We start from the raw sequence: 56,885 nt of genomic DNA, 5'->3' as shown, positions 1-56,885 counted from the left end.
AGAGAGTAGCATGAGGTGGCATGTGTGAGTGTCAGATTAATTACCAGGAGGCAGCTAGATTGGGCTGGAGTTGAGATGGATTGAGGAGAAAAAAGAAAAATAGAAAAATAAATCTTACAAACGTAATGGGGAGAGAATTAAGAGGAATGAATCAGAGGAAGGGAAGACACAAATTAAAGGGCAAAAAAAAAAAGGAATTTGAGTATTTTTTTTTTTAAGAGAGAAATATGCACATTCTCATTAATTAGCAATATTACAAATACTGTTCTTTCATCAAGAGATTAGAAATAGATGGAGGAACTTCTTCTATCCAACAATGAAAGTTTTGCTTTTGTTAAAAGCCATCCAAGTGGCCTGCTGCACATGCACCGAACGCATATGCATCGTTTGATATTTTGTTTTTATTAGGCACCCATCCCATATTTTCAGCAGTAAATTGCTACACCAAAATTAATTAGCAGCTTGTTGAAGAGAACTTCTTCTATAAATAGGAGAGTTCTGATCTGCAGAGAAGATATGGGTGAAGAGAGAAAGAGGGACGTGAGAGAGAAATAGAATTTTGTAGAGTGTTTTCTAAATCTCGTACAAATTCTATAAAAGAGGTTCCAGTGAACGTAAGCAATTTGTTGAACCACTTTAAAATTATTTTGTGTGATTTTTGGACAGGCCGAAGGCACAACAATTGGTATCAGAGCTCTGGTTCGAGCTGTCCGAAAATTCAAGTTGGTCAAAATCAAATTTTGACAACTCCAAGGTGTTCCTCGCGTTGAGACGAATCCGTTGCCACAAACGGAATCGAAAACAGAGGTCGAAGGAGCCCACACGCGCCCCTAGAAGATCAGTGCGTGCATCTGCTGTAACTCATGCGCCACCACGTGCATCGGAGGTTGAAGACAACTGATCCACATGCGCTCCAGAGGAGGAAGACGCGTGTCACACACGTGTCCCACGCGCCCTCAAGCACCCTACATAGGTTCAGCGCGTGTAATACACGTGCCTCACGCGCCCTCACGCGTAAACAGTGCTGAAGCACGTGTTCCCCAGACAGATCAGAACCGTCCATTTTTCAGATCCATTTTGGGCTTGATCTAAGCCATCTGGAGTCCGATTTCAAAAATTAAATAGTGCTTTCCAACTATTTGGATCGTTCTGGACTCATCCGTACGGTTGGAATTTTGAAATTTTGAGTCTAAATTTTCTAAATTCAAATGGAAAGATCTGGAAGAGACATTGAGTTCTGAAAATGCCAGTAGTTCCGGGCGTCGGTCCACTGTGTCAAATGCCAAGTTTGAAATTGAGAAATTTGATGGAAAAAGCAACTATCGAACTTCTCAACTTCAGCATGTGGCAGTGTGAAATCATGGACGTTTTGATCCAACAAGAGTTGGATATTGCGTTGGGAGGAAAGTCAGATGATATGACTGATCAGGATTGGAAGAAACTTAATACTCAAGTTTGTAGTACAATCCGATTATACCTTACCAAAGAACAAAAGTATTTTGTCATGAGAGAGACAAATGTTAGGGTACTTTGGCAGAAATTGGAGGATAAGTTCATGAAGAAGAGCATTGAGAGTCGTTTGCACTTGAAGAAGAAGCTCTTCAGATTCCAATTTCGTGAAGGTATTTCAATGTCTGAACATATGAATAGTTACAACCAAATTCTTGCTGATTTGTTAAACTTGGATGTTGAAATCCAAGATGAAGATAAAGCTTTACTTTTGTTAAATTCCTTGCCTGATACATATGATCATTTAATTACTACTCTATTGTATGGGAAGGAAAGATTAGTTTTGAAGATGTATCTAGTTCTCTAATTAGCAATGAGTACCGTAGAAAAGATAAACAGATACAACAAGATATATCAAGTGAAGCTCTAACAGCAAGAGGGAGACCACAGTCAAGGTATCCCAGAAAGAAGAACGGTTTTCAATCGAAAACCCGGGCCACATCACGTGGTTCATTAGTTGGCAGAAAACTCGCAAGAGACGAGTGTTCCTTTTGTCGCAACAAATGACATTGGAGGAAAGATTGTCCCAACCGGAAGGGACAACAGCAGAATCAACCCTCCACAGCCAATATCGTGGACAAAAATGATGATTCCGATTTTTCTTTGATAAGTGCATCATCCATTTGTCATTCCGATGAATGGATTATGGATTCCGGATGTACCTATCACATGTGTCCCAATCAGGACTGGTTTACTGACTTCACAAAGATCGAGGGTGGAGCAGTACTTATGGGCAATGACAGTGCCTGTAAGACTCAGGGAATAGGTAGCATTCAGTTAAAGCTGCACGATGGCAGCGTCAAGACTCTGACAGAAATTCGGTACGTTCTGGACTTGTGGAAGAATCTCATCTCACTGGGATCTCTGGATTCAAAGGGATTTAGAATCGCCATTGAAGACGAAACTCTCAAAGTACTAATGGGAGTTCAAGTGTCAATGAAGGGCTTGAGGCGAGGAAACTTGTACTTCTTGCAAGGAAGTACTGTTGATGGAAGAGCTTCCACAGGCTGTGAGAAGCTAGATGGGACTGATGATGATACCACTAATCTTTGGCATATGCGTATGGGACACGCAGGAGAAAAAGCTTTGCAAACACTGGTGAAGCAAGGCTTACTCAAAGGTGCCAAGATTGGTAAACTGTCTTTCTATGAGCACTGTGTATTGGGGAGCAGAGGCGGATCAAGTTTGGAACCGTAGTACACAATACACAGAGAATACTTGACTATGTGCACTCCGATGTTTGGGGGCCTACCCAAAATACATCTTTGGGAAGTAAACATTGGTTTGTAACTTTTGTTGATGATTATTCTCGTCGTGTGTGGGTGTATACGATGAAGAATAAAGATGAAGTGCTGAAAATCTTCCTTGATTGGAAGAAAATGGTTGAAACTCAGACTGGCAGGAAGATCAAGCGGCTCAGATCTGATAATGGAGGTGAGTACACTTCAGACCTCTTTATGGAAGTATGCCGGAGAGAGTGAATTGTCAGACATTTCACGATACGAGGTACACCGCAGCAGAACGGTGTGGCAGAACAAATGAATCGTACTTTATTAGAGAAAATGCGATGTATGTTGCTGAATGCTGGATTAAGTAATAAATTTTGGGCTGAAGCTATGACATATGTCTGCTACCTCATCAACCGACTACCCGCAGCTGCCAATGACGGGAAGACACCCACTGAAATGTGGAGAGGTACACATGCTAATGATTATGACTCTTTACACGTTTTCGGATATCCTGCTTACTATCATGCTAAAGAAAGTAAGCTTGATCCTAGAGCCAAGAAAGCAAAATTCTTGAGCTTTAGTACCGGTGTAAAAGGGTATAGACGCTGGTGCATACAGTCCAAAAAGGTGATCATCAGTAGAGATGTAACATTCAACGAATCTGAAATACTTAAGTCACATAATCATAAAGATTCCAGTGAAGGCAGCCATGATAACGAAACACCTGGTGATTCGCAAAAGGTGGAGTTTTCCACTCGAAAGGATTCAGGAGAAACAAATGGAGAGCACAGACAAGATGAGGTTGATAGTCCAGTCACTGTACCTCCAATACAACCTGAATCAATAGCAACCAACAAACCGAGACGAGAGAAACGTATACCGTTACGTTTTGCAGACTATGTGACTTATGCATTACCAGCTGAAGGGGGTGAGATCTCAATCACTTACAGAGAAGCCATACAGTCCAGTGAACAAGTTGAATGGACAAAGGCGATGAATGAAGAGATACAATCTCTTCACCAGAACCAGACTTGGGAGCTTGTGCCGTTTCCAAAAGGAAAGAAGACAATTGGCTGTAAGTGGATCTTCAATCAGAAAGATGATCAAGCTGCTAAAAATGGAGTGCGATACAAAGCTAGGTTCGTAGCCAAGGGCTACGCTCAAACAGAAGGAATTGACTACAGTGAAGTATTCTCTCATGTTGTGAAGCATTCATCCATTCGGATATTGCTAACTTTAGTTACACAATATGATCTTGAGTTAGCACAGCTTGATGTAAAGACAGCTTTCTTACATGGTGATCTGGAAGAAGAGATTTATCTGTCTCAACCAGAAGGATTCAAAGAAGCTGGCAAAGAAAATTGGGTATGCAGTCTGAAAAAGTCTGTCTATAGCTTGAAGCAGTCACCTCGGCAATGGTACAAGCGTTTCGACCGCTTTATGATGAATCTGAAATACACTCGTTGCCAATACGATCATTGTATATATTTCAGAAAACTTGCAGATGAATCTTTCATTTATTTGCTTTTATATGTAGATGATATGTTAATTGCATGTAAAAGCAAGGGGGAGATAGATCGCTTAAAAACTTAGTTAAGTAATGAGTTTGAAATGAAAGATCTGGGAGAAGCACGAACAATACTGGGGATGGAGATCAGCAGAAATAGGGTGAAAGGTACAATTCACCTTACTCAAAAGCAGTATCTGAAGAGAATACTGCAACGATTCAACATCGACTCGAAGACGAAGCCGATGAGTACTCCTATGGCCCCATATTTCAAGCTTAGTGCATTGCAGTCTCCTAAAACCGATGAAGAGCGGGACTACATGAGGAATGTCTCATATGCAAGTGTTGTTGGAAGCTTAATGTATGCCATGGTGTGTACACGACCTGATATCTCCCAGGCCGTTAGCTTAGTTAGTCGTTATATGCATAATCCTGGAAAGGTTCATTGGCATGCGGCTAAGTAGATTCTACGGTATATTTCAGGGACCGTAGATGTTGGTTTGAAGTTCGAAAAGAGTGAAGATAGTCTAGTAACTGAATATGTTAACTCAGACTATGCAGGTGATCTTGACAAACGCAGATCGACAACTGGATATGTGTTCACTATGGCTGGAGGACCAGTTAGTTGGCGATAAACTCTGCAGTCGACAATTGCACTATCATCAACTAAGGCTGAATACATGGCTGTAACAGAAGCCGTGAAAGAAGCTATTTGGTTACAGGGATTGGTAACAGATTTGGGCTTTAAGCAGCAAGAGGTTGCCGTTTACTATGACAGTCAGAGTGCAATTCATTTGGCCAAGAATCAAGTGTATCACTCTCGAACAAAACATATAGATGTCCGATTTCATTTTGTACGTGAAAATATTAGAAGAAGATGACATTAAACTTCAGAAGATTGCACTGAAGATAATCCAGCAGATATGTTGACGAAAGTCGTCACAGGGATCAAGTTCCAACACTGTTTAGACTTGATCAGTATTGTACACTGCTGAGCACCGTCGGGTGCATTAGAGCGTATTCAATAGCAGAAGTATCTCATGTCAAAGAAAGATGTGCATTCATTTGAAGAATAAATCAGTTTGCAAGCAGCATTGTATGGTACACTTGAGTGGAGGGGGTGATTGTTGAAAGCCACCCAAGTGGCCTGCTGCACATGCACCGAATGCACATGCACCGTTCGGTGCTTTGTTTTTATTAGGCACCCATCCCATGTTTTCAGCAGTAAATTGCTGCACTGAAATTAATTAGCAGCTTGTTGAGGAGAACTTCTCCTATAAATAGGAGAGTTCTGATATGCAGAGAAGGTAGTGGGTGAAGAGAGAAAGAGGGACGTGAGAGAGAAATAGAATTTTGTAGAGTGTTTTGTAAATCTCGTACAAATTCTATAAAAGAGGTTCCAGTGGACGTAACCAATTTGATGAACCACTTTAAAATTGTTTTGTGTGATTTTTGGACAGGCCGGAGGCACAACAGCTTTTCTACAGCCAACTGGGCAAGAAAGTGAGTCACTTCATTACATTCTCTATGAACAAATGTTGCATACCACTCCTTTTTGGCTCTAAAGACTAATTTGATATTTTCCACAATCTGTCCATAATGAGCCATATTAGTCCTCTTTTGTTGAAGTGTAGTTAGGACTGAAAGTGCATCCACTTCAAACAACACCTTTGAGAAACCCATCTCCAAAGACAATTCAACAGCCTTTCAAAAAGCCAAGCATTCAGCTACAACAGCTTGGTATACTCCAGTTTGTTGCTCACACGCAGATGCCATAACCTCTCCTTTACAATCTTGAAGGATAACCTCAATACCTATCTTGTGCTCCTTACTCTACACTGCAACATCAAAAATAGCTTTAAAGTGGGGTCCCTTGGTACAACCCACTACTGCCCCTCTCAGAATTTTGGACCGCCCTCTGTTTATTTTGAGTCTCTTTTGCTTCTTTATATTCCCCCAAAGCAATAGTGCATCTCCCATCACTCGATTAGGACTTAAGAAAGAGTCTTCAAACAAAAATCTGTTTCCTTCTATACCAGATACCTTTAATAATTGCAAATGTCTCCTCCAGTTGATCCATCTTCAACACACTAAACATATGTCTCTACAGTTCCAGGAAATCTTCTTCTTGACAGGCCATCTTGTGGACTGAACTCCCTCTCTCTGCCCATGCATCCAGTTCTTGGTTCCTAGATGTTTCATCTTTTCTTCTTGCATTGAGCCAAGTGATATGTACTTTTTACACTAAAAGCTACATCTTTAGTATAATTCCAGAACATTCTGTCCTCCCCACCCAGTTTACTCAATGGCAATGAACAATGAGTTGCGCTTCCTCAAAATTAAAAACTTCAGCAATTATATCCGGATTCCAACTCTTTGACTCATCTGTAATCTGCTTTTCCACATGTGCATCATAATTCAGAAGCTTTACAGGAGATTGGACAGTGAATGAAGTACTTGGTCTTGGTATCCATTTGTCGCCCAATATTTTTATCCTTTTTCCATTCCATGATACTCTCCATATCAAGCCATCTTTCAACAATCCAATTGAATTCTATATACTCCTCCAGATCATAGATGTAGTTGTACATCCTAGCCGTGATTCAAGTTATAGTTGCTTATTTTTGAAATATTTCACCTTATACACTCTAGCTACAATGTATTCCTCGTTTGGTTACATAGTTCAAATGTGATAAGATTGGATGTTTTGTTAAAATTTGAATAAAATCTTGTTATAATATAATTTTTTAATATTAGTTTTGTTTTGAGATTTGAAAAAATCGAATTATTTATTATATTTTATGTGAAAATTTAAAAAAATCATAATGATGAGATGAGATATGATAAAATAATTTAGATTTAGATAAACAAACGAGACCAAATTTACATAAGCTTTGTACTAGCTATTGAGGATTATAATGATCCTTATCTAGCTGGGGAATGTGTCTATTTTGGTTTTCGCAAACGTGGGGATAAAAGAAAAAAAAAAAAAAGGTAATATTGTTGTTTCTGTGAATATAGAATAATGGAAATTTACGTTTTGCACTTTCACGTTAAGTAAATTAATTATATATTAATTTAAACCGCGATAAAGCAATTGCCCTTGTGCGATGAAAACGAAATGCAAAACAAGCTACACTTGGATTACGTTATAAGATCAGATATGTTATGCATTTGATATAATAATCTATTTTTCATATAAAAATACTAATTACAAGTCACTGTTATTGCTATGAATAGACATAAATTTCTTAGATGGACAAAGCTGCCAAACTGGTTTGGGAGAAAGGGGTAAGCACCTACTAACGTGCATGTTAATAATTGGATGACTGCTATAGTTACAAAGAGATTATATAAAAATAATAATATAAACTGACGTGATTTTATGTAATTCGTTAGATCTATTTTATAATAAAAATAATTTTATAATTTAACGAATCACAAAAAGACACGTTAGTTTATAATATTACTTTTATATAATCTATTTGTAATTAAAATATTTGTCTAATAATTGATATTACATGCGTACTACCACTTTTCCCTCATGTTAGCTAGGAATCAAAAATAGATAAAATGGAAGTGGAACCATTAATGTCTTAAATTTTGATACTACATTTACGTGATTTGACAATATACCTATATTTACAAAATCACGTAATATTTTATTTTAGATAGTACGTCGATCCTAATCAACGGGTCAAGTAAAGTCCGATCAATAGTAAAACATTAATGGGTTAACAATTTTTCTCTGAGCTAGACATCGAGTATTGGTCCAAATCAGATCGATCATAGCTCAAGTTTCATTGAAAGTTCACAAAAAAAAATTATAATAAATTCCTATCAACTTAGGTTATTGAACCAGATAACCACAAAGGTGGTAATTACTCCACACCAAACAATAGACGTGGACTCCTCACCTACCTATTGAAATCCTGTATAAATTTGTAGTAAAATACTAAAATCTCAGGTTTGTGCAACCGGCTCCCCCACACGAAACAAAGACCCGAGCCAAACCCGATGGCGATGGCTGCTATATATGTTTCAGATCATGTATAACGTCAGAGCTTCCTGAATTATGCATGCAGCAGGTAACATTAGGAAGCAAAAGATCCAGTCCGTCCGTTTAAATTATATTTATATCATATATTAAACAAATTAAGCACCCGAAGCTATTTAACGCATGCACGTCATTGACGCCGAGTGTCTCTGCGTACGTGTGCGAGGACGTACGTACGTTGTTCTAAATCTCAATATTCTCTTAAATATTTAAGAGAAATAATTTGTATAAATTTTAAATATATAAGTTATATACAAATTTTTATAAAAAAAATTAACCTCTTTTAAAAAAAATATAAAAAAAATTATTTTTTATTAATAAAAATTATTTTTTTATAAAAAAACTTATCTATTTGAAAGTATCTAACATTAATATTTAATATTTAATAAATTGGCAGGCCGTACTCGTTATCAGGATGAGCTCAGAAAGAAGGAAAGAAAGAAGATTTAGGTTAGGATAGGATAGCATGAGGCTAAGGAATTTTTTGATCTGTACTTGATCGCCCATTGATTCGGTCCATGCCTGCATGCATGGAAATTCCGGCCTACTGTCCTTCGCATGCATGTTTCATACCTTTCTGTGGTCCTGGCCTTTGAATATATAATATCACACGAAAATATACCATTCCAACTTGATGCAGCTTCTAGATGGGTAATTCGTCGCTCGACGATTTTGAAAGGAGTTAAGGTAAGTTTGGTAAGTTGAAGAGACGTAAAATTTGTATCTTATTATTATAATTTTTTTAAAAAAAATTTATAGAAAATATAATAAATAATTTAATTTTTTGTTTAAATTTAAAATAATAATATTAAAAAAATAATATTTTAAATTTTTATTTAAAATTAAAAATTCTTATCTCATTATCCAAATCTATCATGTCGCTTCGAAGAATTAAATAAATGTGTATAATATAAGTGATACAAGAAGTGGCCGAGGAGAAATAATTAGGAAGATGAGATTAGGGGTGAATTTAATCTAGTCCAGTCGATCTGGAGAGGATTTTTGAGATTGGATTAAAACTCCTTTCATCTAGGATTTTTTCATCTTGGTCCGAACCGAACACCCATAGGGACTGGACCATACCTGTAGCTATCGGTCTGGTCGGTTCAGCCCAACTTTTTTCATTCTTTTCTTTTTTTACAAATAAATTAATAAAAAATTATTTCAGTTACTAAAATTAAAATGAAATGAATTATTAATGTGAATTATGTAATTAACTTATTAAAATTATATTTAACTATAATTATATTTATGATCATTTAGACTTTAGTATGCATAATTATTAATAATGTATTTTATTAAAAGCTAAAATTCTAACATTTTATATATGATCAATGAATATCAAATAACTTTATTGCACATAGATTATTCATACTTGCTTGTGACTTAGGTATTTTAAAAAAAACCTAATTACTTTAATTAAGTACAAACAGTAGAGTATGTATGAATGTATTATATATGTATATATTTTTTTGATACATTTAGAGGGTTTCGAAATCCAAACCTCCATTTTGGAGGCTGGGGGTAATGCAAATCAAGCCACGGACCTTTGATTATATATGTATCTACATATATTATCATATGATTTATGATACTATATTAATTGATAACATATATTTTTTAACATTTTATAAGGTCAATGATAATATATTAGATGAAAATTACATAATTAATTTATACAACTACTATATAAAATAATATTATATATATATATATATTTTAAAATATATATATACTAATTTGGTCGGTTTCAGTCTAGTCTGGTCCAAAAAACACAGACACCAGGATCGGACCAAACCCCTTCTATCCCATAAATGATGGACTGAAACTGACTACAAGAATTTTCAATCGGATCCAATCTGAACCAAACCATTCAGTTAGTCAGTTTTTCTAGTTCAGACTAAAAATTCTTCAGCCCTAATTGAGATTTAAAGCGAAAATTGACATGTAGGTAATAAATTAAAGATTTTCCTAAGATAGCTAGGTATAATAATATATAAGAGCAGATTGTATAACAGCTAGATCCAATGGTGGACCCACGTTGTACTGAGGGGGTTATGGCTAGGGATGACAATATGTGACACAACTCGTTAACTCAACACGATAATAGCGGATTTCGATTTAATCTTAACGAGTTCAGGTCAAAACGGATTAACTCGTTAAGACATGATTGTTTAACGAGTCAACCCGTTTTAACAATCCGTTAAGAAAGTTAAAATTACAATTATACCCTTATACTTAAAAGTAATATTTTTGTAATTTTAATTTTATTTTTTTTGTTTGGATTGTAATTTTAGACTTGTAGTTAGTTTTATAATTTGTATACATATTATGATTTTAATATTTATATAAAATTATACTAAATTTAATCAGTTCAAACCAGTTAATTTCGGGTCTATTAAATCTATTTAAATAAACGGGTTAAAACGGATTGACACGACACGACTCGTTATGTTAATGAGCTATGTTAGGATTTGATATTTTGATACGATAAGCTTAAGAGGTTGGGTTCAGGTTTACTCATACGGTATAATATATATGCCGACATAACACAAACACGACTCGTTAACATGATTTGACACCCCTAGCTGTGGCCCTCCCAAAACTTTTTGAAATAATAAAATAGTACTCCCTAGATTTTGTACATAATTCTATAAAAAATGCCCCCCAAAAAAATCTATAATCTTCATATGCTCTATAAAAGTTTTTGAAAATTTTAATATAACTATAAATATTTCTCTGCAATTTTTTTTTTTTTTATAATCTCAAATTTTGGTTTAATTTATATATCTTATCTATTTTCAAGGATGTGGTTTTTCCAAGATTAAAATTAAAACTAAATTTAGGAGAAATAATAAACTTATTAATATGGATTCTAATTTTTTTATTATACAATATTAGATTTATTAATATGAAATCCAAAGTAAAAATATAATATAAATCATTGATTTAAAAAATCATTTAAGATCAATGATTTATATGAAAAGTAATTTGTAATTATGTTTTTATGATTTTTCAATCTTTTTTTAATTTATATAAGAAAAATGATATTTTTAGTCTTAAGATCATCTGCAAGGCTCGCCCACTTCTTTAAAAGAAGTTAAGTAAATTTAAGACTTATATAAAAAAAATTATATTTTAATAATATACTTTATTTTATTTTTTTTAAAAAGTGTATAGATTTCATACACTCTAAAATTATATTTAACTTTTAACTCTTTTCATAAATTTGTTAAAAGTAAATAAAAAAAATTGATGGTTCAACAACTGCCTCGATCATTAATTGCCAAGCCACTGATCATCACCGATATGATTATGCCAGCTGAAATAAACGTGTACTGCTTGCGATGGAAAAAGAAAAGGACTCGGCAGGAAAAAAGCTGGATTTTCTGTTATATATATATCATCATGTCCAATTATAAGTTGCATCAAATAATTACATAAAATTTATGGTCAACATGATATTTTTTCTTCCCCGGCCAATTTCATCCTTATCTCTTCGAAGATCGATCGTGTTGAAAAAGATCACAGAAAAGTACTATTTCAACAGTTTGACATCTTTCTAATCAATTAATGGAGGTAGCTAGATATTGTGGGTGGGTGGTAACTTGGACTTGGCCTTGGTCGTAGTTTCGATTTATCGGTCGTCCACGTGCATGAAACGAGCTAGGAAACGTCTCTACTTTCACATAAGCACGATAATATTGGTCCCCCACACCCGGCAGACCTTCTGCGTACTATAAATAAACGGCCAACATACATGAAGTAAAAGGTACCTTGTGATATTAAAGAACGAGAGAGTCGTGAGCAAGAAACTAGTAGTCATGTTTTCTGCAATACTGGCGTCGATTAGAGCTATCATAACCGAATTTTTCCATCTGTTCATCCACGGAGATTTCCATGAAGCTGTCGCTAGGATGACTCTCATCGACCGTCTTCTCTTCCTCGTAAAACCTCATCACCTTAACATGTTAAACCTAAATACCTGCAGCTATATTTTATATAAATATATGTATATATATATTTATATGACTCCCGTGCCTCCCATGTTCAAATGCTTGATCTGCTAGCTTTACGATGATGATCATTATTACATGATTTAAGTTCTAAAAAGACTCGAAAAACATGCACTGATCAGCTTATAGTGGGATATAAATGTTTGTTTTGACGTAGTATGTACATACTTGTGTTTCATGTCATGTTCATGCAGATTGTTCACTACATCGATAAGTTGGGCATATGGCATCGGTTACCGGTCTTCTTAGGTCTCATCTATCTTGCTATTCGACGGCGCCTTCACGAGGAGTACAACTTGTTCAACGTTGGAAGATCTCCGGTTGGCGTTCGGTTCAACCCCATGGATTATCCGTACAGGACAGCTGATGGGAAATACAACGATCCCTTCAATGAAGGTGCAGGTAGTGAAGGAACTTTCTTTGGCAGAAATATTCTCCCCGTCGATCAAAAGAGGAAGGTAGTAGTACTGTTTTCTTTTAATGGGCGCCCAAAGATAATTTTATTACTAATTAGTAATAAAAACAGAAAATACATGAAAAGAAGGAAAGGAATTTCTGACAATTATTTCAAAATATTAGATACAGTGCAACAAATAAAACCCAAATAAATAAAAAAATTGTATCAAATGAGTGCATGGTCCAGTCCCAAAGGTACTGGTCCAAATTAAGGTGGTCGCCATGCATGATAGTGATTGTTGGAGCAATCAAAACCAATTAGTTAATTACTAATCTTAATTATCTTTTGCAATAGATTCTTCCGATAGGAGGTTGAGTACTAAGTCTAGCTAACTCATGTGTTTTAGACATAGTTTGAGATCAAATTGGTCTAAGTAGGTTTTGGAATTTTGAAAACCAATCTATATCAACCGCTGAACCGGTTCATTCAGAAAATTGAAACTTTCAATTTTTTTCGATTTCGGTCCAGTTTGGTTAAGCTTTATAGATATGATTTGGTTTTAAATTTTTTTGTTGGACTAGTTAGTTTTTCTTACCCAAATGAAAAAAAAAAAATTACCCAAATGAAAAAAAAAATGGAAAAAAAATTGTACAAAAAAATGTGTAAAGATATACTTATCAAAATTGTATTCATCCTTGATATATATATATACACACACACATATCAAAATTGTACTATTATACTTATACCATATTAGATATGTAAGTATGTAATTTAATATTAATAATCATGTTTAAGATTAAGTTTATATCTAGAAATCATAAATAGTAAGATTACCATTTCATGCATGTTAATTATATTAATTTTATAATATGTAAAATATTATATATTGCATATAATATATATAATATGAAAAACTAAAATATATATCTTGGTTCAATTTGATCCAAATCGATTTTCAAAACATGAAAACCTAGACAAAACTGATTTCCAATCAATTTTGGTTAATAAATCGATTGTTCCTACTTGGTATCCTCCAAATGATCAATCCAATCGTGCATCATAAATTGAATCCAGGATGCTGCTATCAAGTTGAATTGTTCCTAGGAACTGATTTCTAATTTCTTTCTTTTTGTACAAGTAGTTGGTCAGAAACGGAGATTGTTCCGATAAGGAAGGAAAGGAAGGGCAACTAATTAAGGCTCGATTTGAATAGCGAATTGAAATGAGATAAAATTAAAATTAAAAATTAAATAAAATATTATTTTTATTTTAAAATTAAAAAATAAATTATTTATTATATTTTATTTAAAAATTTTAAAAATTTATAATAATTAGATGAGATAAAATAGTTTAACTGTATTAAAAAACTCATATGCATGTCAATATTATATATACATAATTATTAATGGTCATTGAAAACTATATTAATAACTACAGAGTTGTACTTATTTCTTTGAACATAATAAATGTCAACATGATATTAATACCATAAATGTCAATATGTACTTTTAAAAAAAATAAAATTATCCAGATTGATTGCTTTACTCCTTGTTTCTAGTATTTTCAATTCCAATAACAATCTCGTAATCTTGACAATATGCAGCTAATGAAACCAGATCCAATGGTGGTGGCCACAAAGCTGCTTGCGCGGAGAAAATTCACAGACACGGGAAAGCAATTCAACATGATAGCAGCCTCTTGGATTCAGTTTATGATACACGATTGGATTGATCATTTGGAGGATACCAAGCAGGTCTGAATCTGATTTATATCAAACACATAATATTTAATTAAGAGCATACGATCGTACGTGGACTTCTTGGAAAATTTAACAAAGCTTCAATAGTTTTCTAGCTTTATGTTTTACGTGTCATTAATATGCATATATATTCTTCCTAAATGTGTGCAAGTTCTATATATGATCTTTTGGCCCAAATTGTTGTAGATTGAGCTGACTGCACCCAAAGAAGTAGTGAGCCAGTGCCCTCTCAAGTCTTTCAAGTTTTACAAGACAAAGGAGGTTCCAACCGGCTTTTACGAGATCAAGGAGGGTGGCCTGAACATTCGTACACCATGGTGGTAAGAAAATTAGTACAAATTTGCAATCCAGGGTACTGTGCCATGTTCCAGACTAAAATGATTTATAAATCGAAGAGCCTAGCTATAGGTAGTCTTAGTACGTACATTTTTAGGTCTCATATAAAAAATTGAAAGCATTTTTTCTCTTTGGCCAAATTTAAATGCAAGCCGAAATGTCATTTAAATGAATTTCCTAAACCTTTGTTTACAAGCTTGTAACATGAATGATGGTGATCAGTATTATAATTAGGGAGCGGGGATGATGGATTTGTTTTCTCTTTTTTAAAACAATTGTGAAATATATTAGGGATGGTAGCGCCATATATGGAAGCAACGCGGAAAGGTTGCAAAAAGTGAGAACTTTCAAAGATGGGAAGCTCAAAATAGACTCGAAAAATGATCTTCTTCTCCATGATCAAGATGGCACTCCGGTCTCAGGAGACGTTCGTAATGGTTGGGCTGGCCTTTCCACGTTGCAAGCCCTCTTCATTAAAGAACACAATGCCGTCTGCGACGCTCTCAAGGTAAATTAGCTAGTGCTTGCTAGCTGCAACACTATTAATAATTACTTGTTTTGGGTACGTTCGTGCGTACTGGCCAATGATGATCGATCAGCCAAAGACAGTGACCAATATTAATCACTACTTTAATTTCACGTACGTACGCTCAGTTAGCTCAAGATTTATTAACTTTCATGATTTTTTTAGAAGGAATATCGACACATGGATGATGAAGAATTATATCATCGTGCAAGGCTAGTCACATCGGCAGTGATTGCTAAGGTCCACACCATAGATTGGACTGTGGAGCTCCTCAAAACTGATACGTTACGTGCAGGGATGCGTGCCAACTGGTAATTATATTTACTGAGGTTCATCATGACCTTCGATCCGTCTTTATACAGTATAATATATGATACGATGAATATCGAAAGCAAAAAGGGGGCTTGATATTGATTTCACGTTATTTTAGAAAATGATTCCGATCGAAAGGTTTCGGTTAATTAATTCAATAATTAACTTTTGTGATTCAGGTATGGATTGTTGGGAAAGAAATTCAAAGACACATTTGGTCACGTTGGTGGAGTTGCCTTGGGAGGTCTGGTGGGTCTAAAGAAACCCATTAATCATGGGGTCCCTTACTCATTGACCGAGGAGTTTGTTAGTGTTTATCGGATGCATTCCATCCTACCTGATCATCTTGACCTTAGGGACATCTCGGCCGCACCCGGACCGAACAAATCTCCACCATTGATGGAAAAGTATGACATTCTCTTAAATTCACTAGCTCACCCAAGCATCAAAACTAGTAGCCCAATCAGTTTGCTGTGATAAATAGTTAGCTAGCTATATGCATGTCAATTTGCCCTGAAATGTGTTGTTTCCTTTCTAGGGTGCCTATGGCAAATTTGGTAGGCCGCAAGGGAGAAAAGACCTTGGCAAATATTGGGTTTGCAAAGCAAATGGTGTCAATGGGCCACCAAGCTTGCGGGGCTCTAGAACTTTGGAACTATCCCACATGGCTCAGGGATGTTATAGCACATGACGTGGATGGCCATGATAGGCCTGATCATGTGGACCTCCCAGCTCTTGAAGGTAGCAACAACTAATATATATCAACCGTTCATCTAATTGATTTATTTACCAGCGCACATACATATTATTTGTCGGAGCTCATGTATATGTTCTGGTTCGTATATATCAATGCAGTTTATAGGGACAGGGAGAGGAGTGTAGCAAGGTATAATGCATTTCGTCGGGCCTTACTGATGATACCCATTTCGAAATGGGAAGATCTGACTGATGATGAGGAAGCAATTCGAGAACTTGAAGAAGTGTACGGTGATGATGTTGAAGAGCTTGACTTGCTTGTGGGCCTCATGGCAGAGAAGAAGATCACAGGGTTCGCCATTAGCGAGACAGCTTTTGTAATCTTCTTACTGATGGCAACCAGGTAATAAAATAAATCCATTGTGAATACGTAAAGGAAGCCACTATCACAGCCATGCATGCATGTTTTCATATCATTGAGACTCTTAGCGTCCTAATTACATGATGAAAATGTATTTTACATTAATATATCTAACGTTGAATGTTATAAATTGGGTTAATGGGAATGAATGGATGCGCAGGAGGCTGGAAGCGGATAGGTTCTTCACAAGCAATTTTAATGAGGAGACGTACACGAAGAAGGGATTTGAATGGGTGAATACAACAGAGAGCCTCAAAGATGTGTTAGAGCGTCATTATCCAGAATTGATAAAGAAATGGATGAACTCTACGAGTGCTTTCACGGTCTGGGATTCACCTCCAGAATCTCACAATCCAATCCCAATCTATTTGCGGGTTCCCCAATAATTAATGTATAAAACTTAATCATGACTCAGTACTTAATTGGGCTTTGGAGTTTGGAATACCATCAAGTTCTAGACGAAGTGAAAATATGTGTAAATATTGCGTCAATAAGCGCCCGCATGCGCACTACCTTTATAAATTTATTGGCCATATTGATCAAGTTGTACGTTCTTAATAAGGCAGATCAAGCTACTTGTCATTCATGTTGATCTATTAATTTTCTACAACTTTGTTTTAATATATATAGTAGTAGTACTTGTAATTCTTCTCTCTCTCTCTCTCTCTCTCTCTCTCTCTCTCTCTCTCTCTCTCTCTGTGTCTGTAGATGATGAAAAATTAACAATTCTTCCAGGAAAGGAGCCCATGTGCGCGCGCGTGTGTGTATACATACACACACACATGTACGTGTAATATCTACTAAATCATCAGAATAAAACGTAAGGAGGCGAGAATTTTATTTACAGCCATTATATATATAGATATATATCATTGATTTTCGCTTATAAACGTGCAATTAATACGAAAGCTAGCTATACCCCGAAAACATATAAATATCCAACATTATTAATTAAAAGAACACTACTTATAATAGAACAAGGCTTGGCTTAATTAATGAAAGTTTAGCTAGCTATATTTTAGCTTCAATAATATCTTTTTCTGTCAATTTCTTTTTCTATTTCAGGTATATGCTTCTCTAAAATAAGGTAGTACGTACTCGTGATTGATATTTTATATATATATTATTTGCTTTATTTAAATATTTTTATTTTTATATAGTTTAACTATCCGGCCAGTTTTCACAAGTACTATTGCGCATCTCATCCTTCTCTGAATTTTTATGATCCAATCTATTTCATGAATGTAAAAGTACTCTAAGAAAAATATCATGACTTTGCTATATATAATAACTATTAATATAGCATATATTTATATTTATTAGTTGTAGCTGATCCTGATATATATATATATATATATATATGTATTTATATTATTGTACAAGAAATCACTCTTCATTTTTGTTGCAAAAAGAGACATTAGCACTGACATTAGACTAGCCAAATACCAGTTAAATTTATGAGTTGTAGCTGATACTGGTATATATGTATTTATATTATTGTATAAGAAATCACTCTTCATTTTTGTTGCAGAAAGAGACGTTAGCATTGGCATTGGACTAGCCAAATACCAATGAAATCTAAAATATAGCTATATATATTTTATATAAATAACCTGCATTAGACTAGCTAAGAACCTTTAGTTTAGACTTTGAGGTATACTAGTAACTCTAAAGGAATTTTCAAAATTGAAAAGTCGCTATTGATCACCTATCAAACCTATATTTTATTCACAAATAATCACCTTCCTTCTTTTCCCTTCTTATTCACAAATTTTATATATTCACAAGTTGGAATTATTGACAATGGACAAATTTTAATCAATATAAGGAGTGTATTTGTAAAATATAAAAAAATTATTAAAAATAATAATTATTAAAATAAATAATATTATATTATTATTTGATTTTGGCATGAATAATCTAACGTGGACTAGTTTCTTAAATGACTTTGCCTTTGGTCAAAGCTTCAACCTTCAGCCAAAATTTAGAATTGGTAGGGAAACATGCCACTGCAAGCGCGTTGAAAAGTAGGAGCAAATTCTAAAACGAGACTGTAGATATTACATCGCAATTTCATGGAATAAAGTACAATTTTCCTCTGTTTCTGATCTGGTCCTGGTTGTCTTGATGTGCTTTGCTGTAATATCTATCAAAAAAATTAAGGATATTATATCTTTTAAATAAAGAGTAGTATTTCTTATGGTCGTCGCGCACGTTGTTGAATAGCATACGAAAATGATCATGTAGTACTTCGATATCTAGCTTTAATTATTGGTCGAAATGTCGCAAAATTAGGGAATTTTAATTAATTTAGATCATGGCCTAGCTTAATACCGATATGAAAGAAATTAAACGTCGACCCTACTGGCCGGCGTGTTCAGAGTATATATGGATTTGATTATATATATATATCGTGCTTGCTTCCTCTACAATCTAATTATAAAGATATGGTACGTAAGTCAACTCTGATCTGATCATCAATTCTAGGCGATTATAAAGAGAGATATGGTTAATCGATTGTCTGCATGCAACTCAATCCATCAGAAAGGGATTGATTCATTACTAATGATGTATCTATATATATATATATATAACCAGCTAGATGACTGAAAACCAAGCAATAATATTTCAACAAAATATAATATATAAACCATGCATGCTGGCGGGCATATATGCATACTGAGTGGCTGATATATTGGAGATATGCTGGGCCTCAATTTGTGTATTGCACTCTTTAAATATTCTTATTAATTACATTAAAATGTGTAAATTTGACAAGTACGTTATCTTTTTTATTTTTGAGTTTTGCTATGTACGAATAAATTCGAGTACTAGTTTATGTATTAATACTGATCTATTTATATTTAAAATTAAAATTAGTATTATTTTTAATAAAATCTAACTTTTTGACCAATTACATTAGATTGATGCACATATTAATATAGAGTTATTCTTGTAACTAGATTTTTTTTTTTTTTAATACTTAAAGTAGGAGATCATCATCCAACAGATAATTGCCAAGTTATATTTATTTTTAGGTTTTTTTTAAAGCAAGGGTACGTACAAGATCGAGCTTTGTTAATTAATTAAGACATACTTATAATCACGATCTTGCTGATATTAATAAACCTACCAACTCGATCTGATCCAAACATTAGGTTAAAGCTGGTAGCTATATATATCTATCTTACCGCAGCCACAAAATGTCAAAAACAAGATAATATTTTATTTCTGAAAGACAAAAACAAGAAAACAAAACGAAAGCTACTAGTCCATTATCTAATATTAGTCCATTACCCAACTGTTCTTACCTGCTTGCATGTTCGGAGCGCATTGAACGAGACCTGCAATTAAGCAGTAGTACTACTTTTTTAAAGTTCTTTTTGAATGGTAAAAACCAATTAATTTTATGTACAGGATTTTACTAGACGCAGTCGGCATGCAGTCAGTTGTACAGAATAAATAAAAAAAATTATAAAAATATTTTTTTTTCATATATAGTTGTACAGAATGAATAAAAAAAGTTATAAAAATAATTTTTTTTTCATATAGGTTCTATATTAATTCATTTTTTTAAAGCGATTGCACGTCGACTGTATTTACCGACTGCACAAATCATTTCTCTTATGTGTATGAGAGATTAATTAAAGGAGTTGGTATATATTTGTGGCCGGCCGGCCGGCCGGCTTTGATTTTGGCATAACGTGGTTATGATTTAAATTAAGAAGCTAGGCCGCCTTACATTCATTCATTCATGTCGAGATTGTTATCATGCAGAAAGAAAATATAAGAGAGTGACGACAAATTGTTCAAAATCCAAAATTCCAATACTATCAAGTCTCACACTCTATACACAACTAAAAAAATATGTAAGAATATATTTATAATTTTATGCTTGTTTTTAATTGTAATCATATAGATAGTGTTGGTATTCTGCGAATTGCTCGAGAACATAACTGTTAATTTTAAATATTTTCAAATTATTTCATTAATATTTACAAATTATTCCATAATATTATTAATATTATTTTTATAAATTATCTGAGATATTCTTAGTATACAAATAGAATTACCTTAATTTGAGGCAGTAAAAAATCATAGATTTGTTGCGGATGGAGACAAAAGTGGTGGGTGGCATGTGCTTGCTTAATGCACCGAAAGACACCAAATGCACCGAATTCAAAAGGTGCGGCTGCACCTTCTCTCAACTGCACTTTCTCATCGACTACTCACAATCAATATTATAAATAGAAGTGCTGTGATGAGGTGAGTGTGTGTGCGGACTGAGTGCAGCAAAGAGAAAATAGAGTGTGTGCTTCGTGTGTGTGCAAACAGAGTGTGGGAGAGAAATAAGAGAAAAACAAAGTGGGTGTGCGGAGAGTTTACAAGAGAGAGTTTTTGTAAAAATAATTTCATAGTGAAATTACAGCAGCTGTGGACGTAGGCAATTGCCGAACCACGTTAAATTTCGTCCCTCCTTTATTTAGAATCGTCTCTGTGTCAGAACAGCTCCCAACAACTGGTATCAGAGCACTGGTTCGAGCTGTCCGAAAATTCAAGTTGTTCAAAATCAATTTTTGACAACTCCACGATGTTCCTCACGTCGAGACGAATCCGTTACCGCAAACGGAATCAAAAACGGAGGTCAGACGAGCCTACACGCGCCCCTAGAAGATCGGCGCATGCATCTGCTGCAATCCACGCTCCCCACCCGCTCCGGAGGTTGAAGACGCGTGAAGGACACGCGCCCCCACGCGCCCTAGAAAGGATCGGCGCGTGTGTCACATGCGCCTCACTCTCCCCCACGCGCACACAATACTGTAACGCGTGTATTACACGCGCCCACGCGTTTGCCCACTCGCACTGTGTAGCGCGTGTATCCCACGCGCCAGATAGATCAGAACCGTCCATTTTTCAGATCTGTTTTCGGCTAGATCTAACCCATTCGGAGTCCGATTTCGACGATCAAATAGTGCTTTCCAACTATTTGGATCATTCCGGACTCATCCGTACGGTTGAAATTTTGAGATTCGACATCAGTACATCGGATCTGAACCATCCACATGTTGCAGATCATTTTAGGCTAGATCACGCCAGTTGGAGTTCCATCGCGACGATCAAATAGTGCTGACAAACTATTTGGATCATTCCGGACTCGTTTTCAGCTAATTCGAGTGTTTCGGACGCAACGGGGATCTTTGTTTGTTTAAATTTGAACTCATTTGTAAAAAGTTATGGCTGGAGAAGAAGCTAAAGGTATTGGTATCGAGAAATTTGACAGTACAGACTTTGCCTACTGGAGAATGCAGATAGAGGATTATCTCTATGGGAAGAAACTACATCTTCCACTCCTAGGAAGAAAGCCAGATGACATGAACAATGAAGATTGGAGTTTCCTTGATAGACAAGTGTTGGGAGTCATTCGACTAACACTGTCAAGATCAATTGCACACAATGTGGGAAAGGAAAAGACCACGGCGGATTTGATGAAAGCTCTATCAGACATGTATGAGCAGCCATTAGCCAATAACAAAGTGCATTTGATGTACAAGCTATTCTACTTGAGAATGACAGAAGGAACTCCAGTGATTCAGCATCTAAATGAGTTCAACACCATCATCAATCAATTAGCTTCAGTGTTGATTGAATTTGATGACGAAGTACGTGCATGATTGCTCTAGCTCAATTGCCAAAAAGCTGGGAGGCCATGAGAACAGCTATTAGCAATTCTTATGGCAAAATAAAGATGAAGTATCAAGATATCCGGGACCATATTCTTAGCGAGGAAGTTCGCATAAGAGATACATGAGAAGTATCAACTTCCAGTTCTACCTTAAACCTCGAGACGAGAGGTAGAGGAGCTAGTAGAAGTTCAAGTTGGGGCAGGTCAAAGTCCCAAAGAGGCAGAAATAAATCTAGGTCCGGAAAACAAGTACAGTGCTGGAATTGTGGCAAGATTAGCCACTTCAAAAATAATTGCAAGGAAGTAAAGAAGAAGAATGAGCATGACTCTGCTAATGCCACAACAAAAGATCTCCGAGATGCCTTACTTCTTTCAGTCGACAACCAAATTGAATCTTGGGTGTTAGATTCAGGAGCCTCGTTCCACACTACAGCACACCGAGAAATCATGTAGAATTATGTCACTGGTGATTTCAAGAAAGTGTACTTAGCAGATGGTGAAGCGTTGGAAATCGAAGACATGGGAGATGTACCAATCAATCTGCCCAATGGAAGTGCATGGTTGCTACAGAAGGTGCGACATGTTCCCAAGCTCATGAGGAACCTGATTTCTGTACGACAACTTGATACTGATGGGCATTCGGTACTACTTACCGGTGGCACGTGGAAGATAACAAGAGGAGCTATGGTAGTAGCTCGAGGCACAAAAACAGGTACTCTATACGTGACTTCAAGTATTAGAGATACTGTTGCAATTTCTGATGCAAATGCCAACCTATGGCATCAAAGGCTTGGTCACATGAGTGAGAAAGGAATGAAAGTACTATTATCCAAGGGAAAATTACCAAAGTTGGAATCAACTGATTTCGACATGTGTGAAGGTTGCATTTTTGGTAAACAGAAAAAAGTTAGTTTCCTGAAAAATGGTAGAACTCCAAAATCTACAAAGTTGGAGTTGGTGCACACAGATTTGTGGGGGCCATCCCCAGTCGCTTCTCTTGGAGGATCGCGGTACTATGTTTCCTTTATTGATGACTCAAGCAGGAAAGTATGAGTTTATTTTTTGAAAAATAAATCTGACACATTTGATACTTTCAAGAAGTGGAGAGCCATGGTTGAAAATGAAATAGGCCTGAAGTTAAAATGTCTGAGGTCAGACAATGGAGGAGAGTACATCGACGGAGGGTTCAAAGAATTCTGTGCTGCAAATGGGATTAGATTTCAGAAGACTATTTCCGGGACACCGCAGCAGAATGGCGTAGCTGAACGCATGAACAGAACTCTCAACGAACGTGCCAGAAGCATGAGGCTGAATTCAGGATTGCCTGAATGTTTTTGGGCTGATGCAGTTAACACTACAGCCTATTTGATTAATCGGGGACCTTCAATTCCCTTAAAGTTCGATCTACCAAAGGAAGTCTGAAGCGGAAAGAAGGTAAATCTTTCCCATTTGAAAGTTTTTGGCTGTTTATCATATGTTCACATAGATTCTACTGATCGTAACAAGTTAGAAGCCAAATCTAGAAAATGTTTTTTCATCGGTTATGGTGATGAAGAATTTGGCTATCGATTTTGGGATGATAAAAATCGCAAAATCATCAGAAGTAGAAATGTGATATTTAATGAACAGATTCTGTACAAAGCTAAGTCACAAGCTGAACTTGAGGCTGTTGACTTTGATGTTACTCGAGTCAATACTGATCAGAATGAGGATCAAGAAAATGATGATACACAGATCGAACAACGTACACCACTCACTGTTATTCGAAGATCTTCAAGGACAATCAGGCCACCACAGCGGTTCTCACCATCTCTACACTACATCTTGCTAATAGATAGTGGTGAACCAGAAAGTTATGATGAAACTCTACAAATTGAAGATTCGATCAAGTGGGAGAAAGCCATGCACAAGATGAGATGGAGTCACTGATGTCAAATCAGACATGGGAGCTAACTAAGCTTCCAAAAGGAAAGAAGGCTTTGCACAATAAATGGGTGTACAGAATTAAGGAAGAGCACAATGGTAGCAAGCGCTACAAAGCCAGAATGGTCGTGAAGGGGTTTCAACAAAAGGAAGGTGTCGACTACACAGACATTTTCTCTCCAGTTGTAAAATTGACAACGATCAGGCTAGTGTTGGCAATTGTGGCTACAGTGAATCTACATCTTGAGCATTTAGATGTAAAGACTGCATTCCTTCATGGTGATTTGGAGGAAGACATCTATATGCACCAGCCACAAGGATTCTCAGTGAAGGGAAAAGAGAATCTAGTTTGCAAACTGAAGAAGAGCTTGTATGGCCTAAAACAAGCTCCACGACAATGGTACCGGAAGTTTGACAACTTCATGTGCAGTAATGGATTTACAAGACTGCAGGCTGACCATTGTTGCTATATGAAGAATTTTGACAAGTCTTATATTATCCTACTGTTGTATGTGGATGATATGCTCGTTGCAGGGTCAAGCATCGAGGAAATCAATGAACTGAAGAAGCAGTTGTCAAAGCGGTTTGAGATGAAGGATTTGGGTGCTACAAGGCTCTTCAGATACGTCACTATGCTTTACAAAAGCAGGTTTAAAACTACAGGGATATGTAGATGCTGATTTAGCAGGTGACGCTGACAGCAAAAAAAGTACTACTGGATTTGTGTATACGCTGGGTGGTACAGCTGTATCGTGGGCTTCTAAGTTACAGAAGATTGTTACTCTCTCAACTACAGAAGCGGAATACGTTGCTATAACTGAAGCAGGGAAGGAAATAGTTTGGTTGCAGTCATTCTTTGAGGAATTGGGAAAGAATAATGAAAAAGGCATTCTGCACAGTGATAGTCAGAGTGCTATTTTTCTTGCAAAGAATACAGCCTTTCATTCCAGAACAAAACACATACAGTTGCGATACCATTTTATCCAATCTCTTCTCGATAGTGGACAGCTGATACTTGAGAAGATTCGAGGAATAGAGAACTCAGCAGACATATTCACAAAAGTAGTTACTGCGGACAAACTGAAGCTGTGTATAGCTTCAGTTGGACTTCGTACTTAAAGGCATGACTTGAAGTTGCTGTGATGGTTGCTATGAAGATATATAGACTCATTTGTCTCCAAGTGGGAGATTGTTGCAGATGGAGACAAAAGTGGTGGGTGGCATGTGCTTATTTAATGCACTGAAAGACACCGAATGCACCGAATTCAAAAGGTGCGGCTGCACCTTCTCTCAACTGCACCTTCTCATCGACTACTCCCAATCAATATTATAAATAGAAGTGCTGTGATGAGGTGAGTGTGTGTGCGGACTGAGTGCAGCAGAGAAGTGCAGCAAAGAGAAAATAGAGTGTGTGCTGCGTGTGTGTGCAAACAGAGTGTGGGAGAGAAATAAGAGAAAAACAGAGTGGGTGAGCAGAGAGTTTACGAGAGAGAGTTTTTGTAAAAATAATTTCATAGTGAAATTACAGCAGCTGCGGACGTAGGCAATTGCCGAACCACGTTAAATTTCATCCCTCCTTTATTTAGAATCGTCTCTGTGTCAAAACAGCTCCCAACAAGATTAATTGAGAAGAAAAGACATATATTAAATTGCTCTCTCTCTCATGCGGAATAAGTTAAGCCAGCCACTCATCTCTAGAGTTCTGCTACATAGAGTCATTTTAACGTATTTCTTGCACACTCTACTAATTTGATTGATCAAAACAATTATTTTAGATTAAAAAAAATTGACGTAGTGTTAGGGTAGTATGCAAAAATGACCATAGAATTTTTGAAAAAGTAATCTGTTTTGTCCAATAATTAGTTGCATCAAATAATTCAAAAATAAATATAAAAATAAGTTATAATTTAGTATTTATACTGAACATATATTTTTGAAGGAAAATGTTAATAGGCCAATTGAGTTTGTCCCCTCACTTTGACTGCTTATCAGCTAATGTATTTATTTTTTTAGAAATTTTTTTTATTTAATGATTAAGAAAATGATTTTTAATGTATTAATATATTTTTTATTTTTTAAAAGTTTTCAAATATATAAAAAAAATATAATAATAAAAATAAGAAAAAAATAAACAAGTAAAATTGTGTTAGGCTGGATGCTCAGCGGTCATTGCTGGCAGCAGTCTAGCGCTACTCATTTTTTAAATTTTGGTCCTTGCATGTTCGAAATCATGATGCGGTTTCATCCTTATCTTCGAAGATGGTGTTGAAAAAACTTTAAAATAAAATTACCTCAGCAGCAGTTTACCCTTTTTTTTATTATGGCCGATGGCATCTTCTGAGGTGGGTAATGCCGATCGACTTGCTTTCGTCGTTATTTCCGTCGTCCACATGAAACATCATGTCTGGTTTTACATACGTTTGTTATATATATAAAGGGTTCTGATGTTAAAGATTTAAAAAACTTGCGAGCAATTAGAAACTGGTTATGTTGTCTGCAATAATGGCATCGATCAGAGCTCTCATTACTGAACCTTTCCATCGCTTTATCCACAATGACTTCCATGAAACTGTTGCTAAGATGACTCTCGTTGATCGTCTTCTCTTCCTCGTAAAATCCCACCTTAATTATCATGCTATATATACCTAGCTACCAGCTGGCCTGCTATATATCTACTGCAATATGCAGCCATGTTCAAAACTTCGAATGTTTCTGCATTACTTCCGATTATTACATGATTTAATTAGTTTCCGACAAAAATACGCAAGAAATACGCAGTGGCTATTGTGATATATATTTTTTTAACGTAGTACTTGTGTTTCATGTCATGTTCATGCAGATTGTTCACTCCATCGACAAGTTGGGCATATGGCATCGGTTACCGGTCTTCTTAGGTCTCATCTATCTGGCTATTCGACGGCACCTTCACGAGGAGTACAACTTGTTCAACGTTGGAAGATCACCGGTCGGTGTTCGGTTCAACCCCATGGATTATCCGTATCGGACAGCTGATGGAAAATACAACGATCCCTTCAATGAAGGTGCAGGCAGTGAAGGAACTTTCTTTGGCAGAAATGTTCTCCCGGTCGATCAGAAAAAGGAGGTATATAGTAGTGCTACTACTCCATTATTATTAATTAGGAGAAAATGATGTTAATTTGTTCATACATCATATAACTAAATAAAGATCGATATATAGTAATTCGTAACACTCTAATTAGCATATATAACATCGACCACAACGTAATTATATTATTGTTGAAGTACTAATAATTAACATGCTAATCGTGTCAATCATAAACAAAATAATTGATTAATTAGTTGTCTGTGATCATCACATCAATAAATATTATATATGTAAGTGATATATTCGAGATGTTACGAAATAAATATAAAAGAAATTCACGTTCACTGTGTTTGGATGCTTAAAAGAAGCATTACAAATAGTTTACATGCACCATAAGAAATTCATAGTCGCTGTATTTATTAATGGAAGCTTTACACATTGAACGATGTACTAGCTTCTTCTTTAAAAAAAAAATAAAATAAAAAATAATCCATAGTGGTTGCTCTACTCCTTGTTTCTAGTATTTTCAATTCCAATAACAATCTGGTCTTGGCAATATGCAGCTAATGAAACCAGATCCAATGGTGGTGGCCACAAAGCTGCTTGCGCGGAGAAAATTCACAGACACGGGAAAGCAATTCAACATGATAGCAGCCTCTTGGATTCAGTTTATGATACATGACTGGATTGATCATCTGGAGGATACCAAACAGGTCTGGTTTATATTAAACACAACTATTTAAGAACAATTTTTTATCTTGAAGTACTTCCTGGCGAATTTGACAAAGCTTAATTAAAACAGTTTTCCTTTATCTGTATGTGCGAATGTGTGTGCGTGCGTGTGGGTCTCATGTGTATTCTGCCTGAATGTGTGCATGTTCTATGTTTTGGCCAAATTATTGCAGATTGAGTTGACTGCACCCAGAGAAGTTGCGAACCATTGCCCCCTCATGTCTTTCAAGTTCTACAAGACAAAGGAGGTTCCAACTGACTTTTACGAGATAAAGGAGGGTGGACTGAACATTCGCACACCATGGTGGTAAGAAACTAGTACAGAAGTGTGCAATCTAGGGTGTGCCAACTTCCAAACTAAAAGGCAAAATCAAAGGTTTTCTATAAGAAATTGAAAGCAGTTTCTCTCCTTGGCAATTTAATACAATTAAGCAGTATCTGACCAAATATAAATCCTTTGCAAAAGGTCATCTGTAAATAATTCTCGAGAAAGATGGACACATCATATATGGAAATTAGTCAATTACAACATTTGATATATATTATTCAACATTCATATAAGATTTTTGGATTAACGTAGATCTCATGTATTGATTAACATTTATGTGAGGTTAGGATAGTGAGTTAACATAAAAGGTGAATAAAATATTATTAGAATAGTACTATTATTTAATATTATTATTATTATTTAGGATTTGCAAAAGTTGAATTGTTTATTATATTTTGTGTAAAAATTTGAAAATATTATAAAGATTAGATGGGATGAGTTGAGGTTAACTCTATAGCTATGTTTTTAGACCGTCAAATTGGGTCAAATAATTAGAAATGATCTCAAGTGCTGCAAGTAATTTTCAGCTCCCTGTTTTAAAGATACCTCCAAAGGCAAACACAAGATGAATTTCCTAATGTGCAGCATATATGGTAGTGCCTTACATATGTTAGCTAGGGGCCGAGATGATGGATTTGTTTTCTTTGAAAAAAAAAAATGCAAAATCTATTAGGGATGGTAGTGCCATATATGGAAGCAACGCGGAAAGGTTGCAAAAAGTGAGAACTTTAAAAGATGGGAAGCTCAAAATAGACTCGAATAATGATCTTCTTCTCCATGATCAAGATGGCACTCCGGTCTCAGGAGACGTTCGTAATGGTTGGGCTGGCATTTCCACTTTGCAAGCCCTCTTCGTTAAAGAACACAATGCAGTCTGTGACACTCTCAAGGTAATTCATTAATTAGATGCTGCTTTACATATATACACATTAATTTCTTGTGACTCTCAATTAGCTCAAAACTTATTCACTTTTATTTATGGGTTTTTTAGAAGGAATATCGAGACTTGGATGATGAAGAATTATATCATCGCGCAAGGCTAGTGACATCAGCAGTGATTGCCAAGGTCCACACCATAGATTGGACCGTGGAGCTCCTCAAAACTGATACGTTGCGTGCAGCGATGCGCACCAACTGGTAATTAATCTTTCATTACAGAAAAAAATATATATACAAGTACTTGTAGTAAATATAGTACTAAGGTTCATCCCTTCATAATCTCCCCTAGCTGTTGCATTGCTAATGATGATCCTCTTGCCTACGATTGTTTTGATATATCTTCTTGTGGTGGTTTTGGTCCTTTGGAAATTAAATCAATTTCAGGTATGGATTGCTGGGAAAGAAATTCAAAGACACATTCGGTCACGTTGGAGGAGCCATTTTGGGTGGTTTGGTGGGTCTAAAGAAACCCAATAATCATGGTGTTCCTTACTCATTGACTGAGGAGTTTGTTAGTGTTTATCGGATGCATTCCCTCCTACCTGAACATCTTGATCTTAGGGACATCTCAGTCACACCCGGGCCGAATAAATCTCCACCATTGATTGAAAAGTATGACCTTCTGATCATAAAACATCAAAATTAGCCCAACCAATTTTCATGAAGACTATATGTGAATTGTGATAGCTAGCAGCTACGTACTAGATGGATGTAATTTTGCCCTAAAATGTGTTGTTTCATTTTCAGGGTCCCTATGCCAAATTTGATAGGTCACAAGGGAGAAAAGACCTTGGCAAATATTGGGTTTGCAAAGCAAATGGTATCTATGGGCCACCAAGCTTGCGGAGCTTTAGAACTTTGGAACTATCCCACATGGCTCAGGGATGTTATACCACAGGAAGTGGACGGCCATGATAGGCCTGATCATGTGGACCTACCATCTCTTGAAGGTACCATGCACCAACGAATATGAACGTACCGTACATATCTAAATGATTTACCGCCATGCATATTATTGATCGGAGCTCATGATCATCATGTATACTTTATGGTACTTGATTATTTATATAATATTAATGCAGTATATAGAGACAGAGAGAGGAGTGTGGCAAGGTACAATGAGTTTCGAAGGGGCCTACTGTTGATACCCATTTCGAAATGGGAAGATCTGACGGATGACGAGGAAGCGATTCGAGAGCTTGAAGAAGTGTACGGTGATGATGTTGAAGAGCTCGACTTGCTTGTGGGCCTCATGGCAGAGAAGAAGATCAAAGGGTTCGCCATTAGTGAAACAGCTTTCATAATATTCTTAATAATGGCAAGCAGGTAATTATCACAATATATATAATTCTATTATATATTAATTATACGTAGAGGAAGTTGCGCAGCCATGTGCATGCGTGCATGCATTGTAAACTTCAATGGTAAATTATATTTCTATGCTTCAAAGTATCTAATTAAGTAACGTGGTTTTATCTTTGGGTTGGGTTGGGTTGGGCATGGATGGATGCAGGAGGTTGGAAGCAGATAGGTTCTTCACGAGCAATTTCAACGAAGAGGCATATACAAAGAAGGGGTTTGAATGGGTGAATACGACAGAGAGCCTTAAGGATGTGATAGAGCGTCATTACCCAGAATTGATAAAGAAATGGATGAACTCTGCCAGTGCCTTCACAGTGTGGGATTCCCCTCCAGAATCTCACAATCCAATCCCACTCTATCTTCGGGTTCCCAAATAATCTAAAAACTTAATCAATCATGACCCACTCTATATATTGTCGTCGTCGCATGTTTACCTCAACTTTGTTTTAATACAATAATACTCTCTCTCTCTCTCTCTCTCTCTCTCTCTCAAATGTAATATAAGCAAACTGAAAGTAGCTAGGGCATATAATTAGCTAATAAGTTCTTTTAAACACACACAAACATATAATATATATATATATATGCAAGAAAAAAAATAATTTAATTTTTAACACAATTTACACTATAAGAAAACGTTTATTTACTGCCATTTATTTGTTACGAATTAAATGACTATTTTCTACTAATATGAGTTAATTATCACTGCAAATAACTGGTCACAAATATTCAGTGTTATAGGCATCATTGATTTTCACTTAAAATTAAAATTAAGCTAATAATTCCAAACAAAAGATAAAAATATCAGAATCATAAAAGAGAACATAGAACAGGCCTTACAATTTCAAAGCAAAATGTAATTAGCTAGTAGAAGAACATGTTATTTGTATCGGATTAAGATACATTATATATTAAGATTAATAAAAATACCCTTGAAGGGAAATCTTGCAACTAACAAAGAAACCCAACAAATACAAAAAATCTCTTAGCAAATAATAAAACACAACTACAAATGCAAAAGATCATGAAAATGATGATTGGTGCAGCAGATACAGTAATTTATTGTCATGAGAATAGCAAGAATAAATGCTTGCCACAAAAATAGAAGTCCAGTCACAAAAACAACAAAGAAGACGTAGAAAAAAAAAGAACAAGAAACTAAATCTTTTGTGTTAGGATGATGAAGAACTCAGGCTTCTGGTTATAATGAAGAAAAATAAGGAGATAAGAACATGAGAGCTAAACAGGGGAGAAGAAGACAGAGGGAAATGGGAGAGAGGATGTAATGGGAGAAAAAGAAATGTTATAATGGTTTTGTGCGGCTAAAATAATCATTTTTAAGGTAAAAAATTTAAGTTATTAGTAAGGACGGACATACGGAAATCTCATGATATCTACACACTATTCCTACGAAAAAGTCACTGCTTATAAAACGAATGGGATCCTTCCCGGCACCTGGCCCCGCCCATTTCAAGTAAAATTCATCAGAAATCCACCCGTCCTACTTGAGGGTCGTTCCTGCCCGTTGCCCCTCAGGGCCGACGGAAATGCAGCCGGGCCGGTTACCCGTTAGCTAGCCCTTCCTTGAACTGCATGCTATTTTTCTTTTGTACGTTTACTGCATCGCCTCTTAAACGGTAAACCCACGTTTGCATGATTGGAATTGAGTTTGAAAGTTTAAAAAGTGTTTATAATTGTTTAAAAGTTTTCTTTTTTTAAAAAATGATATATTTGATAAATTTATAAAAATTATTTTAATCACTTAAAAAAGTTGAAAGTTTACTTTTCTAAAAAGTACTAAATTAAAGTTTTTATTAAAAGGCTCCTGCAGATAATTGTATATTTTAAAAAAATTAATGTATCTAATTTAAAAAATGTTTTAAATACATGTTTATTAAACAATAAATAACTTTTAAAGTATAAAACTTATTATTTAAATTATAAACTATAAGCCCTAAAGTTATAAGTAATATTTTCTACCGCAATTCTAAACATGCGCTAAGACACATCTATAGAAACAACGTATCTAGACGAGTGAAAATGAAAGAGTAATCTCGTTTGTTTTCAAAACTTATCTTAACTCATTTCATCACATTTTATTATTATATTTTTTTTTAGATTTTTATATTAAATAATATAAATAATTCAACATTTTTAAATCTTAAAACAGAAATAATATTAAAATATATATTTTAATAATATTTTATTTAATTTTTAATTTTAAACTTAATTCATCTTATCTGTAAAAACAAATGAGGCCAACTCTATTTGGATTGCAAGATTCTCTCAAATCTATCTTATTTTATCCAATCTCATCTTAATATCTAAACACTGTAAACACAAATTTTCAATTTTCAATTTTCATCTAAAACTTAAAAAGAAAAAACAACTTTTCCAAATTTTAAATATAAAAATAATGTTAAAAAATAATATTTTAACAATATATTTTTTAACATTATTTAAATTTAAATTTTTTTCTTTCATCTAACTACTGTTCAAAAATTATTTTATATGAACTAATAATTTCATAGGGCCTCATTTGGATTTAAAATTGATCTCAACTAATCTTATCTTATTATTATAATTTTTTTAAAATTTTTACATAAAATATAATAAATAATCTAATTTTTTAAAATTTCAAAATAATAATATTTTATTTTATTTCTAAACTTTTATCTCACCATTCAAGCCTCACCGTCAAAAGGAGAAAACGTTTGCTAACTTTGCTCTCATCGCGGCACAACGAAGGCTTCGTAAGTATTTAACGTACCGAACTCTCTCTCTCTCTCTCTGTCTCTGGGTATATGTTTTAGGAAAAAATCTGGTTTGTTGTAAGTATAACAAAAAGAAAATCTTGTTGGTAATTCTCGCAAGCCTCATTTAAATAAGTAAAAATATTCGATCTTATCTTATTATTATAGTTTTTTAAAATTTTTATATAAAATATAATAAATAATTTAATTTTTTAAAAATTTCAAATAATAATTATATTTAAAAAATAATATTTTATTTAATTTTTCACCATCATCTCAAATCAGCTAATTATCTATTATATATCTCCTCATCGTTTATCGGCAATGAGTCGGCATTGCTTCCCTTTATTCCCCCCCGTCTCTTTCTGATTGAAACTTACTCCCACGGATTCACATGTAATTGTTTCTTAACTTCCCATTCCCATACCAATACCCCTCTGAAAACCTCTCCCTCTTGTCCATCAATTGCCCATTTCTTATCTCTCTTCCATTTTCTCCCTCATGTTCTTCCTCCCTTGGCTTCTTTTACCTTCAGTTTCATCCCGGTATTTCTTATTCCTTCTATTTTTGCTCTAAATCCCTAGGGTTTTTATTTTTAACCTTTGTTTGCTACTTTGATTATTATTTTTCGCTTCCTAGCCTCATTTGGGTATTTCTTATTCCCCTTCCTCTTGTACTAAATCTATAGGGTTTCGATTTGAACTTTTTGTGCTGCTAGCCTGCTTTAGTTTTCACTTGTAGTTCAATTTTCTTTGTTGTGTTACCTGAGATCTCAATTTTGGTTCTTGGATTGTGCTTCTTTATCTGTGATTCACTCTTTTCCTTTCTGGTTTTTTAATTTCTGAAGCAATGTCACAAGGCTATGCTATAGAGCTTTACTTCGATCCCGCCCTCGAAAACCAGGTCTTGAAGGCCTGGAACGTGCTCGCTCGCCGCCAAATCAGCACCCAGCTCATCGAAATCGAATCCCGTCCACACATCACCCTCTTCTCCAGCCCCTTTGTTGACCCCGCGAAGCTCGAAAACGTTGTTAAGAGCTTTGTTTGGAAGCAGGAACCTTTGCCTCTATCTTTCTCTTCAATTGGGAGCCTTCCCAGTGAAAACAACGTACTTTTTCTTTCGCCTACACCTTCGTTGTCGCTTCTCCAGTTCCAGACGCAGTTATGCGATGCAATGAAGAAGGAAGGGATAGAAATTCCGGATGAGTATCGCCAGGACTCGTGGATTCCTTATTGCGCGGTTGCTGAGGAAGTCCCGAGGACTCGGATGGCCGAAGCATTTTGCGTTTTACGGGACTTGAAGTTGCCGGTTTCTGGGTATGCCATGGATATCGGGTTGGTGGAGTTTTCGCCGGTTCGCGAACTGTTCTCCTTTGTGCTTGGCAATTCCGTAGAAGCATGAGGTTCCAGAGCATTCTTATGTGTCAATCTCGAATTATGCCTTTTCCCCTCATGAATGTGGTGCCTTTGGTGTTAATGTAAATGGATAAAATTGTTGCTATTCAGAGCGTAGTTACAAAATTTGCAGTTTATGTTCTTGAAGACTTTTTCATCTTATTGTAGATCGACGGTATATTCTGCTCACACACAGGTAAGCATTTCTTCTTGTTGATTTTGATGATCAGTGTATATTGCAGATGGTGATAAGAACGTAGCCTGATTTTATCACAAATCATACAAGAATCTAAGTTTTTTTTTTTTTTTTTTGGGTTCTCTCGTTAATTGGTCATTCTGCTGCATCAGGATACGCTCTGTTACCTTTGTACCCATTTGGGTAGCTTTGTGGATCTTGCATCCATAGTGTCTTTCCGCACAGCTACTTTGCAATACTGAACTTATTTTCATCCTTGTGAATCAGGATTAGTTTTATATCAGCTGTGCCTTCTGAATTTTAATCGTAAAGCCCCCCTGTGTTGCAGTACTTTAATGTGTATTTCCACTTAGATAACCACACACTCATTTTTGGGGAATTTCCTGCTTAGATTTTTTTCTTTTGATATAATGTGAATTAGGTATTTAAACTTCTTGTGTTATTATTTTTGGTAAGTAAGAAAATTTTATTAATCACATAATTTAGGCGCTTAGGCACATAGTCCAGGTGCACAGAGAGTATACAAGAGTTGAAACTTATTACAAGCGATCTGTGAAAATCAACATAATTACAATCACGTAATTCTATTCGAGTGTTATTCTCTGAGGACAGTGGCATTTTACGCTTTAGGGTACGATTCTCAGGGTTCTTAATTTTGTAACAAACATTTTTTCCCGTTAACAAGTAGCAAGTATATGTGCATGCTGCATGGTTTGAATAAAACATTATTCTGCATGACTAGACAAACCAAAAAGGATCTGTATGCATACGTTTGCTATGACGAAGTGATGCCCTCTTGTATTTTTGTTAACTTTTTTCTTTCTTTTTTTTTTCATTATTGTTGTCGTCTATAGACATCAGAGAAAATAATCATTTGGGGATGTTTCTTGTTCGTCAAATAATGGTATCTAGTTGGGATGTCAGAACGATGCAAATTCTTTCAATCTTGATTTCTGATACACATGCATAACAAATGGCATTTTAGGCCACGTGCATATCTTTCGGGGATAAAGAAGAGGAATTGTCTTCTTTTGCATCCATACTTAGAAGATGACTGAACCCTTCAGGAGCAGAAACCCTGGTGCTTCAAGGTTAACTTCTCAATGTACTACTAGAAGGAACTTCAGTCTTCTGCGGCTATTCTTGAATTTAGCATGTCATGGTTCAGTTTTACTGTAATTTAATGTACTGCCTAGGGAAGTGTGCTGTAAGCAAAGTGAGCCCCTGTACCAACATGAATTGTTTGCATCGCTGCTGATTTTTGGTGCGACGTTGATGCCTTTTTTATTGCACCGGACTCCCCTGTTTACCTTTTGTTGCCGTCGGTCGCTCGTCAATCCTGTTTTTCATCCGGTACGTAAACCATTCATCTTTTATTCTTTAGGAGACAAACAGCATGCATTCTTTAGGAGACACAGTCCTTATCCAGTAGTGCTGCATTGTTTCAATTCCAATACCCCCTTTCAAAAGGCGGTTGTATATCCAATTGGCTTGTTTCTCTGTTTGGTTCGAGGCAAAGTGGATATGTGAAGAAGATATGTTAGCGCTTGAGAGGAAATGGCAATGGAGATACTAGATGCCATTTGCTATGCTTTGGGATCTTCAAGATCTAAATTTCCTTCGCAAACGGCCGTGACAATTGGTAATCGTCGTGTCAACTTGGAAATGGTCGTATGTTCGTCTTGTTGTTAATTATAGATCCGATCACATGCAATATGATTATCTCATTTTCTATTCTTCCACCCGCAAATACAATAATTTCCTGTGTGGTTAACTCTAGATTCATGAGGCCCGTATAAACAAACAAAAAATGTGTGCTATAGTGCTTTAACTAGTTAGCTTAGCTCCAACCCTTAAATTATTCAAGAACTCAAACCCCAAGCTTTACTTTGAGAAGTAAACTCAGGAACTTTCAAGGGAGTTGAATGGGTATATACGCCTTGATAAAAAGTATGATGTTTTTATTTAGAGTTAATTGCAAAATCAGTACTACCTATTGTGTTCATTGCTGCATGTTTGCCCCGCTGACACCTGGAGTGAACTTGGCAGCTGAGGTTTTGTTCTGGTCCATATGTAAATCCGAGTACCGTCCAATCTTGATGTTGAGATATGACCAAACAGACAAGCTAAAGCTATCTATATAGACTCCCATCTCAACCTCCCGACATGCTCACATTTTTCTTTGACATATAGTTTGTTAGCCCCATTTTATGCCTGCCAACTGCAACTCTCTTGTGACTCTTGTGGTTATTGATTCGATCTTTTCTCTTTCTAGTGATAGGAAATTGTTCGCTAGTTTTCCAGTTATGACAAACATACAAGCAGCTAGCTAGGATGATTGCTTTGTGTCGGCAGTGCCAGACACAATATCATATAATGATAGAACATCAGCGATTCAGCGTATGCGTCCAGCCGGGCACTATATGTTGCCCGGACTATACGTCAATCAGGATTGTCAATCTAGCGTTCACCTTTCCAAACTTCTGTAGCAGCTTTCACATTGATGTGATTGGGTTTTATATTTGGATCACCTGTCCACGTTCTTCTTCACGATCTCTTACAGTAAAGCCTTGTCTATTCTGTTTGAAAAGGGAATAGTCTTACATTATTTTATTATTATTTATAAATAGATTAGAATTCAACGTTCTGTATTTGGGCATGATTTATTTCAGCAAATAGATTAACCATATTGGTCCGAGGGAAGAATATTAATACATGAACACACTATATAATATTATACAAATTAAGGCACCGCTTGGATGAGGTGAGATTAAAAGTTTAAAGTTGAATAAAATATTATTTTTTAATATTATTATTATTTTAAAATTTAAAAAATTAAATTATTTATTATATTTTATAAAAATATTTAAAAAATTATAATAATGAGATGAAATACAAATTTTACTCCCTCAGCCCCGGAGTCATTGACCCATTATGACATAGTTAAGGGAAAGCCCAAAATATATGAGTTAATTTGATTAATGTGAACAGCCATGGCCCATGGTCGCTAAGCACATGCGCGAGCTCTTGCTAGGATAGTGCCCCTCACATGTGACTGTGGCAAACAAACAAGACAAAAACCCATTTGATTTGCTATTTATTAATGTCAGTCTGCCATATTACGTTGTGGTGGGGCTTTTATAGATGAAGTTTGTGCTGTGCACTGCGTACGTGGTTGCTGGGATGATGCTTTTACCCATAGAAGCACAAGCTCCGTCGATTTCTGCACTAGAATCCAATATCCATGCGAGAAAAGGACATCTTTTATCCGATCTACTTTCTTTAACGGAATTGTACACCTATTTTTGACGGATTCCTTTCTAGCTTCTGGACAGATTCCAACCACCCATGGTTCTGAATAAATTTGCAGCCGAAAAAAAAAAAATCTCTCTTTTGTCACCAACATTAACGGCGTTGTCAAGAAAGAAAATCGACGTCACAACTCAAATGGAGATTCCTTGACTCGGAAATCTCCAGGAAACAATGCGACGACACAGAAGCGATTCCGAAACATGATTTCATGTGAATGAAGCAACTACATTATTTCAGCTAGCTATGCAAGGGAACATGAATAGAGTGAACATCCATTAATGACCCTATTAAGTATTAACCTCACTCCAAAATCCAAAGTCCAAACACCAACTTCAGACTTGGAAGAACCGGCAGCAATAAATACGTCTTTTCTCATATGGCCTTATCGACAAGTACTGCGAGATGCTGTTATCTGATACTTTTTAATTAATTAGATTGGCCGGTGATCCAGCTATGAGAGGTTGTTTTTTTAATATTCTGCTATTAATTTACAAATTTAGCTTCTAAGGGTGATGAAATATATGAAATTTATATCCTTTTAAACCGTATATAATATTACTCTTAATTTTATTCTACTCGAATGCTGCACCATCGAATACCATCGCCAAAGAAAAAAATGCCATCTTTATGTATTCTAACTTAAAACATAAGTCGATGTGAAGAGTGGAACTCCAGCCATGAAACCTTGTGCCACAGAAAGAGCCTCATGGCTTGTATGGATCCTCACGCGAAGCAAGCAATTGCATGCGACGTCGAACGTGATTATGTGAGAATGATGGTCAACAGGTTTTGCATGCATGGGCCATTCAATCAGATCCAAATATATATCATCACCCATTTCATTTCTCAGCCAATTTTGCATGGAAAGTTGAAGAAAATCAAGCCAGTCGATGACAAATAAAAACACCATTTCCTGATTTGTAAACTTCAACTCTATCTCGAAAGGAATATTTTTTTTTCCAAAATTTCCCAGGATAGATTGCGCACTTATATTATCATCATTACGAGATATCACTTTATTCGAATAAATAAACCTTGGAATCCCAAGAATCGCCTCATAGGAGCAGATCTGACTCATTGCACTGTTTAACATAATAAGAAAAAACTTGTTTTGCCTCTCAAGCTGTACCGTTTGGAAAAAAGAAAAAAAGAAAATAATTTTAAGTGTATTAATGTATTTTGTTATTTTTTTAATATATTTTGTTATTTTTTAAAAAATATTAAAATATATTAAATATATATATAAAAATAACTAGCCATCATTAAGAGTGGTGCCTCTCAGAGTAGTCTGCTCCTCGAAAAAGACTACTTTACCTCTCAAAATGTACCGCTCAGGTGTACCTAATTTATATTAGGTAATATCATTATTATCCAAGTCAAATTAAGAAGCTTCTTCGTTGGAGTTAACAAAGAGGGAATTTTGCTAATTTGCTGTAAGAGCGAGCATTCAAGGTGTCCAAATCAGCAGACAGGAAGAACCTCTATGTGGGAGGGTAGATCTGCAGCTTGGCTGTACCTCGTTGTCGCTGCCAGTTTGATGACAAACCCAAGCTAAAGCTGGACTTAGGTTGAGTTCGAACTCTATATCTCTCGTCTTTTTCAGCCCTATCAAGCACAGATAACATTGCCAGTTGGTTGGTTTTGATGGTACCTGCTCGCTGGTTCTTCAGTTTTTATAGAAGGGAGCTCAACTGTGACTCTTGCCAGTCTCAGATAAAACAAAATGTAGTTCTTTACTTGTACTTCTTTACTTCTTGTTCGCTGAAGCTGAGCAGACTCAGCACATGCTCTCTCTCTCTCTCTCGCGATTGCATAATGCTCTGACCTGAAAAATCATTGGTCAGCCTTCATGTTCAACACCCTCTGAAATCTGGTATTCTGTTTCGACTCTGATATCAAAGTTCGAGATTTCGGAATAAATCATATAAATTTGACAATTTTCATGGTTTTACTTTTCTTCTCCTACCTACTTCCTCTTCTATGACATCATGTCCGCCTCATAACTGAATTCTCTGTTCATTCACATCTCTTTCTTTTTCAAAATCTTGCTCTGGCAAGCGAATCTTTTTCCACTTTCTATCTTGTGAACTTGAATTCTGGGGAAAAGAAATGGTACCAGACTCTGTTGTTGTCACAGTTGAGAAGCCAAGCAACTTCTCTTTACTGAATGTCAATGGTTCGGATTCATCCTTGTTTCAGGATAAGGAGAAGGCTGCAAGTCCCAAACAATTTACATGGGTTCTTCTTCTCAAAGCTCACAGAGTTCTGACAAGTCTTTCATGGCTGGCCATGGCTTCCAGAGCCATCTTTGTTTCGGTCAAGAAACGCATTGCCTTGTCAGATCTAAGTGAGGAAGAACCCAAAAGCAGGGGAAGATTGTACAGATTTATCAAAGCTTTTCTACTTATTTCAATTCTAGCTTTGGTGTTAGAAGTCGTTGCACATTTTAAGAAATGGAATTTGCAAATGATACAGTCTCGGGAGGTTCAGGGTCTTGTGCAGTCCTCCTATATGGCGTGGCTGTCTTTTAGAGCTGACTATATTGCTCCTTCTGTGATATTCCTTTCTAAATTCTGCGTTGTTCTATTCATGATTCAGTCTCTCGATCGACTGGTTCTATGTATCGGGTGTTTCTGGATCAAGTACAAGAAGTTGAAACCCACGATTGAGGGAGAAATTTATGACATTGAGGATTCTTCAAGTTTCCCAATGGTCCTTGTTCAGATCCCCATGTGCAATGAGAGAGAGGTAACATCGCAGAACTAACTTCCTCTCTCTTTCTGCTTTGTGTTTGTTTATTTTATTTTATTGTTTATTTATCTTGCAATCAAATTCATGACCCAATCAATTCTTTGTCAACGTTTTATTGCTTGCTTTAACCCTGTTTCTTGGTCTGGTGCTGAATTGTGATGCTTGATTAAGGTGTATGAGCAATCAATTGCTGCTGCCTGTGAACTAGATTGGCCAAGGGACCGAATTTTGATTCAAGTCCTAGACGATTCAGATGATGGAAATATACAGCTTCTGATCAAAGATGAAGTCTCCTTGTGGCACGAGAAAGGGATCAACATAGTCTACAGACATAGACTAATCAGAACAGGCTACAAAGCCGGCAATCTAAAATCAGCCATGGCCTGTGACTATGTCAAAGATTATGAATTCGTTACAATATTTGATGCAGATTTCCAGCCCAATCCTGATTTCCTTAAACTGACAATTCCTCACTTCAAGGTAATAGGAGCCAAATAAGAAAAATAAAAGATTTCCTTTTGGTTCGAAAATTCATTCTATGGCTGATGTGATTTTTACAGGGAAATCCTGAGTTGGGTCTTGTCCAGGCCCGCTGGTCATTCGTGAACAAGGATGAGAACTTGCTTACAAGACTCCAAAACGTGAACCTATGCTTCCATTTTGAGGTGGAGCAGCAGGTGAATGGCGTTTTTCTTAATTTCTTTGGATTCAACGGAACGGCAGGTGTTTGGAGAATCAAGGCTTTGGAGGAATCGGGAGGCTGGCTGGAGAGAACCACGGTGGAGGATATGGACATTGCGGTTCGAGCGCACTTGAATGGATGGAAATTCATCTTCCTTAATGATGTCAAAGTGCTTTGTGAATTGCCGGAGTCTTATGAAGCTTATAAGAAACAGCAGCATCGCTGGCACTCGGGTCCCATGCAGCTCTTCCGCTTGTGCCTTCCTGCTATCATAACTTCCAAGGTTCTTTCCTCGATTCTTTTAGTCCGATTACTTCATTTTCTTAAAGCAGAAATTGTTAACAACATTAATTTATTTTGGGTCTACTCGTGCAGATATCGATGTGGAAGAAAGCCAATTTGATATTTCTCTTCTTTCTTCTAAGGAAACTTATACTTCCCTTCTACTCATTCACATTATTCTGTATCATACTTCCATTGACCATGTTCATACCTGAGGCAGAACTACCTATTTGGGTTATCTGTTATGTCCCCATTTTCATGTCTCTTTTGAACATTCTCCCGGCACCCAAATCTTTCCCTTTCTTGGTTCCATACCTACTGTTTGAGAACACAATGTCTGTTACAAAATTCAATGCCATGGTCTCTGGGCTGTTTCAGCTGGGAAGCGCATATGAGTGGGTAGTGACCAAGAAGACAGGTAGATCATCTGAATCAGATTTATTGGCATTTGCCGAGAGGGAATCGAAGTCCTTGGGTGAAGAGAAGATCCTCAGGAGGCATTCTGAGTCTGGTTTAGAACTGTTGAGTAAACTTAAGGAGCAGGAAGTCCCTGCTGTGAAGAAGAAAAACATGCTCTTCAGGAAGGAACTTGCGCTTGCATTTCTTCTACTCACTGCATCGGCCAGAAGCCTCTTATCGGCACATGGAGTTCATTTCTATTTCTTGCTGTTCCAAGGGTTGTCTTTCCTAGTCGTGGGCTTGGATTTAATTGGTGAGCAGCTCAGTTGAAATGGAGTAGACAGTTTGAAGAGCCAAAAATGGAAATTCCCATATATTTTGTTTAATCGAGCATTTCCAGTTCTGAAGCATTTAACCTTGAGGCTTGAGCTGGAGCTAGAGCTGGATATAGTCACATATTATGAACAACTGCAATTTGGATCATTAGTAGAAAACGAATAAAAATGCTGTCCAATGTTAAACTCTAATACGTTGTGGATGTTCGAAAAATGAGAACGACCTTGCTAATACGAAGCAGGCAGTTCAAAGCATACTCCAAAGTCATGTGACTTTGGACTACTGAGATATGCTCTCTTTTTGTTGGTCTTCACAAGAAATCTACGAGCTTTATTTATTAAAGAAGGTCGATAAATCAATTGCATAATTGGGTTCATTTAACAGAAGCTAGCTTGAAAAAAAAATAACAATAAAATAAATAATAAAATAAAATAAAATAAAAAGAAACAGAAGCTAGCTTAATCACCAGCGCAAAGAAAAATATAGTTGGCTTTTTTGACAAAAGTAGTGACTGCTTTTCAGGCCTTCACAAGATATTTGTTGGCTTTCTTGATTAAAGAAAAGCTTTTTGGATGTGAAAGGCAATAAACCAGTTGGTTAATTGGACAGATACCGAAGGTCTAGAAAGAGGGTGAGAGTCTGAGAGAGATCATGATAAGAGGAAGGGGAAGGTAATTGACGTAGAAGGATGATCCGAGGAAAATAGATTCCAACAGTCCAGATATCAGTCTTGGACTAGTTTCTGCATAAGAGAACTCAGGACCATTGTTTTTCAAACAAGAAATTAGGTTATGTTTGGGAACTAAACTGTTCTCATTTATATTGCTGACTAGTAAAATATGTCCTTTTCTTGATTCTGAAACCTTGTATAACTGGATTAATGGTGCCTAACGTAGTGGTATTGTTGCGGTCGATCTTCTAGTTGAACACCGACAGCTTTCTGAAGAGGCATGATTGCTCAACTGCGATATATTGGAAATCAAGAGGCCTTCAAATCATGAATCATGATAGGTGGAAATAGGGACTTTAGCCAATATTTAGGACAAATGAATTTTCTGCCCACAAAGCGGATTGCAAATCAGGTGAAAAGGCGTCATAATTAAGCAGCTTTAATGTGCAAACTACAGCTCTGGTTGGCAAGTATCCTTCTGGAATTGTGGGTAAATATGACAAGAAAAATTTTATATACTATACTACTATCTCACTTTTATCCTTTTAAATAAAATGTGATACATTTATTACTATTAAATAATCATTTATTACATATTTCTTTATTATCTAATATTGATGAATATACCATATCTTATTCAATAAGATAAAAATAAAATAAAAATATGATATATAGCATTACTCTTTCAAATCTGGAAAATCATTTCTTATAAGGAACAACTATAATTGAAACTGGCATCGGGTTAACAGTCTTTGCACGGGAAGCTAAATTATTGACTTCAATTAAGTATTGTGCCTTATGGCCAAGGTGGTGTCGTGGTGTAGTTGGTTATCACGTCAGTCTAACACACTGAAGGTCTCCGGTTCGAACCCGGGCGACGCCATTCTACTCTCCTGTTTTTCAGCCCTATCCCCGAAGTGGTTTACCCTTCTTTAGGTCTGGTGCCGGAGCCAAGGTTCAAGCAATTGGCTAGCCCAGGAAATTAACAATTAACTCCTGTCCAACAACAATGGTTAATATTTTTCTGCAATCTCTGATCTTTGCATACAACATTTACTCTGGATTCACATATACAAACAAGACACGCATACAGAGATCCTGGCCCATGGATATGGAAATAATGTAGTAGTACTTGTTTTCATCAATGTATGTTGATAGGCGGACCAGATTAGCCCATAACTCACTCAAAGCCTGCTGGCTGCTCAGACATTAATTTTCTCTCAGCAGAGTGATGCAAAAGGGGGTGCCACTTTAATACCTTAAATCCAGTTTTATCAGTGTCATTAAGCTTTTAAGGGTTTCATGCAATGAAATCTGATTGCACCAACTTTGATAGAATATTAAGTTCCCAGAGATAACGGGGTCCGAAGAATGACCGGTTTCGTTGAGATTGGGACACGTCATTTTGTATCTTGTTTTGGCACACACACACTCTGATGAGAATTAGATATACTAGTTTAGTAGACAGTCCCTGGGCACGTGGGTTGGGTGGAAAAAAAGGTACACTAAGCCATAACTTGTCTCAGTGTTCTGGTGAAGCTGGCACACAGTTTGAGCTCTATTTATACCAGAGATGGTTCGGCCTTGAAGCCACATTTGAGTGAACTTGCTTTCCAATTCTATTAGCTTCTCTCTGCTGTTCGATGGCTTTGAAAGCTATGCTCTTTTTGCTCACCACTTTTCTTGTAGTTAGCACAGGAGTATGGCTCTCTCTCTCTCTCACACACACACAGACACACAAACACACACCCCATTCTATCTTTTTGCTTGCTTTATTGGGTGTCTAATTTCTTGAGTTTGCTGTAGGTTTCATCCAATGATGAGGAACTCACTACAAAGGTATTTACTAAGACAACTCTTACAACTACTCTTTCCTTTTCACCAGGAATTAAAAGGAAAAAAATTCAATTCATGGAAGTTTTATTCACCTGGAATCACTTCCCATTTTTTATCGGCCTCTAGTTGTCTTCTTTTTTCTTTTTCTTTTTTCTTTTTCTTTTTATTATAAGTTTGCTTTAAAAGGTTCTCTATATGTTTTTATTTGGGTAACTAAATTTTACCTCCTTGATTCTTGTTACCGTATTTATATTTTATATGTCGCTTTTCACAAGAAAATGATTTGCTGGGAGTTCTAAATTTACTTGCCGATTTTGACCAAAAAGAAAAGGAGAAACATAACCTAGTGAATAAAGGGGGATTTTGGAATTTGGTGTAGGCTGTAGATATAAAAGTCCCAGTAGCAGCACAAGCTCCTCCAGCAGAGGCGCCAGTTCATGCACCACCTGTGAAAGCACCGCCTTATGCCCCCCCAGCAGAGGCACCGGCTCATTGGCCGCCTGTGATGCCACCGTCCAATGCTCCTCCACTAAAGGCACCCACTTATGCCCCTCCACCAAAGGCAACCGCCCCCGTGCCCCCACTTCAGCCACCTGCTCCTGCACCAGTACTGCCTCCAGCAGTGAGGTCTAAAAAGGGTAGGAAACATTTACCAAACACTTTTTCTTTTTGTTGTTGTACTTATTTATATATATTTCGTGTAATTTGTTTTGTGGTAAAAATGTCATGTTTTCGACTCCAAGAACAGATTGCATCCCCCTGTGTGATCAGAGATGCCAACTACATTCAAGGAAGAGGACTTGCACTAGAGCATGCATGACATGCTGTGACCGCTGCAAGTGTGTTCCACCAGGAACATTTGGAAACAGGGAAAAATGTGGCAAGTGCTACACAGATATGACCACTCATGGCAACAGATACAAGTGTCCTTGAAATGGCTGGCCTATATATTTACTTTGATGGTTATTTCAATTCACTTGATCAGTAGGTATTAGTAAGTGTGAGAAAAGGGTTGATTTAGTAATTTGGCATTTGTGTTCTTGTATTAGGCCAAGAGATCGAGCACTTACTCTGTGCTACCAACTAAATTCTGCATTTCATATGTCCGATGCTATCACGTTGATATTAATACATCTCCTACCTTTGTTGTAACAATCATGTATGTATGGAGTTTTGGCTTCTCAATCTGATCAGCAGTAGAGAACTAGTAAAACTACTCATTGAATGCGTCTCCCGCCCAGTTACTGTAAGCTTTAAGATTCATGTCAGATTCCCAAAACCTGGGTGCAACTTGAGACAAGATCGCTGCCACTTGTAACAAATGCTGAAGTAATGGAATTTGAGAAGGATGTTCTCGAGTGTCACCAAAAGCAAAATGGACGAGATTTTCAATGGAAAATAACGCAATGACTTGATAAAGAAGGGGGGTATGGCGACTATCATATAGAATCAAGTGTATTTGTCACACATCTTATGGTTCCTTATATCTGTCTCTAAACATACGTAGATGTTTTTTAAACATTCTTAACTATTAAAAAGAATTTTAAAAAATGCAAATTCTCACTTTCTTAATTATTAAAAAAATTAAAAAATATAAATAAATAGATTTGATAGACATATTCAAAGGCCATTCGGGCATTTTCTTTTTAATTATCTTGTCTGTCTGAATAAACTTGTTGATTTTTTATGAATGACATTCATGGGCCATTGTCCTTAGCCTTAAGGCCTACAAAAGTAACATATTCAAAGCCTTGATGACCCGAGTCCGTCCATCCGCAACATCGCCGTACGTCATTCCATGAACAGAATTGAACGGGACCCGTTACACCGCCCTGTTGATGATGTGGTGTCTGCGACTGGAAGCATCACCGTTCATCTCCCCGCCCTTGTCTCTTACGCGTTAGCGCATTGACATTGTCCGATGAGTTTTGCTATATACGCTATTAATCTATATATTAATATTGATGTCTTTATATTTAAAATTAAAATTAATATTATTTTTAAAAAAATTTATTTTTTAAACAATCACATTAAATATATACACGTATTGATAAATAGAATCATTTACAACTAAATTTTTCTATACCCGATTGGTGTAGTCAAAAGCAAGTATAACAAATTTAAAAAAAAAAAATACTAAAACTTCTATTCTTTTTACTGTATTGGATTAATCATTTACAAATTTTTTTGCTTATTATGAACAATGTTTCTACTTATTTTCATATTTACTGTTCACCATTCATTTTTTATTTGAGTTTTACTACATATAAATACAGTCGCGCACTAATCTGTGTACCAATACTGATTTATTCATACTTAAAATTTAAATTAACATTATTTTCAATAAAATCTACTTTTTGACCAATCACATCACATTAGTGCACAGATTAGTACACAATTATGCTTGCAATTATATTTTTCCTTTTTATTTTACTACTTCTTCTCTCGTCTCTCACTTTTCATTTTCCTTTTTTCTCTACTGCCTTCGCATTTGTTAATGTTCAATTTTAAGACAGCACAATTAGTGTATAGATCTTATATAGTGAGTTTTAATTTCAAAATATGTAAAAATTTAATTTTAAGAAAAAAATTAATAGAAATGAAAAATATATATTTTATTATTATTTTGACTAAAAGATACATAATTCAATATGAAAGTTTTTCTTGAATCACAAAAGTAACCTTCAAAATATGTGATTTTATATTTATATTTAGTTACACCATTGCTAATGCTCTTAAAACCGTTAAGTATAAGAAACTTTACACGGAATTACTTTATAAGAAAAAAAAATGGCATGTTAATTTCAAACAAAATAATGTCAAATACAATGAATGTATAAACTTTGCGTATTTAAAAAAAAATAGTAAAATTTATAATTAAAAATTAATTCTTTTTATATAAATCTGATTTTCTCACTTTTTCTTGAAGTATTAACCGAGACTTGCACACCAAAGTATAGATTTCAGGTCTTCACTCAGCACTGTTTGTAACATGTTCCATATATCTATAAAAAAAATAAAAAGAATAATATTTTATATAATTATAGAGTATATAAACATCATATAATTACTCTAAAAATGATATATTCACAATTAAAAATAATTTTTTATATAAATTTCTATTAATTTATTTTTTTAAAAATTATATAATATTTAAACGTCTACAAATATCATTTCTTATTCACTCGAACCAAGGAGCATATTACTTCAGTCACTGCTGCAGCACTCATCCGTCACGTGGGGTAGAGCAACGCGTGCAAACTGCAAACACGCACTCTCTCTCACTGTGTAAAACCCTACTACTGCCCCCAAGAAGTCCAACCTGCTCAAACCCAATTCCCTCCCACAAGCTGCTTCAGTCTACCTCTTCTACAACCTACAGCCTCTCTCTCTCTCTCTCTCTCTCTCTCTCTATAGCAATAGTGTTGCATAAACCACTCTCTGAGATAAACTAAGAAAAATGGCGTTTCTCGTTCTACTGATCTTTCTGATCACATCTCCATTGCTCTTCATTACTCCCTCACATTCCCAGCTCAGCTTGGACTACTACCATAAATCTTGCCCACCATTCAGCCAAATCGTCCAAGACACCATCACCAACAAGCAGATCATCACCCCAACCACCGCCGCCGCAACCCTCCGCCTCTTCTTCCACGACTGCTTCCTTAACGGCTGCGACGCCTCCATCCTCCTCTCCTCCACCCCATTCAACTCCGCCGAGCGCGATGCCGACATCAACCTCTCTCTCCCAGGAGACGCGTTCGACGTCGTCGTCCGCGCCAAGATCGCTCTCGAACTTGCCTGTCCCAGCACCGTCTCTTGCGCCGACATCTTAGCCGTTGCCACGCGCGACCTCGTCAGCATGGTGGGTGGTCCCTACTACAATGTGCTCTTGGGACGCAAAGACGGGCGCGTCTCTGAAGCATCCCATGTCGAAGGCAAACTTCCCAGACCCACAATGTCTGTCTCTCAAATCATTCAGCTTTTCGCATCTAATGGGTTCTCGATCCAAGAAACGGTGGCCTTGTGCGGTGCTCACACTATTGGGTTCTCTCATTGCAAAGAATTTAGCTCCGGGATCTATAACTACAGTGAGTATTCGCAGTACAATCCTAGGTTTGCGCAGGAGCTGCAGAAAGCTTGCGCGGAGTATCAGAAGAACCCTACATTGTCCGTGTTCAATGACATCATGACTCCAAACAAGTTCGATAACATGTACTTCCAGAATCTGCCCAAGGGGTTGGGGCTGTTGAGGTCGGATCACGTGCTGTACAGTGATTCGAGGACGAGGCCGTTCGTGGAAATGTACGCGGCGGACCAGAACAACTTCTTTGAGGCGTTTGGGAAGGCAATGGAAAAGCTGAGTTTGTACAAGGTCAAAACGGGGACGCAAGGAGAGATCCGGCGCAGGTGCGATGCATTTAACTGATAATCGGCTGGAACCTTTTTCAAAGATTGTTTCTCTTTGCTGTGATTTTGTGGTGAGTGATTTTCAAAGATTTTATTTTTCCTTTTTTTTAATTATTTTTCATTTTTGGATTATGATGATCTGGTAATATATTTACACTATTTGTATCCATATGATATTTTTAAGCTTGAAAATACACACATTATTTATTTTATTTTCTGGATCTCGTCTCTGTTGCCTTCATGATTTGTACAAGGGCGATGCCATATACCATAATATCATTTTATTTATATTTGATAATATATAACATGACATATTTATTATTATTTAATGATAAAAAAAATTATACAATAAATTATTATTAAATGATAATAAATGTGTATCTTATTTAATAAGATAAATAAAATAATAATATGATGTATAGAATTTTTTTTTGAAAAAGGGATCATGGAGCAGCTGGGCAGAAAAAGCTCCCTCTCTTTTTCCTTTTAATTCTGTCTCATTTTTTCCACAGTTGGTTTTGAGTGTTAGAATAATTGTGAATCTTCTATATATAAAAAGTGTGTATGAAACGGAAAATCTTGTTTTAACGGTTTTTCTTGTTTTTCCGTTAAAGTTAACACCGTTTATTTTAACGGTTTGGCACATAAAATGAAGATATAAATGTTGAGAGAGATAACATTCAATCTTGTTATATAATTTATTAATCTCAATAATTATAATACTTAATAGTTTATATTATAATAATAAGTAATTAAAGATTAGTTATTATATTTTTCTTTTTCTCCTTAACATATACACGTGTATTAGGTGCATAAGACGTGAATCCCTAAATATAATAAACGTGTATTATACGTTTTATTAACTCAGATTATTGAGTATTTCAAGTTTAAAAATCTCATATAATATATAATATAAGTGTGTTTAATCAAAGTGTTTTTTTTTTCTCCATGGTAGTAGGACGTAGCTTCCGCTAAGTCATATTCCATACGTGGGCTTGCTATGATAGGCACGTGACAAAGGCCTTGATCCTTGAGCTAATCAAGAAAGAGTAAATTCGGCCAACAATTTCAAAATATATTTTATGATTTATATATATGCTATATATAGAAAATATTATACCATAAATTTTATAAAAAGATTATGTTTTAACTTTATGTTGTCCCTGATCGACTCAACCAACAGTAAAATAAGAATTTCAATATTGTCTCTATTGATTGTCTACAGGATGACATAAATTGATGAATTATAATACAAACATCAAACGACACATATTTTGAATTACCGTTTGTGTTAGATTTTTATTAAATTTTTCATATACATCTTTGCTAAAATTATAGATGTTATGAACATGTATTGGATTATATGATATTTTGAACTAATTTTTTTATTTTCTCCAATATGCCTTAAATTATTAACTGACATCAATAATTTTTATAAAATACATATTATTTTTTACAAATAATCATTTCATAAAATTAGACAAACGTGCTTTGCACGTTACTCTCACCTAGTAGTAATAAAAAGTAATAATAAAATAATAAAAAATAAGTGAAAAGTAATGAATAGTAATAAAAATAAGTAAAAAATAATAAAAATAATAAAAAATAAGTAAAAAGTAATGAATAATAATAATAATAAATAATAATGAATATGGTCGAGAAGTGCTTAGCATCCAAACAACTGTCTCGGTGTGCCATGTATGTGACTTTTTTAAATGGTAGATGAATTATTCATTAAGAAGTTGTAGTGATCTTATTTCTTGTTTGGAGTACTTAATTACAATTAACTTAGGAGTATATAAGAAAGTAAAGAGGCAATGGTATAAAAAGGGTAAGATGCTTTTCGATTTTTGAGTCATTCTCGAGGGATGTGTATTGTCATCAATCACCACTCCCATGCCCTTTTACTTTTGTGGTCGCTAAGGGGCAAAATAAATAATAAAAAAAATGTCATATACTTTACTTCTATTGCTGGACTTCCAGCTCTTGCTGAATTTGGATGCCTTCAGACCTCAAAGCACCACAAAAGTTACTTGTCCTCAAGGGAGATCTACCTCCCACAGTTTTGACTGTAAATCTTCATTAATTTGAGCTTGTGATTGTCAAGCGTGGCTTCCTTTCGGGAACGCTGGATGTTTGTTCATACCAAGGAGACACGATTGTTGTAATCTTGTTTTGTTGTAAAGAAGTTTTAGATCCAAGTTTGTGAGCTTTTTTTTTCAAAAAAAAAAAAAGAAGATATCTTTATAGACAAGCGTTTTTCATATCAATGCTAATTTAGCATCACATTCATCCAACAATTATCAAAATCACATACATCTATACGAATATCTGGATCGTGGTCACTACATAATAGAGTTAACATCTAATCAATATATATATATATTTTTATATCTGTAAGTGTCCAGGTTAATTTGCACTCACCTCGATTAATTGCACGAAACATCTAATCAATATTTGATCAAGACAAGATGTAATTCTTGAAAATCCCCAACCGTACAGTGAACTTCTGCACAAAAAGCATGACGAAAGACTAATGTAGAGAGGATAACATTTTTTTCTTAAAGATTAAGAAAGTATTTTTTATAAATAATTTTTAAATATATTTAAGAAAGAAAAACCTTTTGCTCTTTTCAGAGTGAATGTAACATGGCTCTTCTCTCTTTATCCCAAACTAACTTCTGAAGCAGTGACAAAATGAAATTTGATTACATAGCAAATAAGATGAATTAAGATAAAAATTAAAAAAATAAATAAATTATTATTAGACTATATTTTTTTATATTATTTTTATTTCAAAATTAAAAAAAATGCTATATCTATTAAGAGTTGGGTCCAAATCCTAACACAATTTTTTTTCTTTTACTTAAGAAAGTATTATTTTAATGATATTATATTTTTAAATATTTATGATGATTAAACAAATACATGAAAAACAAAAAAAAAAAGAAGTACATTTATCGAGACATCTTATCGATGACTGTAATGCCACTCAAAGTTAAATTATTTATTTTATTTTGTGTAAAAATTTAATAAATTTGTAATGATGAGATGAAATGAAAATAATTGTGAAAATAAATAAGGCCTAAATACTTTGATGTTTCACTATGCAATCCTCCACGCTTTGTTATAAACAAATCAATCAAGATCTGTTTTTAAGCAAGTGCTTTTAAGGTCAATATTACATGAAGCAATCCTCTCACATCTCAACCTCAATAATACATACACTCAGTAAACTTGTTAATGTATACTCCAATTTTAGAATTACAGGGAAAACAGACATCTCGAAAGTTGATGAGGCAATTTAACTTCTGCAGTTATGGCTGTCGTCGTCTAGAATGGGGCAAGAGAGCTAGGAGGATCTTCTTCCTTGGTCCCTTCATATCAAGCAGCTTTTGTGAGAACAGATTCATATCATAGTAAATAAGCAGCACAGAGGGGTTCACAGTGGAAGCAATTTATGCATTGATATGGTAGAATAATATAAAACACAATAGTAAGATACCAACAGAAGTAACTTTTGCACCGAAAAACAATATCAAACAGAGTCCCTAAATTTCTTGAGAGTGAAATCACAATACCATTGGTATCCCCATCTCTTTGAGGTCCTTATCACCCATCTGCTTCAAGGCCGTCATGTCCACCTACAGATCAGATACTTTAACTATTAAATTAATTAGTTCATGCATTTCCAAGGTTCACTGCTCTAAATAGGCTGAATTTCTTGTGGTAGTAGTTTCTTAGTATTCACGTGGAACATAAATCCTCACAGCACATAAGATTTACCAACTTTCTGAAAATCATGTAACATTTGCTTTTAATTTCCATCAGTCAAACTAGCGAAAGCTCATTCGTTAGTTCTCTCTCTCACTCTGTTACAAACAGGTGAATTACCTCTTCAGCCCTGAAATGAATGTTGTACTTCCCCAAACCAAGTGATTGCAACAGGCCATCAACAGTGACAGATTCAACTACCTATAGAAAAACCACTCCAAGAAGATATATCAGGATGCATGCATGACCATAGATGACTAACAGACTTTAAATACAACCACCAAAGTGGAAAAAATCACTAATATAAACAAACCAGCTCTTCTGAAAATAAGCTGAAGCGATGCAGCAGCAAACAAAAACATACCGTATGAGAACTTTTCTGCCCAAAGCTAGTCATAGGTGCAAGCTGTGTAACTGGCTTGGAATTTTCAAGAGGACCTTTCATGGTAAAAGGCGCAGAATTTATTCGCCTAGAAGTAGCATTACTGTTCATAAACCATCCAGCTCTTGAGGGATCAGCTACCCTTACTGATGATACTTGCCGCACGTCCTCAAAGCTTACTGGTGGTGGGAGTCCCCTTGAAGCTTTAAACCTTGATCTTTCCATGGATGGCATTTGCCACGAAATACCATTTTCTGTTGGCTCAGACCTCTGATGCATCATGTTATGACTCACTAAAGGCTGACTAGTCTTTGAAAACTTTTTGCGTTGATCCATCTTCCTACGCTCTTCAGCAGCCCTACGAATTCGCTTCAGGCTTTTGCGCATCAGTTTCAACCGGAGATCATCTCGACTAATCCCAAGATCTTCACTCATATAAGGGTACCAGAGTCAGGGCAAATGAACCAAATACAGAACAAGAGATTATAAATAAAAACACATATATGAGCAAGACTGGTCATCACCATGCACTCCATCATCATCCCAACTCCAGTTACCATCTCCTCGCTGACTGCAAATCATATATAACCAATTAGCACAGCTTGAAATAAATTTTCTGACAGCCGAATCATAAACACAAAAACCCTCCGAGTGCCACAAACAAAATCGTGATACCATGTTTTATGAAAGTAGGTGTCCTGGTACTGCAATCCCTATATGGTCAATCAGATAAGCTAGGAATAAAACGAATTAAAAAGTTCAAATTCTTTCATCACTTTGAACCTAATTAAGAAAACACTCCGGCGGCATTAGAGCTGCTTGATGAAAAAAGGTGGAATGAATGCATCTGACAGACCCTAGCGAATAAACTGGGTTCACTAGAGGAAACCACATAAAAATATACCCAGACTCAAAATCCTTGTTCTTACTTTCCTACTACGCAGCACCCTAACAAAGTTTCTCTTACATTAACTTATATAATGAAGAGATGTATTTTGAATGTCTCAGGAGCCTATAGAGTTCTACCGTAATGGTAAACTAGAAAATCAGTAGCCGAAAATATTTTTCAAAACCATCAACCTAGAGGATCCCAAAAAAATGATAGAACTATATTTTAAATTCGAAAATAAAGAGAACAACACGAACCGCTTCCTTGTTGACGAGGACAAATTATTGGCACTACTCCTTCCTTTCTCCCCCCAAAAACGTTTGCTGCCAGTCATTGCTTTAGTATCGGCATGTGGATGCGCATACTCCTTTACTCTTCCTCCCCTCTTTACCACCTGCGAAAAAATCGAATCACATTAACATTCAATCAAATCCCATACACAAACAATAGATTTAACTCTGTTTAATAAAAAAACAGTCACTTCTCCATAATCGGAATCCGAAAACTTATTAGTCTGCTCAAGTACACACAAAAAGTGCTATGCAGAGTGGAGTCACTAAACAAATAGTTCAATAATACAAAATTTTGAAGTTATTATCACCAAAAAGACCCCAAAACCTAATTGAAAAGCCCCAATTCCCCCTTTACGAGTTCAATTCCTTTTCTTTTCCCACAGTTTCCCAGCAACCAAACGGCCAGTACCCAATCAAACTGCTAAAAAACTTAACAAACAAACACGCGCACACACGTACCTGACGAGAGGGACCGAGAGTGATTGTGAAACGTGGCTCCGACATTTTCCGAGAGCGAAACGATGGGCCTTCGTGGAGATCTAAGAAAGACCTAAGTTTGATGCATCATAGCGTCGAAGGGAAACTCGAGTCGAGGAGTGACGAAACCAAAGTTCGAAAGCGATTAGAGAGCATCATTCATGTACATTGCCAGCAGCAGGCCAGAAGAAGGAATAGAATGGCATTGATTTCCTTGTTCAATAAGGTAAAACGGAGGTGGGGTCAACAGGTCAAGTCAATGTAATGGGCCGGGCGTAGATGTTCACACACCTGAGGCCCACTTCAGACCCTAAATTTTTTACCAACAAATACTGTTCCCGACCCGAACCCCCTTTTTTACTTTTTTTTCAAGATCCGGAAGAAAGCTTACTTCTATAATGAATTATCGAGAATAATACTGGAATATAAATTTTAAAATTATAATTATTATTTAATTAAAAGTATTTTTTCTGTCATATATAATTTTAAAAATTATTTTAAAATAAACCTAAATCAACTTCCAAATAAAACACAAAAAACAGTTAAAATTTTTCAATTTTAAAATAAAAATTATATTTAAACAAAATTTTAACTTTATAGTATTTTTATTCAACTTTTTCTCTCACACTTTTCAAAATCTAATAAAAAATCTTAACTCAAATCATTTCACTATTTTTTATAGATATTCTAAGTGCTAAACTAATCATTATATGTAAATTTTTAGTACATGTAAATACAGTTGTATCAACTTGTATTTATTTTTTATTTACATCCTATGAGGGAGGTCGTTCCTGGTGTCAGGCCAAGCCACATGGGCCTAGCTCACAAGGCACCAATGGGTCTAAGGGTAGCCCAACTATAAGAAATGGGTGTGAAGTATAGGATGGGCCAAGCCCAAAAGGCGAGGTCAAGCCAAGAAACCCAGAAAGAAATAGCAAAGTAGTACACACGAGATATGATCTCCTAGGTCAAAAGGCCTGACGTCTCTACCGACCGACAATCCATATACACAAAGTCAGGACTACCTTGGCCTTGGACACCTTTATCATATTAATACTAAGATGGAAGCATCCTTTATAAGTTACAATTTGAGTGCTACCATTTCCACATAAAAAGAAAAGAAATCAATTGCTGTTATAAACCGATTTGTATGACCACATTTAGCTGTTATAATTGACTGTATTTAGCCGTCAATTATGATGGCCTGTAGTCGTCATAATTGACTACCAACAGTCGTCATAATTGAC

The 56,885-nt window shown here is 35.7% G+C and overlaps 7 protein-coding genes and 1 non-coding gene across 10 annotated transcripts; 7 read left to right on the top strand and 1 right to left on the bottom strand.

Annotated features, from left to right (window-relative positions):
* Positions 1 to 12,058: 12,058 nt before the first annotated feature.
* On the top strand, positions 12,059 to 17,364 carry LOC122306874 (alpha-dioxygenase 1-like). 2 transcript variants are annotated; one of them, XM_043119413.1, is made up of 10 exons: positions 12,059 to 12,249; positions 12,513 to 12,779; positions 14,322 to 14,471; positions 14,664 to 14,797; positions 15,105 to 15,321; positions 15,505 to 15,650; positions 15,831 to 16,058; positions 16,190 to 16,392; positions 16,507 to 16,750; positions 16,929 to 17,364. In XM_043119413.1, the coding sequence occupies exons 1-10, from the start codon at positions 12,127 to 12,129 to the stop codon at positions 17,152 to 17,154; spliced, it is 1,938 nt and encodes a 645-aa protein (XP_042975347.1). In that variant the 5' UTR covers positions 12,059 to 12,126; the 3' UTR covers positions 17,155 to 17,364. The 2 variants fall into 2 exon arrangements, with proteins under 2 accessions (XP_042975347.1, XP_042975348.1); XM_043119414.1 differs by having other exon boundaries at positions 12,060 to 12,249; positions 12,513 to 12,776.
* Positions 17,365 to 27,219: 9,855 nt separating this feature from the next.
* On the top strand, positions 27,220 to 31,279 carry LOC122308147 (alpha-dioxygenase 1-like). The gene is made up of 9 exons (XM_043121335.1): positions 27,220 to 27,477; positions 28,005 to 28,154; positions 28,347 to 28,480; positions 29,175 to 29,391; positions 29,493 to 29,638; positions 29,825 to 30,052; positions 30,188 to 30,390; positions 30,523 to 30,766; positions 30,954 to 31,279. Exons 1-9 carry the CDS (start codon positions 27,361 to 27,363, stop codon positions 31,177 to 31,179), a joined length of 1,665 nt encoding a protein of 554 aa, XP_042977269.1. The 5' UTR covers positions 27,220 to 27,360; the 3' UTR covers positions 31,180 to 31,279.
* Positions 31,280 to 33,874: 2,595 nt separating this feature from the next.
* On the top strand, positions 33,875 to 35,254 carry LOC122307985. 2 transcript variants are annotated; one of them, XM_043121131.1, is made up of 2 exons: positions 33,875 to 34,204; positions 34,403 to 35,254. In XM_043121131.1, exon 2 carries the CDS (start codon positions 34,405 to 34,407, stop codon positions 34,954 to 34,956), a length of 552 nt encoding a protein of 183 aa, XP_042977065.1. In that variant the 5' UTR covers positions 33,875 to 34,204; positions 34,403 to 34,404; the 3' UTR covers positions 34,957 to 35,254. The 2 variants fall into 2 exon arrangements, with proteins under 2 accessions (XP_042977065.1, XP_042977064.1); XM_043121130.1 differs by having other exon boundaries at positions 33,876 to 34,100.
* A 4,621-nt stretch (positions 35,255 to 39,875) lies between these two features.
* LOC122308356 (xyloglucan glycosyltransferase 4-like) lies at positions 39,876 to 43,266 on the top strand. The gene is made up of 4 exons (XM_043121625.1): positions 39,876 to 41,205; positions 41,380 to 41,688; positions 41,769 to 42,173; positions 42,266 to 43,266. Exons 1-4 carry the CDS (start codon positions 40,567 to 40,569, stop codon positions 42,899 to 42,901), a joined length of 1,989 nt encoding a protein of 662 aa, XP_042977559.1. The 5' UTR covers positions 39,876 to 40,566; the 3' UTR covers positions 42,902 to 43,266.
* A 1,120-nt stretch (positions 43,267 to 44,386) lies between these two features.
* Positions 44,387 to 44,460, top strand: TRNAV-AAC. The gene has a single exon. It is a non-coding gene; the product is annotated as a tRNA-Val (tRNA).
* A 667-nt stretch (positions 44,461 to 45,127) lies between these two features.
* Positions 45,128 to 46,568, top strand: LOC122307900 (gibberellin-regulated protein 14-like). Its single transcript, XM_043121023.1, has 4 exons — positions 45,128 to 45,277; positions 45,384 to 45,416; positions 45,793 to 46,051; positions 46,162 to 46,568. The coding sequence occupies exons 1-4, from the start codon at positions 45,221 to 45,223 to the stop codon at positions 46,344 to 46,346; spliced, it is 534 nt and encodes a 177-aa protein (XP_042976957.1). The 5' UTR covers positions 45,128 to 45,220; the 3' UTR covers positions 46,347 to 46,568.
* Positions 46,569 to 48,636: 2,068 nt separating this feature from the next.
* Positions 48,637 to 50,035, top strand: LOC122306776 (peroxidase 63-like). Its single transcript, XM_043119287.1, has one exon. The coding sequence runs from the start codon at positions 48,874 to 48,876 to the stop codon at positions 49,840 to 49,842; it is 969 nt and encodes a 322-aa protein (XP_042975221.1). The 5' UTR covers positions 48,637 to 48,873; the 3' UTR covers positions 49,843 to 50,035.
* A 2,888-nt stretch (positions 50,036 to 52,923) lies between these two features.
* LOC122308446 lies at positions 52,924 to 55,843 on the bottom strand. The gene is made up of 7 exons (XM_043121773.1): positions 55,621 to 55,843; positions 55,126 to 55,262; positions 54,504 to 54,550; positions 53,962 to 54,404; positions 53,718 to 53,798; positions 53,405 to 53,467; positions 52,924 to 53,200 (listed from the first exon to the last, which is right to left on the bottom strand). The coding sequence occupies exons 1-7, from the start codon at positions 55,663 to 55,665 to the stop codon at positions 53,141 to 53,143; spliced, it is 876 nt and encodes a 291-aa protein (XP_042977707.1). The 5' UTR covers positions 55,666 to 55,843; the 3' UTR covers positions 52,924 to 53,140.
* Between the last annotated feature and the right edge of the window lie 1,042 nt (positions 55,844 to 56,885).

The sequence above is a fragment of the Carya illinoinensis genome, chromosome 4 (assembly GCF_018687715.1).
Source record: "Carya illinoinensis cultivar Pawnee chromosome 4, C.illinoinensisPawnee_v1, whole genome shotgun sequence".
Lineage (NCBI taxonomy): Eukaryota > Viridiplantae > Streptophyta > Magnoliopsida > Fagales > Juglandaceae > Carya > Carya illinoinensis.
The sequence above is the reverse complement of the archived record's forward strand: the minus strand, read 5'-3'. Positions and strand labels throughout refer to the sequence as shown.

Coding starts and splice junctions, on each gene's coding strand:
- LOC122306874 (XM_043119413.1), top strand. CDS start 12,127: ATGTTTTCTGCAATACTGGCGTCGATTAGAGCTATCATAACCGAATTT. Junction 12,780..14,321: donor TCGATCAAAAGAGGAAGGTA/GTAGTACTGTTT, acceptor GACAATATGCAG/CTAATGAAACCAGATCCAAT. Junction 16,059..16,189: donor TCTCCACCATTGATGGAAAA/GTATGACATTCT, acceptor TTTCCTTTCTAG/GGTGCCTATGGCAAATTTGG.
- LOC122308147 (XM_043121335.1), top strand. CDS start 27,361: ATGGATTATCCGTATCGGACAGCTGATGGAAAATACAACGATCCCTTC. Junction 29,639..29,824: donor GCAGCGATGCGCACCAACTG/GTAATTAATCTT, acceptor AATCAATTTCAG/GTATGGATTGCTGGGAAAGA. Junction 30,053..30,187: donor TCTCCACCATTGATTGAAAA/GTATGACCTTCT, acceptor TTTCATTTTCAG/GGTCCCTATGCCAAATTTGA.
- LOC122307985 (XM_043121131.1), top strand. CDS start 34,405: ATGTCACAAGGCTATGCTATAGAGCTTTACTTCGATCCCGCCCTCGAA.
- LOC122308356 (XM_043121625.1), top strand. CDS start 40,567: ATGGTACCAGACTCTGTTGTTGTCACAGTTGAGAAGCCAAGCAACTTC. Junction 41,689..41,768: donor TGACAATTCCTCACTTCAAG/GTAATAGGAGCC, acceptor TGATTTTTACAG/GGAAATCCTGAGTTGGGTCT. Junction 42,174..42,265: donor CTGCTATCATAACTTCCAAG/GTTCTTTCCTCG, acceptor CTACTCGTGCAG/ATATCGATGTGGAAGAAAGC.
- LOC122307900 (XM_043121023.1), top strand. CDS start 45,221: ATGGCTTTGAAAGCTATGCTCTTTTTGCTCACCACTTTTCTTGTAGTT. Junction 45,417..45,792: donor ATGAGGAACTCACTACAAAG/GTATTTACTAAG, acceptor AATTTGGTGTAG/GCTGTAGATATAAAAGTCCC. Junction 46,052..46,161: donor AGCAGTGAGGTCTAAAAAGG/GTAGGAAACATT, acceptor CTCCAAGAACAG/ATTGCATCCCCCTGTGTGAT.
- LOC122306776 (XM_043119287.1), top strand. CDS start 48,874: ATGGCGTTTCTCGTTCTACTGATCTTTCTGATCACATCTCCATTGCTC.
- LOC122308446 (XM_043121773.1), bottom strand. CDS start 55,665: ATGTCGGAGCCACGTTTCACAATCACTCTCGGTCCCTCTCGTCAG. Junction 54,551..55,125: donor TCCTCGTCAACAAGGAAGCG/GTTCGTGTTGTT, acceptor TATGATTTGCAG/TCAGCGAGGAGATGGTAACT. Junction 53,468..53,717: donor TTCATTTCAGGGCTGAAGAG/GTAATTCACCTG, acceptor TCTGATCTGTAG/GTGGACATGACGGCCTTGAA.